The 72,089-nt window shown below is 39.5% G+C and overlaps 1 protein-coding gene and 1 long non-coding RNA gene across 2 annotated transcripts; one reads left to right on the plus strand and one right to left on the minus strand.

The window, feature by feature from the left end:
- Positions 1 to 43,549: 43,549 nt before the first annotated feature.
- Positions 43,550 to 44,508, minus strand: LOC130997921 (uncharacterized). The gene is made up of 2 exons (XR_009093255.1): positions 44,459 to 44,508; positions 43,550 to 43,770 (listed from the first exon to the last, which is right to left on the minus strand). It is a non-coding gene; the product is annotated as an uncharacterized LOC130997921 (long non-coding RNA).
- A 10,427-nt stretch (positions 44,509 to 54,935) lies between these two features.
- Positions 54,936 to 58,163, plus strand: LOC130997922 (glucomannan 4-beta-mannosyltransferase 9-like). Its single transcript, XM_057923349.1, has 9 exons — positions 54,936 to 55,680; positions 55,752 to 55,850; positions 55,916 to 56,168; positions 56,511 to 56,621; positions 56,820 to 56,956; positions 57,025 to 57,138; positions 57,224 to 57,423; positions 57,518 to 57,733; positions 57,833 to 58,163. Exons 1-9 carry the CDS (start codon positions 55,366 to 55,368, stop codon positions 57,999 to 58,001), a joined length of 1,614 nt encoding a protein of 537 aa, XP_057779332.1. The 5' UTR covers positions 54,936 to 55,365; the 3' UTR covers positions 58,002 to 58,163.
- Positions 58,164 to 72,089: the final 13,926 nt, after the last annotated feature.

The following is a 72,089-nucleotide window of genomic DNA, read 5'->3' on the forward strand; positions in this document are numbered from 1 at the left end:
GATCCTCCCAATCTTTGAAACTGGCTTCGTCGAGGTTGAGAATCAATCCATATGGATGGATTGGTTCAAGTGTGGCCTTTCCTACAGGAGTATCCCGCATCTGTGGCCTGCGTCTTTTAGTTCGTTGGTAGTGGCTTGCATCGTCTGAAGCTCCACCCCTTTTTGACGAACTTTCTTCTTGAGGCTCGGTTTTGGGAACCTCATCTCCTTGGTTCATCTTTAGATCAACCATATTGAGGTTAGCAAAAGATTCTGCTAACTCCTGTAGATCTTCCAATCCGATTCTGTCCAGGCTATTCATAATATTTGCCTTTCATGATTCGGATTATATCCTTCGGCTGCAACTCCTTGGGTGCTGCCTCAAATATAGGGGAATTCGTTGGGTCGTTGGTCCATTGCTTCCGAATTTTTCCGGAACATGGTTTTCGCCTTTCGATTTCCTCCATTCTTTTCTGGATATCACGCAAGAGGATGAGTATTTCCTCTTGTTTGAGTGATATTCTGCTCAGCTCCATCGGTAGATCATACAGCTTGACGCCATAATATTCCACCGTCTTTTGGATCTCCCGTAAATTGACATTATCGGAAGAGCTTGGCTCGATCTTTTGGTAGCCTGGAAAGGCTACTCCCGCCTTGTCTTTTGGTTCCATCAATCGTGTGACTGATGGGCCTCCTCCCTGTTTTGTTCAATGGTGGCCCTGGCTGTGGCCATTATCATCAGTTGCCGATGATAGCCCTGGATACTCGCAATAATATTGCGAATAAGCTCGATATCTCCTCCTCGTCTTAGGTTGGTTACGAGAGCTCGATTGTTCCATCTTAGATCACTAATAAAGTGACCTATTTCAATCTCCAAATTTTGGAGAGAGTTCCTGTAGTGTACACATCTCGGACACTCGTCCGGATCCATAAACTTTTAATGGAGTCTCCTCCCACATGGGTTAATAATAAAATAAATTAAAATTTATATAATTCCTCTATAAAAACCCGCTCTGATACCATTTTGAGAAGCGCGGGATCATTTGAACAAAATCCAATTTTAATCATTATTTACTTAACAGTACGTGGCGTTGTCTCACAGTCCAGACCCAGTTTACCGAAGTAACCTATCGGGCACGAGGAAAGTTTCCAGCCGATATACTAGTCAAGCTTAATTAGGTAAATGAGGGGAAATGAAGAGAATTTCCAATTGAAATGGCTTAGGGGTATAGATGTCAATTAGGGTATGAAATGCTTTGATTTATAAGGAAGGGCATTTTTCATCTACAACTTAAGAATTGGGGCATTTTTGCATGTTAACCCATAAAATAACCTGGTAATTAACGAGAAAAGACAGGTTGACTTTGAAGGCCACGTTTCCTTAAAATTAGAACACGTTTATTTTACAGCAATATGAATGTAAACTAAAAATAAAATCATAAAATGAGTGGAGCACGTTTCTTTTAATGTGAGTGTGAACAAGTACAATAAGTTTTCAAGAATCAAAATATATAAAAATAAAAAAGAATGTGTGAACTAAAATGCTATTGTCATATGCCGTGGATGTAAGTGCAACAATATCCACACCATTTTGCAGATTATTATGTATATATATTTTTTCATAAATTATGTATATTCATTATATTTATTTATATGTTTAATTAAGGGTTAATTGCATATAAATTACTGAACTTTTAACAAATTCTCATTTTTCATACGAACTTTAAAATCTTTATTAAAATTACCCAACTATTAATTTTTTCTCATTTTATATATTTGCCTATTTTTCATCATTGTAGCATGGCATAAATATACTCGCTTGACATGAATATGCTTGTGTGGCATAAACATGATTGCGTGAAAAAATAGAACTGACGTTATAATGTATAGCTTGAAGTCATTTCAGGCCCAAAGTTTGATCGGAAAATGGACAAATATGCAAAATGAAAATAAAGTTTAATAAAGATTTTAAAGTTCATGTGCAAAATGAGAATTCGTTAAAAGTTCAGTAATTTATATGCAATTATGAAGGAATATTAAATTGAATTAACGTTCCGTTTGCCCGATGATCGTTTATTGGATTATTATTAATTTATCATACAACGATTAATCTTAAACATGCTTCTATGAATTTAACAGCTGCACATAGGTGTTAGGAATTACTTACTTGTAAAGCGGATGCAGAGGTCGTTGATGATCGTGTCGAAAGACTCTAGTTCTGATCTTCTGAACTGTAGCTTTCACCGTTGGATGGACAACGAGCTATGAAAGTCCCAAGCTAGAAACCTCCTACACGTTCCTGCGCCTCCCACAGCTCTCAAAAACCCTAATTTTATCAGTGTATTTTTCTAAGAGCTGACAGCTGTATTTTATAATACAGAAGAGGAGATGGGGCGCCAGTTTTTTGGTGTGTGGGGCGATTTCTAGCCCTACTTGGGCTAGGAGACATTGGGCCAGTCCAGGGACCAGATACAAGGAATAAAGATGGGTCTCAAATAAATTAATTTATCTATGGTCAGCCCAGACCATAATTAATTTATAAATATCAGTTCATTCCACTAGAGAACCAATATTGACTTACCCCTTTATTGCCGGTGTTGAGTCGGGGCTTGTATTTAGACTTATTAAATCCTCGTATTTAAAATATCTGACATCCATTAATTAATTAGAGCTCTGACAGCTTAAATTAATTAATCTCTTTGTAATCCTTAAGCAGTACCACTCAAACCTTATTATTGCGCCTGAACTTAATCAACCTGCAGGGTTTAACGCAATAAACATTATTGAGCTCCTTAAGGGGATGTCATTATCCTCTATCGGATACGAGTATTAATACAGATAATCAAATATCATATATTAACTGCTATCACCCAAGATACAGAGTACTCAAGTTACTATATAACTCTCACTCATAGTAAATCAAAGTGATAAACGAATCAATATATATATCTGAAATCTTATTAGTATTAAGATCATATAAGTTAGCGAGATCTTGATTCTTCATTTAAGTCAGATAGAAGAATACATCTCACGGTGGTCCTATCAATACGTTATGACGTACCAGTATAGATAAGTAGTCAAGACAAACTACTTCCATCTATACCGCAGCCTAAACCAATAACTTGTCCTAGAGTTATTTCGGCTGTGATTATATTATATCTCTTAAGGTTATTCCAATTATATGGTTTTATGTGATCTACAACACACCATATAATCTACTTATATAGAGATAAAGAACATACATATGCAAACATGAACACAATCAGATAGGAGATAAAACAGTGAATACAGGAATCAATGTATACAAGCATAAAAAGTTCTTGCTTTCAGTATACAAATCCAACAATTAACCCTTTAATTAATTCAATGTTATATTTTGTTTTATCTAATAAAATCATGAAAGTTAATTTTTATAATAATAGAAAATAATATTTAAGATATATTATATTAAGGGTTAGTTGCCCAGAAAATACTGAACTTTCATCCAATTCTGGTTTTGCACATAAACTTTGAATTGTGACGTGATAATTACTAAACTTTTGATTTTATCTGATTTTGCTACTAATCCAAATTCCGGCAAATACCAAGCTAATATATAATATGGTGTGTCAATTTTGACGTGGCATATTTATTCTTGTGTGACAATTAGTAGGCAAAATAATATTTTTTATTTAATTTCTTATCAATAAAAAAAGAACACAAAGCAAATAACTCAAATTGTCAGTAATTTAATATATCAAATCAAATAATACTAGTATTTTTTTTAGTTGAATTATTTAATTGAATAAATTCAATAATAGTAAGGGGATTCTTCGAATTTAGGTGTGTCAGCCAAAGAACATTTTAATTATCAATAACTTAATATATATAAAAAAATTATTTAGCTAAGTAATAAAGTTTATTAAATTTTCATTATCTAAAGATTAATTTTTTTATAAACTATATATATTTATACTATTTGAATGACTTCTATTTTATATATTGGAGTACTCGATTGTGAAATAGTGAACTAGAAAAAAATTGATTTGAACTTGAGAATTAAAAAAATACTATTATTTGATTTGATGTATTAAGTTATTGACAATTTAATTGGGTTATTTGCTTTGTATTCTTTTTTTATTAATAAGAAATTAACAATAAATACGTCACGTCAAATATTGGCACGTCATATTAACATGATATTTGACCGGAATTTGGATTAGTAGCAAAATCAGATAAAATCTAAAATTTAGTAATTTTCACGCTACAATTCAAAGTTTGTGTGCAAAATCAGAATTGGACAAAAGTTCAGTATTTAATGGGCAATTAACCCTTATATTAATTCAATGAGCTAGGTATCCAACCTTAAATGCTAAACCCTAATCAACATAACATTACAATAATAAAACTAATTATTTCTTCACTACTGATATTTGATATCTATAACGAGCTCATATACAATTAATCCAAATGGGAGAGGTTCAAATAAGAACCACTAATAAAATAAGAACGGAGAACCATTTTAAGCCATTCGATCATCAAGATCTACGGTGGATGCATCATCTTGGTGGATGGATGCAGATGCTGGGTTCGAATCCTGAAGGGAGCAAAAAATTATTTTTTTCGGATGCATTAAATTTAATAGCGGATGCATTAATTTGTATAGCAGATGCAGTAATTTTATTGATTCTTATGTTCTCACGATAATTGTGGTTCTCACTATAAAAACTACCTTTTATTATCTTATAAATGCCAAAAAGATACTCCCGTCCCATTACAAATGTTTAAATAATTTCCATTAATTTTTATGTACATTTTTTCTATTAATTACATATTTCTTAATCTCCGTATTTAAGAATAATGAGATATTTGTAATGGAACAGATGAAATAATAAACTAAAATATAGCCGTCGGAGGCAACAACCAAATGAAACAAGGAAAATTCGACAACGGCTATATAGCAATTAGCAGCTATAACATAAAATAGGCAAAAATACATTTAGATGTCTATGAATTTGTATATTTTATTTCGTTATGTTTCTACACAATTTTTTCGTTCTAATAGATCTTTGTATTTTCAGTTTTGATTTCGTTTTAATAGATCTTTATACTTTTTGTTTCAACGGATTTAATAAGTTTATTGACTTTTTCATCATCATTATTTTAATTAATTCATTACTTTTTCTTTTTTATATATCCAATTCATTTCAATTTTGTAGTTGATCAACACTGTCTGCGCAAAATTATTTTCCAAACAATCCAAAATGAAAATCATGATTAGTTTTGTTTTCATTCCTCTTGAAAATAATTAGGAGACATGGATAATTGCTTTCGCTAATAACCTTCCGCCAATATAATGGCACGAATGAACACACAATTAAAAGGAAAATAAAAATTGCGTTAATTTATTACAGATTTTGCATGCAGACTTCTTTTTTTAAAAAGAATCGGTAAGTAATAATTTACTTTTCCTCTATAGTGATTCTAATCAAATGATTAGACGTAAAACATACTTCCTCAGTGTACAATAAATTTGTTATAATTTTATTTTTGATCCGTTCATAAAAATTTGTCACTTTCATTTATGGTAATAGGGTCCACACATCTTCGCTTACATTTAAAATGGTACCCTTACTCCACTAACAACTTTCCTCACATTTTATTAAAACAAGAGCAGTTGAGTCTCCATCAACCCCTGAAGGGCATATCGAGATTATTCCTGATGTGCCGACAAATCTCCTAGCCCTCAGGAATTCGAAGTTGCTAATGCAATGGATGTGGCAAGAAGCATAACCAAGATTGCAGCTGAGGGATTCGTTCCCAATATTCCCACTGATGAAGTTCAAGTTCCCTCTATGACTAGAACTTCTGAGGGAAATTCTACTGAAGTAGTTGTTCCAGCCCCTGAGGCAATTCCTGAAATTGTTCTCACCGAAGCCCCTGTCGAAGCCACTACTGATCAACAAGCCACTGATGTTGAACCGGCTACCACTGAAACTGGAACTTCTGAGGCAGACAAAGCTGAAACCACTGTCGCTGCCCCAACTGAAGAAGTTCCTACTTCTGCTCCAGCTTTACCTGAAACTCAAGCTTCTGATAAAGTTGTTGCTGATGCTCCTGCCAAGTCACAAGAGTCAACTGAAGCTGCAACTGCTCCACCTCCAACTAAACCTGAGAAATATGTTGCTATGACTGATTCTCAAGCTCCTGCCACTGAAGCGACAACTGAAGCTCCAATCAAGCCACATGACACAAATGAAGCAACAACTACTCCAGCTCCAACAACTACTTCAGCTGCAGCATCTACTCAAGCTGGATCCTCCTCTCAACCCAAGAAGCCAATTCCAATAGAGGAGATCATGAGGCAACCTATCAGGGAATATGTTCAGATGAAGAAATTGATGCATGCATTCGAGTATGGAAACAAAAGACCCCGGGTGACATCTCTTTGGAGCTGCCAGGCACAATCGAAGAGCAGAATGAGATGCTACTCTTGTTGGTGGCGAACCAACAATCGGAGATCGAAAAGCTAAAGCATCAACTGGAGTGCAGAGATACCTACGCCTTCAAGTATGTTCGAGAACTGAAGGAACTGGAATCATTGCTGAATGATGCTCAAGCATAACATACAATCCACATTGCGAACCTGCATAGCAGCCTCAAGACGCTCTCCGCGGCTTTCTTTGACAATGCCAAACTCTATGCACCAGCCGTCGCCACTCTTCTAAGAATTAGGAATGATCTTGACGTTCTCAATTCTCAATTCAAGCTTGCTGAGCTCAATGCTAAGAATCAACATCTGGATGCGATTATCAAAATCGACAAACTCCGTGCAGAGATTTTGTTAGATGCTGATGTAAAAATGATGATCGCAAACGCTTTTGTGCCTATCAATGAGCGTATGGATAAACTGGAGTTCGAACTTCGTGATGTTCGTGACTGGAGCAATCCTTATGTGATCCAGAAAATGTTCAACGATCTCCAAGACAAGCTAGGTTATATCCCCGATGATGATGCCAAAAAGAGGGAAGAGTACTGGGGTCCAATCCAAGTTCCTGCTGCTGCTGAAGCTTCAGTCGGATCCATCGGAGCAACCAAAGGAAAATCAGTTGCTCCGTTCTAGTCAAAGGAGTACAGGAAGAGGCCACACCCTGAGAAATAGAGAAAGAGCCACGGGCCAGAAAGCAACTGAAGCTTTCAGACCCAACTGAAGCTCTAACTAAAGCTCATGTTGTTGTTGCTCCTCCTTCCACTCTTACAATGAAAGAACGTCAACTACTAAAGAACTTCATCGAAGAAGGACTTCTGGTATCCCAGGCATAAAAGTTTGATCGTAACGAAACAACCAGAGGATATAAATGAGTGGTGGGAGAGCTTGAAGAAAATATACACAAAATGGATAGTCTTTGGAGATTTCAAGCAGGATGCAAATACCCAAAGACAAACCTGGAGATATTTCCTCAACAACTGGTACGAGAGAAGCATGATTGAGAGACTGATTGTAGCACAGAGAGAAGCAGGAATCACTATGATTCCTTATCCCCTGAAGCAGTATGTAAATCCTCCAAGAACCAAGGGCCATGTCAACCGAGAGACCATCAAGAGAGAGGTTACTGCTGTCTGCAAGATCTGGGGGATCGATGAAAAGAAGGATCCAAACAACTTCGACAATGTCAAGAGAATTGTGTTCGATATTTATCTTTAGAGGCCTTAGCTTTGTTTTCAATGTTTTTATGTTGTTTTCTGTTTTGGCTCTGTACTTGTATTGCTTCAAGAACTGATGTCTTATCAGTTTCTTATGTAATGAAAAATACCGGCTTCTTGACCTCAACTTGAAGACAATATCTTTTTGTCCAGGCTCTGATTAATTGCTTATGCTTTTCAGTTTTGTTATCTTCTATGTTATTTTAACTGCTTAGTTTTCTTTCGGTTCACAAGATAATAGGTTATATTGTTAAAGGGGAACAGTATTCACCCAAATTAGTATCTTGCTTTTTAGTTTTCAGTCGTCGCTTGTCTTAGGACTGATTGTATAGTTTTGGCATCATCAAAAAGGGGGAAATTGTTGAGAAATTAATGAAATATCATTTTTCTTGTTTTGATGATACCAAAACCCTTAGATTTTCTTTCAGTAGACTAGATCTTTTTGAACTCAAGTGTTAGAGTTCAGTTTTCTAGCTAGACTAAAGACCGCTGGACTGAAGATTGAAGAACTGAAGACCGCTTGACTGAAGATTGGAACTGAAAAGGCTGAAGACAAATACTGAAGTATTTAACGAATGAAAACTTCACTGAAGATTCAATTATGACTAAATTATTGATGTAGGCCACATGGAAATAGCGGACTGATACATAAGTTAAGTATCAGTTGACATTCTTTCTCGAGCTGAAGGCTTAAGTTTAAAACAAGCCACGTATTCATGCCAAGTACAGCCACATTAAATGCGAAGATATGAAGATTGCCCTCACCTGAGTAATGCTTTCCTTTTTCGTGCTAACTTTTCAGAAGCACCATGCTCCTACTACAAAGGACGCTCAATCCTCAACTTATCAGGAGCCTCGAAGATTGAAGCCTCAGCCGAAGATTCAAATCTATCTCACAACGGCCGAATTCTTGAAGACCATCTCACCAACGGATCTATGCAAGTCTTTGCCTATAAATAGAGCTCGAGGATCATCTTCAATCTTCACCGATTCAAACACTTAAGTTGAAACTCTGCCAAATTTGCATCTCAGCCTATTCACTGCTTTCAAAAGTTTGAATCGAATAAGAGAATATCCAAAGCCCAAATCAGTTTACTGATTACCTGTTAGGTCCTGACGGTCTCGAATAGGTGTATAGGGGAGGGAATACACCTATGGGCTATTTTTAACTTAATCTACTGACCTCAATCAGAGGGATCTCATTCAGAGATCAAAACGAAACTTTGCATGCAAACAAGGACTCCTGTTTTACTGAAATCAGTTTTGACCAACAGGGTTGACGACTGATACTGAAAGCTCTTCAGTAATGAGTTATCAGTCAAGTTGCTGGAACTTAACTGATGCAAGTAAGGGCTTCAGTCGTGTTTGCAAAGATAGAGATGATATCACTCTTCCTGACTATCAGAGGATAGTTCAGTCAGATCGATATCATACGCAGCGAAAATTAAACTTAGTTTCATAATAGCCTCGGTGGAGCAAGTTGTTGCTTTAAGGTTTCTCTTTGCTGTTAGTCAGTGTTCAGTTTTATCAATTGAAATAGCACAAGTAAGAATGTAAAACTGAAAGCTGTAAACAACACAGAGACTTTTACGTGGTTCGAAAAAACCCTTTCCTACATCCACGGTTGGTTGATCAGACCAACAATCCACTCCGCAAGTGCTTCACTGGTGCACTGCAAACCGTACCCGTGTGCTTGCCTGGTGCACACAACCGTAAACTGAAGAAAACCCTTCTTCAGCACCCACACAACACTTGTGTAGGATTTCCCTGCTAAGCACACCTCGTGCTCATACTTTTCACTCAGAGTTCAGAGTACCTTCCTGAACTCCGAACCACTCAAACACTCTTATGGGAGGGAGGTTTGAACGAGTGCCAACTATACTTACAAAGAATAAGTTCTTTGAAGCAAGTTTGACCTTTGGCTTCTGGGTAAACAGATATATGCCTAGGGTCTAAGAGAATGTATGTAATCAGCAGTGACTGATTTTGGCTTTGGAATTCTCTTCTTCGATTCAAGCTTTGGGGCGGTTAAGCTTTAGGCTGAGTAGCAATTTTGGCAGAGCTTCAACTTATGTCGTTGAATCGGTGAAGGTTGAAGTGATCCTCGAGCGCTATTTGTAGGAGAACTCTTGAATAGATCCGTTGGCGTAAATCGTCCTCAAGATTTCTTCCGTTGGAGAGCAATTCGAATTTGGGCTGAGGCTTCAATCTTCGAGGTTCCTTGTCTGTGTGGAAACGGCTCTCTTTGATGGACAGGAGATGTGACGTCTCTGAAAAGTTACCACCAGATAGGAATGACCTCTGCAGAGATAAGATATTCTGAGATCTCTGCATTTAATGCGGCTGTACTTGTGCGTACGTGGCTTTCTCTGAACGTTGGAAGATCAGTCCTAGGAGGAATGTTCAACTGATACTTGACTTTAGTATCAGTCCTTTGCGCGCATTAAATAATCAGTCTTCAACTGATTCTTCAACTGATACTTCAGTTGGTATCTGCAGTCTTCAGTCTTCAGTCTTCGTTCTTCAGTCTTCAGTCTTCAATCTTCGACACCGCAAGCTAAACTAAAAACGAACTCTAACACTTGAGTTCAAAACGATTCTAGTCTATTACAGTTAAGTCCTATGAATTTTGGTATCATCAAAACAAGGGTTAGGATATTCCACAAGGTTCCCAACAATTTCCCCTTTTTTGATGATGCAAAAACCACACAGCAGTTCTAGACAGCAAAAAGACTGAACTCACAGTACAAGTTCTAAAACTGGGGTGAAAACAGTTCCCCCTTAACAATAGAACCTAAAAACTTGTACTTAGAGCAAGAACGAAAACAGTTCTAAAACAGAACAAGAAGAAGACAGAAAAACCATAATCAGAGCCTGGACAAAGAGTCATTGTCTTCAGGTTGAGATCAATAAGAAGTTCATTTCATTAAAGAACACTGATAAGCCATCAGTCGAGGTACAGAGCAAGACTTACATTGGAGTAAAAAGAGAAACAAAAACATCATGGGAAACCCATGGACTCCAGCAGTCTGCTTGGCTGCGCTTTGAACTTCTTGATCTTCATATTCTGTCTTCGTGTCTTCATGTTCCTAAGCTTGTTCCACTCTCACTTGTTTTCCGTTGAATTGAGGTCTTTTCCTCTGGAACATCATCCTTACAACTTCTGGTGAACCTCTGTTGTTCCATCATCAGTCAAGAGTTAGAGGACAGGAGCAACCTCAAGAAAAGGTTTCTCTCTGACTTCTGACTTTCCCCCTTTTTGGCAACATCAAAAAGAGAGCTGACGATGGAGGCTATGATCAAATGAGACGTCAACTCCAATTCTCAAGTAGTTGTGGTGACGACTTGAGAAGGGGAGAAGTCCCGAATATGCATAAGGAGAAGGACGTCAGGAGTGGGTGGAGAAGGTTGAAAGAGGGAGGACGGAGAAGGCGGGGAGATAGAGGAATGGAGAAGAGCAGTGTGAAGGAAAGGAAAGTATGCATAGCATCGTTAGAGATAATCATGAGATGCAACTATACATACGATCCGGAGAGCGAGGAGATACACGAGGAGAGGAGAATTAAGGAGTGCGAGAGGAGGGGAGGAAAAACGAAGGAAATGCATGGCGAGGCGTTGATGAAAGAAAATGATCAAAACGCGCCTCGTCATACATGGGAGAGAAGATAAGGTGAAGATGGAGAATCGAATCAGTGGTAGTCGTGAGGACTAGCACTGTCGATTTTGCGCCGGATGGCAATGAGCTCCTGCTCATTGCTGATGCACCACATGGAGGCTTCACCAAAAGGTGAGAAGCTTCCTGAGAACCAGGTGAAGTCTGTCCATTTTTAGACAGGAACTTCCAATCCATGTGCCGGGCATGAGGATGGAAGACGCTCGCTTCGCTGGATACAAGTGAGAGTAGAGCAAACTTTGACGTCGGAGAGACGTTGAGATCCAGTGGAAGGGTCCGGTGAAGACCAAGTGTGTGAGCGTCATTCTTCCACTCCATGACTTTGCAGTCATAGATTTCTCCTTTAGTCGGAAAAATTTTTCTCTGCAACTTTTTGGAAAGATTGAAAATTTTTCTCACAGTTAATGCTGTGGAGAGTTGTTAGTTGATGCAGAAAAATCGTGAAGACAACATGGTATAAATAGACAAGATTTGAACCATGTAAGAAGATGAAAAGGTTTTTCGAAAACTGTGCCTAAAATGCAATTGAAGAGAAAATTTGCGTCCACCGTCACTGCGAGGGACTGCGTCTTCAAAAAGTTGAAAGACATCATTGCATTCTGTCATATCAATGAGCTTTTCAAGAAATTTTATTGCAGGGGCAAAAAGGTTGGAAAGATTTTTGGCAGAAGATCATGACAAGTTTAATCAAAACATATTTTCCCTTTATAAAATCTTGTCCTTCTCGGATATTCCATTTTCCAACAATTCCAACAATCAGTTAAAGTTTTTGAAAGAAACTGATCAGTTAGAGAAAAGATTTTGAACTAAAAACTTAAAGCTCTTAACTGAAATAACTGATTTTGAAAGATAAGCATTTTTTTTTAAATACTTACTGATCAAGTGAACATCGTAGTCAGTTGATACCACTTGATCCTGGTTGTTTCAGCAGGATGACTTCTTCTTCAGATGAGCATTCGGACTTCATTGCTTTCCACGTCGGCGATCGTTGAATCAGCAGTTGGTTGACCACCAGTCAGCATGACTGTTTGAGAAGATCTTCAAACACAGCATCGATGAGGCCGATCTTTGCACATAGATCATTGAACCTCTCTTCTGGAAGAGCCTTGGTCAGCAGGTCCGCTCTCTGAACAGCAGTGGGAATCCATTCCACAGAGACATTCTTCTTTTCGACATGATCACGAATGAAGTAATGTCGAATTTCAATATGCTTTACTCTGGTGTGGTGAACTGGATTCTGGGATATTGCAATAGCACTGAAGCTGTCGCAATAGATAGGAACTTCCTTTTCGTCGATCCCATAGTCCTTTAGTTGATGGACTAACCACAGGATTTGTGAGCAGCAGCTTCAGGCAGCAACATATTCAGCTTCAGTTGTGGAGGTGGCGACTGAAGTCTGCTTCTTTGAAAACCAAGAAATGAGCTTGTTGCCTAGGAATTGACATGTTCCGGAGGTTGATTTGCGATCAAGCTTGCATCCACCAAAGTCTGAATCTGAATATCCGGTGAGCTTGATGTCGTCGTCTGCTGGATACCACAATCCTAAATTGGGCGTGCCTTTGAGATATCTCAGAATTCGCTTTGCTGCATCCAAATTAGCTTCCTTAGGATCTGATTGATATCTTGCACATACCCCGACTGCAAATGCGATATCTGGTCTGCTCGCAGTCAAATACAGCAAAGATCCAATGATTTCTTTGTACTTCTTTGAAGAGACAGAGTTTCCTTCTGAACCTGGATCAACTTTCCAGTTTGTGTTCATTGGGATCTTGACTGACTTCATGTGCTGAATACCGAACTTAGCTATCAATTCCTTGGCATACTTGGACTGACTGATCAGTATTCATTCGTTGGTCTGCTTGACTTGTAATCCGAGAAAGAAATTCATTTCTCCCATCATGGACATTTGAAACTTGTTGGTCATGATGTCAGCAAACTTCTTGCACATGCGTTCGGATTTGGATCCGAAAATTATGTCATCGACATAAATTTGAACAAGCAAGAGATCTTCTCCTTCTTTGAGAGTGAACAGAGTTCTGTCCACAAATCCCTTTTTGAAGCCTTGTTCAACAAGATACTCCGAGAGAGTATCATACCACACTCTTGGTGCTTGCTTCAATCCATAGAGCGCTTTCTTCAGCTTGTACACCTTTTCTGGTCCAGCAACCTCAAACCCTGGAGGTTGTTCAACATAGACTTCATCTGTGAGCACTCCATTGAGAAATTCACACTTGACATCCATTTGGTGTACCTTGAAACCTTTGTGAGCTGCGAAGGCTAAGAAGAGTCTGACTGCTTCCAATCTGGCAACTGGGGCGAACGTCTCGTCGTAGTCGATTCATTCATCTTGACTGTATCCTTTAGCCACTAGCCTTGCTTTGTTTCTCACAACGTTTCCTTCTTCGTCTTCCTTGTTCTTGAAAATCCATTTCAAGCCAATCACCTTTGCATCGTTTGGTCGATCAACAAGCTCCCAAACTGAATTTAGGTTGAATTCATTGAGTTCTTCTAGCATTGCGATGACCCACTGAGTAGACTTCAGAGCTTCTTCAATATCCTTGGGCTCTGTAGTTGATAAGAAACAGCTGAAATTCTTATCTTCGTTGATGCAGTTCTGATTGATGTCGAAGACGAGGTTGCACATTGATCTCCGAGTCTTGACGCCATCTGATGGTTCTCCAATGATGTTCTCCTTTGAGTGGAGTTCAAACCATCTTCGATACTTCTTGATCTCTTCTGGAGATGGTGGGGCTTCTTCGGTCAGAATGGTTCTGAGGTGTTGATCACCTTCTGGAGCAAGGGAGAGTTGAGCTGGAGCGGCTTCTGCGCGTTCAACTCGGACTTCAGCAACTGGAGTTCCCCCTTGACTGATGCCATCTGCATTGGCTCCAGTCTGAACTTCAGACCTTTGGTTGATCTTCTGATACTGAAGCATCTCAGCATCATCATCTTTGCCAGGTCCCCACACCAAGACAGTAGAGGGCTCGGTGTTGTAGATTTCAGCTTTGGAACCTTCAGTGTTTTGAACACACTTTTCAGCTTCTTGTTCCCTGAAACCATCTGTAGACTCATCAAAGATCACATGAGGTGTTTCTTCAACACAAAGAGTTTGAGTATTAAACACTCGATAGGCTTTGCTTGAACGTTCTGTTCCAGAGTATCCAAGGAAGACTCCTGGATCAGCCTTGCTATCGAAAGTGTTCAACCTCTTCTTATCATTGTTGTGAATGAAACACTTAGAACCGAAAGTATGAAAGTAGGCAATCGATGGCTTTCTGTTCTTCCATAACTCGTATGGAGTTCTTCCATGTCTCTGAGTGAGGAAGGAGCGATTCTGTGTGTAGCATGCGTTGTTGACTGCTTCGGCCCAAAACTTCAAGGGGAGTTTTGACTCGGCTAGCATCGTCCTTGCTGTTTCCTTTAGAGACCGGTTTCTTCTTTCTGCGACTCCGTTCTGCTGTGGAGTTCGTGCTGCAGAAGTTTGATGACTGATTCCTTGTTCATCACAATACTTACGAATGACAGTATTGAGGAACTCAGTCCCACGATCTGATCTGATGCTGATGATGTTGACTTCCTTTTCAACGCTCAGTCTTCTCAGCAGCTTTGGCAGTTCCTCCAGTGTCTCTTTCTTCTTGAAGAGAAAGATAACCCAAGTATATCGTGAATAATCATCCACAACTACTAAGGTGTACTTCCTACCGTTGTAGCTTCTTGGAGTGATCGGGCCAAACAGATCCATGTGAAGTAGATGCAGAATCCTTTCAGATGAGTGTCCTGACTTTAACTTGAATGACATCCGCGTCTGCTTTCCTCTGAGGCATGTTTCACATTCTTGCTTCTTCTAGAACACAATAGAAGGAAGGCCTTCTACCAGTTGATGTTTAGCAAGTTTGTTGATCGTCTTGAAGTTGAGATGGTTGAGTCTCTCGTGATTTAGCCAATTGAGCTCCGAGCTGCTCTTGCTGATGAGGCACGTTTCTGGTGGGCTGTCTTCCCAAGAAACAACGTAGAGACTCCCTTGTCTGAATCCTTTCAGAACCACCTTCTTTTGATTGTTTCTAACAGTGAATTCATCCTTCTTGATCTTCACTGTGAAACCACTGTCACAAAATTGACTCACAGACAACAGATTATGTTTAAGACCAGAAACAAAGCTAACATTACTGATACTGGCGTTACCCATGTTGAGCACACCGTAGCCTTTTGTTTCTCCGATTGAGTTGTCTCCGAATGCAACTTTGGATCCAGCTTTCTCAACATACTGAGATAGATATTCTTTGTAGCCCGTCATGTGCTTCGAACAGCCACTGTCCAGATACCACGTTCTGATTGTAGCTTTGGCCTCTTCATTCTTTTTGTGTTTCCTGACATTGACCTGCAAGGAAGAGTTGCTTCAGGCACCCAATCAAGCTTTGGGTCCTTCGATGTTAGCTCGAGTTCCCTTTGGAACCCATATCTGCTTCAGAATTGATCTGGCTGATCTCTTGCGCTTTGTTAAATGTCTGATTAACGTCGTTGGTGCTTCAGGTGGCACATGAGCATTCTTCTGTTGAGAAATCCTTTTGAAGGCCTCACTCTTGTAGCAGTTATGTCTGATGAGTGGTTGAGGTCTTCTTTGATCGACGAAGTATCTTCCCTGAGATACTCGAGTCTTTGTAGACTTTTGGAGACTTGGCTGATGTCCAGTAGCTTGTTGTCGTGGATGGCTCTTGGTTCGTCTGGAATCAGCATTGCTTGGTCTTCATGGATGTTGTTCCTTTTGAAACTGAACTGATGTTAGTCTCTGACTGATGTGGCCTTTCTTCCCCCTGGATTGATGAGGAAGATTCTTCTTGACTCCTGATGTTCCTTCCCGGATCTTTGACTGAAATCTGCTTTCCAGCCTTCTCAGTAGAATGATCTGGTTGGGGGCCTCCTTAGCTTGCCTGTAGCTTCGTGGAGGTGGAACATTTGATCTAGCCATCAGTCTGCGCTTGCGAACTTCATCTATATCATGATCTCTTGATTCTTCTGAGGTTGTGATTTCAGAAGGATCGTCCTTTGAGATGATCATGATATCCTTTCCTTTGTCAGCTGCAACCTTTCCTCCGATGCTGTTGACCAGGCCTTTCGATGGACAGTTGCTCATCATGGGAGACTGCATCATGCAGTTCTTGACTGTTTCTTCCAGCTTGTGATTGAGCCTCTTGATTTCATGAGATGCTCTTTCACATTCTGAGTTGGAGATTCTGAGCTCTTCTTCCAGTCGGCTGTTCTCCATGATTAGCTGATCAAGACAAGTTTCATCCGGAAAATAGATGATTGTCTGATTCTTAGCTCGTTCATCATTGATCTCCTTGTCCATTTTCTGATACTGCTTGAGGAGATCTTCGAATATTTTCCTCAGCTGACAGTGATCAGTCATGAGCTGATCAAACTCGTCAGTTTCATCGGATGAGCTACCTCCAGATTCTGAGTGGTCTCCTGAAAGCATCAGGAAGTTATCCGTATAAGGAGTTTTTGAGTGAGAGTTTACCTCTGAGCCATTCATTCCATTGTCGTAGCTGTTGTCAGCCACGCTTTCTGATTCATTGGCCATCAGGGCTCGGCTCTCATCATCTGAGCTGGAACTGTCGAAGTCGGATGATTCTGATGTGTCTTTGGAAGAGTCAGCATCGTCAGCAACCATCGCTTTCTTCTTCGAAAAGCTGCGATCTTTCTTAGCTTTCAGTTCTCTGCGCCCAGCTGGAGTCAGATCAGGGCATTCATGTCGAAAGTGCCCTTTCTTTCTACATCCAAAGCATTCCATATCCTTGATGTCGTAAGCGGCTGACTTCCTTTCTCCGCTTCGATCTGTGGAATATCTGAGATAGATATTCTTTGTAGCCCGTCATGTGCTTCGAACAGCCACTGTCCAGATACCACGTTCTGATTGTAGCTTTGGCCTCTTCATTCTTTTTGTGTTTCCTGACATTGACCTGCAAGGAAGAGTTGCTTCAGGCACCCAATCAAGCTTTGGGTCCTTCGATGTTAGCTCGAGTTCCCTTTGGAACCCATATCTGCTTCAGAATTGATCTGGCTGATCTCTTGCGCTTTGTTAAATGTCTGATTAACGTCGTTGGTGCTTCAGGTGGCACATGAGCATTCTTCTGTTGAGAAATCCTTTTGAAGGCCTCACTCTTGTAGCAGTTATGTCTGATGAGTGGTTGAGGTCTTCTTTGATCGACGAAGTATCTTCCCTGAGATACTCGAGTCTTTGTAGACTTTTGGAGACTTGGCTGATGTCCAGTAGCTTGTTGTCGTGGATGGCTCTTGGTTCGTCTGGACTCAGCATTGCTTGGTCTTCATGGATGTTGTTCCTTTTGAAACTGAATTGATGTTAGTCTCTGACTGATGTGGCCTTTCTTCCCCCTGGATTGATGAGGAAGATTCTTCTTGACTCCTGATGTTCCTTCCCGGATCTTTGACTGAAATCTGCTTTCCAGCCTTCTCAGTAGAATGATCTGGTTGGGGGCCTCCTTAGCTTGCCTGTAGCTTCGTGGAGGTGGAACATTTGATCTAGCCATCAGTCTGCGCTTGCGAACTTCATCTATATCATGATCTCTTGATTCTTCTGAGGTTGTGATTTCAGAAGGATCGTCCTTTGAGATGATCATGATATCCTTTCCTTTGTCAGCTGCAACCTTTCCTCCGATGCTGTTGACCAGGCCTTTCGATGGACAGTTGCTCATCATGGGAGACTGCATCATGCAGTTCTTGACTGTTTCTTCCAGCTTGTGATTGAGCCTCTTGATTTCATGAGATGCTCTTTCACATTCTGAGTTGGAGATTCTGAGCTCTTCTTCCAGTCGGCTGTTCTCCATGATTAGCTGATCAAGACAAGTTTCATCCGGAAAATAGATGATTGTCTGATTCTTAGCTCGTTCATCATTGATCTCCTTGTCCATTTTCTGATACTGCTTGAGGAGATCTTCGAATATTTTCCTCAGCTGACAGTGATCAGTCATGAGCTGATCAAACTCGTCAGTTTCATCGGATGAGCTACCTCCAGATTCTGAGTGGTCTCCTGAAAGCATCAGGAAGTTATCCGTATAAGGAGTTTTTGAGTGAGAGTTTACCTCTGAGCCATTCATTCCATTGTCGTAGCTGTTGTCAGCCACGCTTTCTGATTCATTGGCCATCAGGGCTCGGCTCTCATCATCTGAGCTGGAACTGTCGAAGTCGGATGATTCTGATGTGTCTTTGGAAGAGTCAGCATCGTCAGCAACCATCGCTTTCTTCTTCGAAAAGCTGCGATCTTTCTTAGCTTTCAGTTCTCTGCGCCCAGCTGGAGTCAGATCAGGGCATTCATGTCGAAAGTGCCCTTTCTTTCTACATCCAAAGCATTCCATATCCTTGATGTCGTAAGCGGCTGACTTCCTTTCTCCGCTTCGATCTGTGGAATGTCTGGAGTTGCCTTCTCTTTCTTTTCCTTTGTAGTGCTGCTTGTGGAACCTTCTGTACTTTCGGAACTTGGACTCCATCTTGTTGAATCTTTCAGTCAACAAAGCATATTGACTAAAGAAGTCCTCTGGGTTGAGTTCCGTTGGCTCCTTGATCTGCTTCTTGCCTTCTCTGGTTGAGGCCTTCAGTGCAACTCCTCTTGAGGTTGATGGACCATCTTTGTCTGATCCTCCAGCCTTCTTGTTACCAAGATTTCTCAGAAGGTCAAACTCATTTGCCATGAGATCGGAGAAAAGCTTGTTTGTCGGGAGCTGACTGAATCCTGGCTTATGCTGATGAGCGACTGAGTAGATCTGCCATTCTCCACGTAGCAGTGCTCGAAGAATCTTCAGGTTGATTTCTCGTTGAGTGTATTTGTCTTTGGAAATGGATTGAACTTCATTCAAGATAAGATTTAATCTTTGTTCCATTTCCTCGACAGATTCATTCTTGAGCATGAGGAAGGAGTCGAACTTCTGGCAAGCTATTGATAGCTTATTCTCCTTGATTTCCTCGGAACCTACGCACATTCTTTCCAGAATGTCCCACATCTCCTTTGCAGTTCCGCACTTGATGATCTTAATGACATGCTTGTCGGGAACGGTGCCGGAGATGATGCTTTTGGCGAGGTTGTCAAACTCATCTTGCTTCCTTTCCTCTGTGGTGAAGTCTGCCTTTGACTTGGGCTGGACCTCATCATAAGGATCCTGATGGAGATCAGCAGGAACCCTTTTGATAACTTCGGTGATGGTGATCGATCTGCTGGTGATGACTTCCCACATTCGGCAATGTTGGGCGGTGAGGAAGCTTTCAAGCCGAAACTTCCATATGTCGTATTTTTCAATACTAAACATAGGTAGAGAAGATAATATGTTGTGGTTAGTCTCCATAAAAAAAAGAGAACAGATAACAGTAGATAGAGCAGATAGCAAGCACAAAAAGAAAGAGTAAAACTTTTTCGAGACCTTTAAGAAAAAATGATCTAGTTCAAATAGAACCTAGTCAGATGCAGATAGTTCTTGCGAACAACTTGCTCTGATGCAGATAGAAAAAATGGTTAGGTCCTGAGGGTCTCGAATAGGTGTATGGGGGGGGGGAAATACACCTATGGGCTATTTTTAACTTAATCTACTGACCTCAATCAGAGGGATCTCAGTCAGAGATCAAAACGAAACTTTGCATGCGAACAAGGACTCCTGTTTTACTGAAATCAGTTTTGACCAACAGGGTTGACGACTGATACTGAAAGCTCTTCAGTAATGAGTTATCAGTTAAGTTGCTGGAACTTAACTGATGCAAGTAAGGGCTTCAGTCGTGTTTGCAAAGATAGAGATGATATCACTCTTCCTGACTATCAGAGGATAGTTAAGTCAGATCGATATCATACGCAGCGGAAATTAAACTTAGTTCCGTAATAGCCTCGGTGGAGCAAATTGTTGGTTTAAGGTTTCTCTTTGCTGTTAGTCAGTGTTCAGTTTTATCAATTGAAATAGCACAAGTAAGAATGTAAAACTGAAAGCTGTAAACAACACAGAGACTTTTACGTGGTTCGGAAAAACCCTTTCCTACATCTACGGTTGGTTGATCAGACCAACAATCCACTCCGCAAGTGCTTCACTGGTGCACAGCAAACCGTACCCGTGTGCTTGCCTGGTGCACACAACCGTAAATTGAAGAAAACCCTTCTTCAGCACCCACACAACACTCGTGTAGGATTTCCCTGCTAAGCACACCTCGTGCTCAGACTTTTCACTCAGAGTTCAGAGTACCTTCCTGAACTCCGAACCACTCAAACACTCTTATGGGAGGGAGATTTGAACGAGTGCCAACTATACTTACAAAGAACAAGTTCTTTGAAGCAAGTTTGACCTTTGGCTTCTAGGTAAACAGATATATGCCTAGGGTCTAAGAGAATGTATGTAATCAGTAGTGACTGATTTTGGCTTTGGAATTCTCTTCTTCGATTCAAGCTTTGGGGTGGTTAAGCTTTAGGCTGAGTAGCAATTTTGGCAGAGCTTCAGCTTATGTCGTTGAATCGGTGAAGGTTGAAGTGATCCTCGAGCGCTATTTGTAGGAGAACTCTTGAATAGATCCGTTGGCGTAAATCGTCCTCAAGATTTCTTCCGTTGGAGAGCAATTCGAATTTGGGTTGAGGCTTCAATCTTCGAGGTTCCTTGTCTGTGTGGAAACGGCTCTCTTTGATGGACATGAGATGTGACGTCTCTGAAAAGTAACCACCAGATAGGAATGACCTCTGCAGAGATAAGATATTCTGATATCTCTGCATTTAATGCGGCTGTAATTGTGCGTACGTGGCTTCCTCTGAACGTTGGAAGATCAGTCCTAGGAGGAATGTTCAACTGATACTTGACTTTAGTATCAGTCCTTTGCGCGCATTAAATAATCAGTCTTCAACTGATTCTTCAACTGATACTTCAGTTGGTATCTGCAGTCTTCACTCTTCAGTCTTCGTTCTTCAGTCTTCAGTCTTCGACACCGCAAGCTAAACTAGAAACGAACTCTAACACTTGAGTTCAAAACGATTCTAGTCTATTACAGTTAAATCCTATGAATTTTGGTATCATCAAAACAAGGGTTAGGATATTCCACAAGGTTCCCAACATTACCTAAATTCTCTTACATCCTTAGGCAATTACATTGTAAACCCCTAGCCTAAGTTTCGATTACATAGTGCCTGTTCTCTATAATCCAGTTGGTATTCGAACCCTTTTCAAAAGAGCGAAAAGAGAGTTTGAGAGAGAGAGAGTTCTAGACTGTTGTCTGAACTCAAAAGTTCTTAGCCCCCGCAAGCAAAGCGAGTGTAGTCATTGCAACTACGAGCGGAGAAGAAGACGAGAAGTCCAATCCAGTGTATTGGCACTGAAATATTGTTTTAGTTTAAGGTTTGTTGTGCACCCGTAAGCACAAGCCCAGAGTGATTGTCAATTTGATCAGATGGCCGTGGACGTAGGAACTTGTTTTTCGAACCATGTAAAAAACTCGTGTTTTTTATTGCTTTTAGTTTTTATTATTCCTTACTTGTGCACAAACTCTCCATTTAACTGAAACTAGTAAATTGAAAAGATAAACCTAACAACTGACAAAGTGTTAATCACAAAGACTATTTTTTTAAGTTTAATTTCCGCTGCTGGTGTTAACAGTCTAACTGACAAATCCTTTGATAGTCAGTAAGATTTATAACACTTATCTGATTTCAAATTCTAGACTGAAACCTTACGTGGATTATTAGTTATCGCATTGTGCTTAACTGAAATCAAATACTGAAATATTTTCAGTATCTGTCTAACTCATTTCTTAAACTGAAATATCTTTGACTGTTGACTTCAGTCTACACTCGTTCAGTATCAGTCAATATTTATTTCAGTTTTACAAAAAAAAAAAAATAGCCTACTGGTGTATTCTCCCCCCCCCCCATACACTAGTTAGTGACTTTTCGGGACCCAGCAATGGATAGAGTTGATAGTAATGAGTATTAATTATGAGTGGAGTTTGGGTCCTACTATTATTGTGAGTGGAGTTTGTGGACCCTACTACTTTAAATGAAAGTTGAAATGATATTGTTGATAAACGAAAATGGCAAAGTGAAAATAATATCGTGGACGAAGGGAGTAGATTACAAATAAACTTTAAATTTTATTATAACTACAAAATTGACACTCAATATTACTCCCTCCGTCCGCGAATTAAAGCCCCATTTACTGTTGGGCACGGAGACTAAGAAAGCTGAAAAAGGTGTTGTAAGTAAAAGATAAGGGTAGTGGTTAAGATATTAAATTACTTTTACTAATCTATGATTATGAGATACTTTTGCTTTATTAAATTATTCTCTTTTTTCTCATTGATCTCTTTTGCTCGAATAATTCGAGGAAAAAAAAAATGAAATTCAGTGAACAAATCGAAAAACCACTTTACTACCTATGCTATAATTTCCACAGAGATTCCAAACCAAAATACATGACTATCAGCTGCATAAACTTTGTATACCACAAAATATATGTGCTTTTACAAGAATGACAATACAATGAATACATACATAGATCTAAAAGGAAAATAGAATTAGATTAGTAAACTGAAGTAGAAATGAGGTAGTGTTGCTGTGGTGTTTTGTGTGAGTCGAGTCAGACCGGGGGTGGTTTGGCCGTGAATTGTCCGGCTGAGGAAAATAGAGGGCGGCGAAGGGTGCTGTTGCTGCTGCCTGCCGGAGTTGAACAGAGGAAGGCCAGGGCACGCGGTCCTGCCACTGGTGTCCGGCCAAGGACGGTTAGAGAGAGGGAGGTAGGGGCTGGAGCGCGATGGTGGTTGGCTGTCGTCGCCGGGAATCGAGCGGGAGAAATTGGGGATCTAGGGTTTTTATTGAGAAAGGTAGAGGAGAGCAGAGGCGGTCGGCGGTGCCCTCGTTGCCACCACCGGAGTTCAGTTAGGAAGGCGAGGGGCACGAAGGTGCCAGGGAGGACGCCGGAAATTAGTGAGGGATGCGGCGTCGGGGTCTGGGTTTCGTGTCTCTGTGTGGGTACGGTCGAAGGAGGAAGAGATGAGAGAAGTGGTGGCGTGCGGCGGTGACCGTGGGTTCTCCGCGGTCGCTGCTGTGCCGGAGAAGGGCAGGCGTTGGCCGGACACTAAAAAAAATGAAGACGAGAGAGAGAGTTTCATGGAATTCGGCCGGACACTCAAAATGAAGACGAGAGAGAGAGTTTAATGAAGACGAGAGAGAGAGAGTTTATGGATAATTAGGGGAATGATTAGTTAGTTAATTAAATGGGGTAAAAAAATGAGGTGGGATAATTAATGGCAAAGGGTAGTAATTTAAAGTAAAGAGGGAGGGTAAAAGGGTACAAAAAGGCAAATGGGGCTTTAATTCGCGGACAAATATTTAGAGGCAAATGGGGCTTTAATTCGCGGACGGAGGGAGTACTATTTTAAAATTGATTTAAAATTGAAATCTTGACCTTTTGTAATATAGTATAGATTAAAGAAATATAGTATAGATTAAAGAAAATATATTAAAAATTAGTTTTTTTTATGCACAAATTATTTGCTATTTGCACTTTCTTAAATAGAAATGCAATTTCTTAAGGTATTGCACGAAAAAAAAAATCACAGTTGTGCCTAAATTAATTAAATTACCTATAATGTCTATCACAAATATACTTTTAAGATAAAATTCTTACACATTTTTATATTTTTATACTCCCTCCGTCCCACTTATCTTAGCACACTTTCCTTTTTAATTTGACACATTTATAATGCACTTTCCAAAAATAGTATGTGGTCCCTACCACTTCTACACACATAAAATAAGTGGTCCCTACCCACTTTACATTCTTAATCATTTATTCTTAATCTCCGTGTCCAAAGCAAATGTGCTAAGATAAGTGGGACGCAGGGAGTACTGTTTTCAACAAATGATTTTGAAGATTATTGATGTTATCTGAGAACCATGAAGATTCTTTTTTTTTTTAATTTAAATCCCACAAAGTGACAAATGTGCATATCATACTTGAAGGTAACGATAACTCACATTTGAATGGACGATAATCTCATAATTTATGATTATAGTACTCCCTCCGTCCCAAACGAAATGTCCAGTTTTTCTTTTTAGGCTGTCCCAAACGAAATGTCATGTTTCCTTTTTTGGCAATACACTCTCTCTCTACACTTAATATTTAAATAATTTCCACCAACCCACTTTATCTACTTTAGACACATTTCTTAATCTACGTGCCGAAAAGAAATAGGTCATTTCGTTTGGGACGGAGGGAGTACTTAATAAAGTATAGTTGGGTTCGTGGCTGCTTTCATTTTAAGGGTGGAGTCGGTTATTCTTTCGAGGCGGAGCTTCTTGTCGTCATCACCACCATTCAGATTGCTCATGATCGGCATTGGTATTATCTTTGGGTAGAATCGGACTCTACCTATATTGTGTGTTTGCTTACTGATCGGTCGTCGCTGGTCCCTTGGCATTTCATGGCTTCCTGAAAGAGGATTCTTTCTTTATTAAATAATTACTATCTCCATGTCACTCACATTTATAGAGAAGGGAATAAAGTCGCAGATATTATAGCTGCTAGCAACATGGAGGAGGGATGGTGGCCGTCTGAAATTGACGCTATTAAAGCTGTGGTGCGTCTTGATATGTCTTCCTATAGCCATATTCATATGGTGCATTAGTTTGGTTTTCCATGGGCTCCCGATCTTGTTGGTCGATGGTTCGTCTACTTTAATTAAGCGTGAGGGTTTTTGGATGCAGTAGGGGATCTTGGTATACTCTCATGCACGTTGTCTTTGAGCTTTGGTATTTTATGATGGAGTTTTTAGGATTTTACTCTTTTTGGCTTTCTTTCATACACTTGGTGGGCACTTTGTTGAGGGGTCTTCGACAAATTTCTGTTGTTTTGCTTGCTTTTACTCACTTTTTGAAGGAGAATAGGTGGTTGCTTTGGGCGACTGTTCGGCCCGGCCCTTTCACAGCTCTTTGGCGCGCTCAAAGCTGTGGCTAGAAGGGTCGAGCCTTTTTGGTAGCTCGGCGATAAGGTATCCTACATATCGGGATCGAGTTATTGGAGCCGACAAGTTCTTGTGGTCGATATGTCGTGCTCCGCTCTTTGTGGAGCTTATTATTCAGTTCACTGTTTGGAAAGATGGCGTGCCTATCTTCTTCATGTGGCATGAGTTCGTTGCTCTGTATTTTACAGCTGTTGTCCCTCTGTGGCATAATTTCGAACACATGTTGGACGCTCATCTGGCCTTTTTTCAGTTTTATTTCGCTTCTCCGTTGGGTCGTTTGGCGTGGGATAGAGGAGGTTTTGGGCATCATTTTGACCCTTTTTCAGTTCTTGGGTGCGCTCAAGGCTGGGGTCGGGATGGTTGGGCCTCTATGGTAGCTCGGCGATAAAGGTCTTCTTTTATCGGCGTCGAGATCTTGGAGACAGCAAGCCCTTGTCGTTGATGTGCCGTGCTCCACTCCTTTTATCCATTCATATTGGCGGAGGTATCTTGCGGTCTTGGTTTTTTGGTTTCATTATGCTTCTTTTCGAGTTCCTCGGTTGGAGGTCGTTTATTTTCTTGTTTGTCCACTCAGCTGTTGGATTTGTATACTGAAAGCAAGAACTTTTATGCTTGTATACAATGATTCCTGAGTTCGCTATCTAATCTCCTATCTGAATAGTTCATAATTACATATGTGTATCCAATTATCTCTATATAAGTAGATTATATGGTGTGTTGTAGATCACAGAAGACCATATAATTGGAATAACCTTATGAGATATAAAATTGATCACAGTCGAGATGACTCTAGGACGAGTTTTTGGTTTAGGCTGCAGTATAGATGGAAGTAGTTTATCTTGGCTACTTGTCTATACTGGTGCGTGTAAGCGTATTGATAGGATCACATTGAGATGTATTCTTCTGTCTGACCTAAGTGAAGAATCAAGATCTCGGTGACTTAATGAGACCTAAATCCTAATAAAGGCGTAACATAATATTGATTCTCTAGTGGAATGAATTAATATTTATGAATTAATTGTGATATGGGCTGATCATAAGAATTAATTCATTTGAGGCTCATCTTTATTCCTTGTATTTGATCCCTGGGTTGGCCCAAATACTCCTGAGCCCAGTAGGAGAAAAATAGCCCAACTCATATGTCTGGCCCATATCCTATATTTATAATTATAAATACACAGCAGCTCTCAGAACATAAATAAAATTCACGTAATTTCATATTACAGAAATTAGGTTTTCTGTGAGAGTTGAGCGGCGCCTGTTGAGTGGGTATTTTCTCTGGGAAATCCTCGAAGATCGTCGTCCATCCGACGTCGGGGATTGAGCGGGATACAGTTTAGAAGATCAGAGCTGGAGTCAGATTTTCGTAGGAAATCAAGTTTTGGCAGATTTTGAAAAACGGCCATAACTTCCTCTACAAAACTCGGATTTGGACGAAACAGACGGCCATGGAAATCTCTTTCTAAAAGAAAGAAGTCGTATTTCTTGGCAAAATACGATTAGAGGTCGTTTGAGGCTTCAAACGATGGGTTGAAGTTGGCTGACCTGTTCAGTGACGAATTGATGAATTCTTAGGAATTCTTCCGGTATTTCTGAACTCCTCGGTGCAGTATTTAAATTAATTGGAGCATGCTAGGTTTAATCGATGTATGGTGAATTAAGATAATCCAAGAAACGATCCTTGGGCAAATCGAGTATTAATTAAGTTTAATATTCCTCCATCAGCTCAGGGAATGTCGGGTATACTTGGGGGCGATGGTTAGGCCGGAGCTCCCGAAGTATTCTCACTTCCCTGATGCTTTTTCTTGTTTTCTCTTTTGATTACATAGATGAGTACTCTTTTTCCTCTTCTCCTGAGAGTTTTTAATGAGGCTCGACCCTTAGTCTGCTTCCTGTGCTTTCAAGGGTTTAGGTTCCTTTTTTTTTAATAAAATTTTGTTTTAATAATAGTTGTTGGGAACTTTATGGAATATCCTAATCCTTGTTTTGATGATACCAAAATCCACAGGCCTTGTTTGTAATAGACTAGAAACTGTTCGAACTCAAGTGTTAGAGTTCTTTACTAGTTTAGTTGTTGTTCTGAAGACTGAAGACTGAAGAATGAAGGACTGAGGATTGAAGACTGAAGTTTCTGACTGAAGTATCAGTCGAAGAATCAGTCTTGAACTGATTACTTAATGCGTGCCACGTGGAATCAGCAGACTGATACTAAAGTCAAGTATCAATTAAACATTCTTCCTCGGACTGAACCTCCAACGTTCAAAGGAAGCCACATACTCCAGAAGTACAGCCGCATTAAATGCAGAGATCACAGGATCGTCCTTTCTCTGTAGAGGTCATTCCTATTTGGTGACTACTTTATCAGAGACGTCGCATCTCCTGCTCTTCAACATAGCCGTTCTCACCAAACAAATTGAAGCCTCAGCCCAAGTTCAAATTACTCTCTAACGAAAGAAATCTTGAAGACCTTCTCCGCCAACGGATCTATTCAAGACTTCTCCTATAAGTAGCGCTCGAGGATCACTTCAATATTCACCGATTCAACAACATAAGCTGAAGCTCTGCCAAAATTGCCTCTCAGCCAAAGCTCAAATTCCCCAAAGCTTGAATCAAAGAAGAGAATCCCAAAGCCAAAAATCAGTCACTGCTGATTACATAAATTCTCTTAGACCTTAGGCAAACCTTGATTATCCAAAGCCTAGGTCAAACTAACTCCAAAGAACTTGTTCTTTGAAGTTCAGTTGGCAAGATTTCAAACCTCCCTTCGACCGATAGAATCAAGTGTTTGAGTTGCAAAGGAGTTCAGGAAGGTACTCTGACTCCGTGAGGTCCTAGTGCCAGTTCATGCTAGGAGTGAGAAATCCAACAAGGTGTGTTGGTACTGAAGATTGGATCTTCAGTTGTTTCGGTTGTGTGCACCCGCAAGCACACAGTTCGGTTTGCTGTGCACCTGTAAGCACGAGCATCGGTTTGCAGTGCACCCGTAAGCACTTGCAGAGTGAAGTTGTTGGTCTGATCAACCGACCGTGGATGTAGGAAGTGTTTTCCGAACCACGTAAAAATCTCTATGTTATTTACATCTTTCAGTACTTCATTTGTTACTTGTGCTCTTCCTTTCATAAACTGAAAACTGATTAATAGTAAAGAGAAACTTAAGACTAACAACGTGCTCAACCCAAAAGGCTATTGCGAAACATAAGATTTCCGCTGCGTGTGTTATCAGTCTAACTGATATGTCCTCTAATAGTCAGTGAGACCTATAACATCTCTGTTTATCAAACTCGACTGAAGCCTTACGTGCATCAGTTAAGTTCTTGTGACTTAACTGATAACTCCTTACTGAAGAGTCTTTCAGTATATATTAGTCATTAACCCTGTTTTGGTCAAAACTCTTTTCTGTAAATAGGTGTCTGAGTTTGTGTTTGTAGTTTCGCTTTTGATCTCTGTATTGAGATCTTGATTGATTTTGTAAAATATCCTATAGGTGTATTCCCCCCCCCATACACCTATTCGAGACCCTCCGGACCTAACAATAGTACTTAATAAAGTGTATATTTTTGCTTGCCTAGAAAATGTGTACATTTTTACCTATTAACGCTATAGTTGCTTTAAAATTTTAAACGATAATAGCTTTTTCCTTTTTATTATTTTACATATCATGTATCAAAATAAAACTCTTTCAACATTTGTTGATTCAAAAACATATACTGCGTTTTTATATATAAATAAAATTGTACTCCCTCCCTCCACAGAAAATGGAGCACACTTTTTTAGGCACAAGCTTTAATAAAATGAGTGATGTTTTTCATGTCGTGGAGAAATGGTCCCAGTACCATTGTATGAATGAGTGGTCGAAATTTAATTTGGAGTGAATTTTTTTTAAATAATGAATATTTATAAGGATAAAAGATAAGAAAAAGATGTGGAGATCATGTACTAAATAGAAAGCATGCCCCATTTTTCGTGGATAGATGGAGTATAAGTTTGAGAAAGAATGAATCTAAAAGAAAGAAAAAACAAAACGAAATTTAAGAATATTACTCGCCATTCCAACGAAGATGGGTGTATTTCTTTTCAGACCGTCCCAACGGAGTTCATTCGTTTTCTTTTTTGGCAAAAATTAAGTAATTTAAAGCCCTTATTAACAAAACTAATTGCACCTCTTATTTTTTGTTAATCAACCCAATTAGTCATTTGGGCTATCCTCCCTATCACATTACTCACACACATTCTCACTTTCTTGATCTCCATTCTCAATCAAAACCCTTCCTTTCCATCTCTCTATCCACGACCCTTTGTGACTCATTTCATTAATGCGATGAGACGCAAGCAGCGTTGTCTTCATTCGAGGTGGTGGCTGGGGAAGAGCGGCAACAACGTACTCCGGCATGGCTTTGGGGGCGATGTTGTAGGTCTGATTAAGGCGGCAAACAAGGTGATAGGGGAGTGAGACGCGGCGAGACGCCCTGGCTAAGGATTCGGGAACAAAAGCATATTTAGAGAGAGAGAGGGTTTGAATGTGTTCAAGTTGTTTTTTGTTGAATTAGGCGGGTTCGGTTCTTGTATATATGTGTTTATTAGTTAGCTTGTGAAATTTGTTTAATTTGGGGGTGCCCGGTGGTTCTTGAAATTAGATGTGAAATTAGCTTGTGAGCAATATGGCACTACTCGTCGTTTTTTACTGTTCAGTCAGAGGAAGTCCCGTTGTATTGGCTATTGAGTTGCCCTATCATTGTTGAAATCTCGTTGGATGACTAATTATACGATATAACCAGAAATTCTATAAGGCCTACAATTCCCCCGCACGAGTTCCCCACATTTTTTGAATTAATAAAATATTCAGCTTATTACAAGAAGTATTTAGCGTAAAATTTGAATTTAGAATAATTAATTATACACATAATCATTTTTCTACTAAATTAAAAACACACTTAAAACACTAAATACTAACTCCTTAAATAATGTGTCAGAAACCTCTTATTCGTTTGGTCGGGAGTATAATTGGCTCACAACTTCTGTAGGCCCCATTTGTCATGTGTCACCAAATATATGTATTATTCACTATTTAGTAAATTATTATTTATGTGTGCGTGTGTTAATTCAATAGTAGAGTTTTTTATTTTGATTTGGGGGAGTTGGGGAGGGGGAGTAGTGGGGTTTGAACCCGGGACCTCACTGTTCACACAGGAGGTCACACCGCTTGGTGTCCCCTTGGGGACTAATTCAATAGTAGAGTGATGAATGTTTAAGTAAAAAGGTTTTAGATTCAAATCCATAGTCCGAGTTAGACGATTCAAGGGATCTAATTTTTTTTTCAACAAAATTAATAATTAAATTACAAATAAATAATACTCCTATTTTTCAAAAAATAAAATAAACACAATTGTTTTAAAAATCACAATATTTCTCTCCAATTTTTTATATTCTGAAACATCTGCATAAATGTTTCATTAGTAACATTACAAATCTATAATTTTCGATGTATGGTACTTAACAATTATTCAAAAAATTATCTTTCATATGATTGCAAATAACACCCTTGATAATCTTCATTGTTGAAAAAGCTATTTCAAATGTACTAGTGCCAACTTGTAAAGTCAATGACAACACATAATTAACAAATATACCAATGAGAAAATGTCATATTTTCTTATAGAAATCATCTTCTTAGCAAAATCTTCAATCCTTGATAGTTTTGATAACTTTTCATCCATGCGCACATCAACAATAAAGTTCTGAAGCTGACTTTTAAGTTAATACAAAACAACTTCAAATAGGTAAAACTTTGTAAGGTGAAGTAGCTTTTCAATATTAAATCTGGAAAATGAATCTCTAAGATCCAAGCATGACATGCATAAAATTAAGGGGTTTTGGCAAATAAAATCATGAACTATTTTGAATTTTCAATTTTTATCGTGACTTTTGAAGTGTGGCAACTAGCAAATTAAATCACCACCTTTTAAAATTTTGCAATTCCATTCCCCCAATTTTATCTGATCACCAGATTGTTGAGTTGGAGTTTACGTGGATTAGTTCTCCACATAATATTCATATTACGACGTCGTTCGCAATAAAATTATTGAATATTAAAAATTATGGTGCAAATATAGGATACCATTTCTTTCTAATTTGGAGAAATTTTTAATTAAAATTATATGAAATGGTGTTGTTAAGGCCTCACAAAAATGATGTCGTCTTTACTAATCCATGTAAGTTCCAATTCAACACTCCGATGATCGGAAAAAAAAAATGAAGGGACAAAATTGCAAAATGTCACGACCGGCCTTAATTAAGGATAATTAATCCGGGAAAACCATGATTGGGGAAGGGAAATTAAGAAGCGGGATTAGAAAGAGGTGCATAAAAGAATACTCAAAGAGCTTGAATACGCGTGAAATATTCCTTAAAAAGGAAAAAGGCATCGTTAGGGGCTTGGCTAAAACATTATCAGAGTTTGCAACGGAAGGCGTAACTTAAATAATCAGTGTTTACAGCGGAATGCATAACTGAGATACATGTATGAAGACATGTATCCATTCTGAGCCTACTTTAAGTTCGACAAAAACTCTACTCAGCAACAACACTTCATCGCCCATCACAGCTCAACCTGCACAAACATAAACATCGAAGGGCTAAGTACAAGAGTACTTAGTGGGCAGTTGCCAAGCATATAACATAACATCATTAACAATTTCACAATATCGCATAAGAGGCATGAGTTTCTTTCATATCATTTGCTCATTAAACATTTCCAAATTCATAAATAGTATAAGGGCATTCTTCATCATCAATCTTCATTAACAAACATCGTGTCGTGGAGAAGGCCTTCCCCAACGAACAAGGGCATCGCGCCGTGAAGGGGAGCCTCCCTCAGCGGTCACGGCATCGTACTATTGAGGGAGGCCTTCCCCAATAGACGCTGTAACACTGGCATACTGGCATACTGGCATCGCGTTGCGAGAGAGGCCTCTCTCAGCGGACACGGGCATCGCGCCGTGAGGAAGGCCCTCCTCAACGGACACGGCATCGTACTGTTGAGGGAGGCCTCCCCCAACAGACGCAAGCATCAAACATAAGCATAAACTTATCAGCGTAAAGCATTCAAGCGTAAATAAGTGTAATCAAGCGTAAATTACATAGGGCGTAAATAGTATAAACAGCATAGCGTAAATCATTTAACGTGCAGCATAATAAAGCTTAACTCATTTAAGCGTAATAAAGCATACCATACTTGAAGATCCAATTTGCATTTTAAAGCATAACATTTGCATAGCATTTTATTTACGCGTAAGGAATTGCCCACCTGATAGCAAAGTTTTGCTAAGGTACTCTAACTCCTTGTGTAGTTCTTACTCTCGCGTTTGACCTTAATCACGAGAATATAAAATAAGACATTGTCTCGAGGAAAATTCTTAATTAATGAGAAAGCGTAATTTAACTATGCATGAATCTGGTATGCATGAACTAATACTCTGAGCGATAATCGGGAATTCTACTATTAATCCTCGTTAATAGATTTAGCTAATTCTCGTCTAGCGCGGTCGAATAAAACTGTGATTCTTCCTTCCTCATCGGAATATTCTAGTCGTGAAATAAACCTCGCATTTGTACTTGATTGAAAAAGGACTAACTCGGCTTTAAACGAGGTGTGACCTTGTAGAAATTATCGGGCTTTTCGATAGAAGCATCATTACTAGCGTAACCTCAAATAATTAATAGGCTCAAAAGAGAGTAGCCAATTAATTAAATAAACCAGTGGCTTAAATGAAATAAACAATAATGGCTTGCTTTAAAGTCGGAAGTCCAAAAACATTAATTAATAAACTGGGCGGCTCATTTATTGAATACGAATTGGCTCACCCACTGATAAATAATTGGGCTCCATCAAAAATTGATACTGCTAGGCTTAGCTCAAAGGAGTAACTTCAGCTCAAGCTTTAAAAGAATTAAAGCCCAACTTAAAAAGTCTTCGACCCAAAATAATTAAAATAGGGGCCCAAATAATAATTAATGTGGACTGAAAAGAATTAATCTTAGCCCAGAAAGGCAATTTAATCGGCCCAAATGATGAATTAAACTGGCCCAACGAAATATAAATGGGACTAGAATAATAGCCCATCATAAAATATGCATCAGCCCAACTCCTTAATTAAATCGAGCCCAATAGAAATAATGAGAATGGCCACTTAAATAAAAGACTGGCCCAGTTTGAATTTAAATGTAAGCCCAATCAATTAAAATTGGAAGCTCAATCCTTTAGAATGAAATAAAAACCCAAGCTCAAAATTCGGCCCAATTAAAAATGAATAGGGAGGAGCCCATGGATCCAGTTCACTTAAAAGGAATAAATTCAGCCCATTCTTTTATAAACTCAGCCTAAATATCGGCCCATCAAGAAAATAAGGAGCAGCCCAATTCTAATTTAAAAGTGAAGCCCAAGTTTTAAAATAATCAAAGCCCATCCTCTCTTTTTCTCTCACTGTCGGTCCTCTCTCTTTTCTCTCTCAGCAGAACACGCTCCACTCCCTCTCCACTCGATCTCGTCTCTCTTTTTCTCCAAGACAGCAACGCCGCCTTCTTCCTTGGCTGTTCAGCGGCCGTCGGCTCCGGTCTGCTTCGGATGCCGATGCGTCAACCCCGACGTCGTCCTCTATCTCTCTCCGCGCAGAAATCAGTCGAGCCCTATCTCTGGAATCAGCGCCGCGGTCACATCCTCGTCTGAATCCGGCGACTCAAATGGCGCCGGTCGTCGTCTGGGAGCAGCGTCGTCGGCCGCTGCTGTTGGCAGCAAGAGCCCGACAGCCGCCTCTCCCGGAGCCGTCGTCGCCGTGAGTCGCAGAGTTCTGACAGCCGCCTCTACCTTCTCCCTCTCGTTCTCAGATCCGAAGACCCACTTCTTTTCTCCAACAGTGGAACCCAATCGAGCCATAAGATCTGGAACTCAAGGCCGCTGTTTCTTCGTTCGAAAACCGGCGATTGAGTCGGCGTTCTTTCATCCGGCAGTTGGGGTTCGCCGTTGCCTTGGGCAGCCGCTGCTCAGCTCGGTACCGGTCAAGGCAGTCAGCCTTCCCTCCTCGCCCCGACGTCAACAGAGGCCCCGTCGTCGCCACCAGTGGAGGCCGGCGAGTTTAGTCCTAGTCACGATTATCGTCGTCTTCAAATTCAGAGCAGGGCAGTCGCCCATTCCTTTCTAAAGCTAAGTTATACTCACCCCTATTTTGATCGGTTCTTAGCGTGAATTAGGCAAGGATAACGTGTAATCTCATAAACTCATATGCTTGTTTAGACTACATATTAACTGCTACTTGTTCATGAAAGCGTAATTGGGTGCTTAATAAGTTCAAGATGCTTATATGCTCAACTATATGAATACTGAATTCTAAGACTGAAGCATGCTTGATTGTGTGAATCATGGGGTGAATTTGAATAAATGAGTTTAGTATTTACCTGCAAATATTTGGTGTTGGTGGCTGCTGTTATTGATATTGAATCAGTGGATAGATACACTGAAATATAAAGATTGTTTCTCAAACGATGCAGGTTGAGCTTAGGAAGAAATGGAAGGAGTTAAGCCAAATCTTACCTCTAAAGTTTGGCAGGCAGAATAGCAATGAATGGAGTTACTCTTTCACGTGGGTTATTAGTGCAGAATGGAGAGAGTTGCTGCTGATAATGAGATTATATGAAAAGAATTGTTGGCTGATTGACAGGTGAAAGGCATGGCTTTCGGTGGAAAAGGTGACAACCCACTTATTTGGTGCCAAACAAATAAATATTTGAGTGGAGTTGGTGAGAAAAAGAGTAGTGGTGCACTTGAGTGTGGTGGGGAAAAAATGTAGTGGAGGATTAATGATGTATATTCTATGTCTCGGTGATTCTGTAACTGTAATAAAATACTGGCTTCGATTTTCAATCATCGCATTTCTGTATCTTGCTTGATATCTTTTTCCTTGCCTGCTAACTTGATAAACTGTAATATAACTTAAATTAAATCCGTAGATTTAATCTGCGTTGCAGTCGGAATAATTTCTCGACTTCTAGTAGCACTAATAAAATATAACTGGTTCTGTTTTTCGATTAATAAATAACATGACTTTGCTAAGTCAGTTATAACTTGGAAATAATAATTATTGAATGGCTCAATAATCCTCGTCGCGTTTTTCTCATACGTTATAAAAGTATAAAGCTAAAATAATAACTCCGTTTCTGATAAAAAAATCAGAACCATAAACTGGATTCATTTATAAAAATTGCATTTACTAATTTTAATCATAATTAAAAGAGCGGGCTACTACATACTACCCCTCTTAACAAAAATTTCGTCCCGAAATTTGCATATCTCTGCTAAAACAGTTCGGGGTATTTTTCCTTCATCTTGTCTTCAAGTTCCCACGTAGCTTCTCTTGTCTGCGGTGTCTCCATAAGATTTTCACTGATGTGATTGAGGCTGATTTCGCAAGTGTCTACGTATTGCTGGCAAGGGGTGCGGGTGTTCTCAATTGCTGAACCTCGTTATCTGTTGGGGCATTGCGTGGAGTAGTGACCCTTTTGTCCACAATTGTAACAACCGTTAGTTCCAGTCCGACAGACACTCCTATGCATCTTACCACAATTTGGGCAAGGTAAAACTCCTTTCTGACCTTGGTTACCCCCAGTTGACTTGAGGTTAGTCTGTGCCTCGTACCTTGGTTGAATAAACTGTTCGGCCCGTTCATTTTCTTGCCACACTTTCTTACTGGTCTGATTGATATTGTCTTCGTTGTTGTCCCACTTGCGCTTCCCTTTGAGAGTATGTGAGACTGCTGGTAAGTCGTTTGGCGTCGAGATAAATGGTGAGGCTAACTTGTCCGACGGCATTGCAGCTTCAATGTCAAGTGCCCTGTTCAGAGACTCCGTGTATGAGAGTCCTCCGTGGCTTGCTAGAGCCATCTTAATTTCGTAGCGCAGTCCGGCACAAAATTTCTCTGCCATCTTCTCCTCTGTGTCCACTTGTTGTGGAGCAAACCTCGACAGGTTGCAGAATTCCTTGTCGTATTCAACCACATTTTTCTTTCCTTGCTTCAACTCGTAGAACTCAGCTTCTTTCTTCTTCCTATAGCTTTTTGGAATATATTTATCATATAATCCTGTCTTAAAATCTTTCCAAGTATAACTTGCCCATTGTTCAGGTGTCAGAATTTTTCGACGTGCTTTCCACCAGAAGTCAGCTGATCCTGTTAGCTGGAATGAGACGCAAGATAGGCGCTCCTCATCAGTACAACGTAGGAAGTTGAAGATGCGTTCCATTGCACGCACCCAAATCTCAGCTTCAGCTGGTTCACTTGTTCCGTCAAACGTAGGTGGATTTTGCCTTAAAAAGAGTTCTTCGACTCTCCTAGTCGGGGGCGGAGGGCATGGGTTATGTCCTCGAGCATCTTGTGGTTCTTCGGGTACAGCGTTATGGTTTCTGCGATTGTTATTGTTTCTCGCAGGGCGTCCTCTCTTAGGTGGCATTCTGATAGCAAGGATGTGCCAATTAGTACACCCTAGCATAATCTAATACAAACCTCAAAAGAATTCTTGTAAATGTCAACTTAATATAACTTGTAAACAAGTCATGACTCCAATGACATCATTGATCATTGATGTAGTAAGCTTTAAGGGTCCTTAGCATCTCAAATCTATGAGTCATAACAATCCTTAAGCATATAATATCACATCATCTAAACTGGATACTTAAGCATAAGTCATGGAGATTTATAGTGGCTATAATATCATCAGCTTAAGAAAATTTTTCTATACGTATCACTTATCTTGCTTCCTTCACTATAGCCACCAAAAGATACAATCTAATTTTTTTCTATGTTTGCTTCTATGTTCTGTCGTAGTGGTGATCTCATATCTTAATAGCTCTATGTTCATAGGGATTCATTCCATAGGCATACTTAATCGCGCTTGCGTAAATCATTTCATTCAATAACAACATAACATAGTTATTAACAGTTACTCACTTTGCTATTACGATAATTTTCACTTTTTGTAAACATTAACTCAAAACTTGGAAGAGCATACCATTCTGCTTCGTTGAGTGTGATACGATGAAGTGCTGAGCTTTGTCGATTGAACTCTAGACACTTTAGTGATCCATTCTAAGTTTGGCTTAAATAAACTCTTAGGCTCAGAGCAAACGAACTGCTTTGATACCACTCTGTCACGACCGGCCTTAATTAAGGATAATTAATCCGGGAATACCATGACTGGGGAAGGGAAATTAAGAAGCGGGATTAGAAAGGGGTGCATAAAAGAATACTCAAAGAGCTTGAATACGCGTGAAATATTCCTTAAAAAGGAAAAATGCATCGTTAGGGGCTTGGCTAAAACATTATCAGAGTTTGCAACGGAAGGCGTAACTGAAATAATCAGTGTTTACAGCGGAATGCATAACTGAGATACATGTATGAAGACATGTATCCTTTCTGAGCCTACTTTAAGTTCGACAAAAACTCTACTCAGCAACAACACTTCATCGCCCATCACAACTCAACCTGCACAAACATAAACATCGAAGGGCTAAGTACAAGAGTACTTAGTGGGCAGTTTCCAAGCATATAACATAACATCATTAACAATTTCACAATATCGCATAAGAGGCATGAGTTTCTTTCATATCATTTGCTCATTAAACATTTCCAAATTCATAAATAGTATAAGGGCATTCTTCATCATCAATCTTCATTAACAAACATCGTGTCGTGGAGAAGGCCTTCCCCAACGAACACGGGCATCGCGCCGTGAAGGGGAGCCTCCCTCAGCGGTCACGGCATCGTACTATTGAGGGAGGCCTTCCCCAATAGACGCTGTAACACTGGCATACTGGCATCGCGCCGCGAGAGAGGCCTCTCTCAGCGGACACGGGCATCGCGCCGTGAGGAAGGCCCTCCTCAACGGACACGGCATCGTACTGTTGAGGGAGGCCTCCCCCAACAGACGCAAGCATCAAACATAAGCATAAACTTATCAGCGTAAAGCATTCAAGCGTAAATAAGTGTAATCAAGCGTAAATTACATAGGGCGTAAATAGTATAAACAACATAGCGTAAATAATTTAACGTGCAGCATAATAAAGCTTAACTCATTTAAGCGTAATAAAGCATACCATACTTGAAGATCCAATTTGCATTTTAAAGCATAACATTTGCATAGCATTTTATTTACGCGTAAGGAATTGCCCACCTGATAGCAAAGTTTTGCTAAGGTACTCTAACTCGTTGTGTAGTTCTTACTCTCGCGTTTGACCTTAATCACGAGAATATAAAATAAGACATTGTCTCGAGGAAAATTCTTAATTAATGAGAAAGCGTAATTTAACTATGCATGAATCTGGTATGCATGAACTAATACTCTGAGCGATAATCGGGAATTCTACTATTAATCCTCGTTAATAGATTTAGCTAATTCTCGTCTAGCGCGGTCGAATAAAACTGTGATTCTTCCTTCCTCATCGGAATATTCTAGTCGTGAAATAAACCTCGCATTTGTACTTGATTGAAAAAGGACTAACTCGGCTTTAAACGAGGTGTGACCTTGTAGAAATTATCGGGCTTTTCGATAGAAGCATCATTACTAGCGTAACCTCAAATAATTAATAGGCTCAAAAGAGAGTAGCCAATTAATTAAATAAACCAGTGGCTTAAATGAAATAAACAATAATGGCTTGCTTTAAAGTCGGAAGTCCAAAAACATTAATTAATAAACTGGGCGGCTCATTTATTGAATACGAATCGGCTCACCCACTGATAAATAATTGGGCTCCATCAAAAATTGATACTGCTAGGCTTAGCTCAAAGGAGTAACTTCAGCTCAAGCTTTAAAAGAATTAAAGCCCAACTTAAAAAGTCTTCGACCCAAAACAATTAAAATATGGGCCCAAATATTAATTAATGTGGACTGAAAAGAATTAATCTTAGCCCAGAAAGGCAATTTAATCGGCCCAAATGATGAATTAAACTGGTCCAACGAAATATAAATGGGACTAGAATAATAGCCCATCATAAAATATGCATCAGCCCAACTCCTTAATTAAATCGAGGCCAATAGAAATAATGAGAATGGCCACTTAAATAAAAGACTGGCCCAGTTTGAATTTAAATGTAAGCCCAATCAATTAAAATTGGAAGCTCAATCCTTTAGAATGAAATAAAAACCCAAGCTCAAAATTCGGCCCAATTAAAAATGAATAGGGAGGAGCCCATGGATCCAGTTCACTTAAAAGGAATAAATTCAGCCCATTCTTTTATAAACTCAGCCTAAATATCGGCCCATCAAGAAAATAAGGAGCAGCCCAATTCTAATTTAAAAGTGAAGCCCAAGTTTTAAAATAATCAAAGCCCATCCTCTCTTTTTCTCTCACTGTCGGTCCTCTCTCTTTTCTCTCTCAGCAGAACACGTTCCACTCCCTCTCCACTCGATCTCGTCTCTCTTTTTCTCCAAGACAGCAGCGCCGCCTTCTTCCTTGGCTGTTCAGCGGCCGTCGGCTCCGGTCTGCTTCGGATGCCGATGCGTCAACCCCGACGTCGTCCTCTATCTCTCTCCGCGCAGAAATCAGTCGAGCCCTATCTCTGGAATCAGCGCCGCGGTCACATCCTCGTCTGAATCCGGCGACTCAAATGGCGCCGATCGTCGTCTGGGAGCAGCGTCGTCGGCCGCTGTTGTTGGCAGCAAGAGCCCGACAGCCGCCTCTCCCGGAGCCGCCGTCGCCGTGAGTCGCAGAGTTCTAACAGCCGCCTCTACCTTCTCCCTCTCGTTCTCAGATCCGAAGACCCACTTCTTTTCTCCAACAGTGGAACCCAATCGAGCCATAAGATCTGGAACTCAAGGCCGCTGTTTCTTCGTTCGAAAACCGGCGATTGAGTCGGCGTTCTTTCATCCGGCAGTTGGGGTTCGCCGTTGCCTTGGGCAGCCGCTGCTCAGCTCGGTACCGGTCAAGGCAGTCAGCCTTCCCTCCTCGCCCCGACGTCAACAGAGGCCCCGTCGTCGCCACCAGTGGAGGCCGGCGAGTTTAGTCCTAGTCACGATTATCGTCGTCTTCAAATTCAGAGCAGGGCAGTCGCCCATTCCTTTCTAAAGCTAAGTTATACTCACCCCTATTTTGATCGGTTCTTAGCGTGAATTAGGCAAGGATAACGTGTAATCTCTTATTTGCTTTGCATAAACTCATATGCTTGTTTAGACTACATATTAACTGCTACTTGTTCATGAAAGCGTAATTGGGTGCTTAATAAGTTCAAGATGCTTATATGCTCAACTATATGAATACTGAATTCTAAGACTGAAGCATGCTTGATTGTGTGAATCATGGGGTGAATTTGAATAAATGAGTTTAGTATTTACCTGCAAATATTTGGTGTTGGTGGCTGCTGTTATTGATATTGAATCAGTGGATAGATACACTGAAATATAAAGATTGTTTCTCAAACGATGCAGGTTGAGCTTAGGAAGAAATGGAAGGAGTTAAGCCAAATCTTACCTCTAAAGTTTGGCAGGCAGAATAGCAATGAATGGAGTTACTCTTTCACGTGGGTTATTAGTGCAGAATGGAGAGAGTTGCTGCTGATAATGAGATTATATGAAAAGAATTGTTGGCTGATTGACAGGTGAAAGGCATGGCTTTCGGTGGAAAAGGTGACAACCCACTTATTTGGTGCCAAACAAATAAATATTTGAGTGGAGTTGGTGAGAAAAAGAGTAGTGGTGCACTTGAGTGTGGTGGGGAAAAAATGTAGTGGAGGATTAATGATGTATATTCTATGTCTCGGTGATTCTGTAACTGTAATAAAATACTGGCTTCGATTTTCAATCATCGCATTTCTGTATCTTGCTTGATATCTTTTTCCTTGCCTGCTAACTTGATAAACTGTAATATAACTTAAATTAAATCCGTAGATTTAATCTGCGTTGCAGTCGGAATAATTTCTCGACTTCTAGTAGCACTAATAAAATATAACTGGTTCTGTTTTTCGATTAATAAATAACATGACTTTGCTAAGTCAGTTATAACTTGGAAATAATAATTATTGAATGGCTCAATAATCCTCGTCGCGTTTTTCTCATACGTTATAAAAGTACAAAGCTAAAATAATAACTCCGTTTCTGATAAAAAAATCAGAACCATAAACTGGATTCATTTATAAAAATTGCATTTACTAATTTTAATCATAATTAAAAGAGCGGGCTACTACATACTACCCCTCTTAACAAAAATTTCGTCCCGAAATTTGCATATCTCTGCTAAAACAGTTCGGGGTATTTTTCCTTCATCTTGTCTTCAAGTTCCCACGTAGCTTCTCTTGTCTGCGGTGTCTCCATAAGATTTTCACTGATGTGATTGAGGCTGATTTCGCAAGTGTCTACGTATTGCTGGCAAGGGGTGCGGGTGTTCTCAATTGCTGAACCTCGTTATCTGTTGGGGCATTGCGTGGAGTAGTGACCCTTTTGTCCACAATTGTAACAACCGTTAGTTCCAGTCCGACAGACACTCCTATGCATCTTACCACAATTTGGGCAAGGTAAAACTCCTTTCTGACCTTGGTTACCCCCAGTTGACTTGAGGTTAGTCTGTGCCTCGTACCTTGGTTGAATAAACTGTTCGGCCCGTTCATTTTCTTGCCACACTTTCTTACTGGTCTGATTGATATTGTCTTCGTTGTTGTCCCACTTGCGCTTCCCTTTGAGAGTATGTGAGACTGCTGGTAAGTCGTTTGGCGTCGAGATAAATGGTGAGGCTAACTTGTCCGACGGCATTGCAGCTTCAATGTCAAGTGCCCTGTTCAGAGACTCCGTGTATGAGAGTCCTCCGTGGCTTGCTAGAGCCATCTGAATTTCGTAGCGCAGTCCGGCACAAAATTTCTCTGCCATCTTCTCCTCTGTGTCCACTTGTTGTGGAGCAAACCTCGACAGGTTGCAGAATTCCTTGTCGTATTCAACCACATTTTTCTTTCCTTGCTTCAACTCGTAGAACTCAGCTTCTTTCTTCTTCCTATAGCTTTTTGGAATATATTTATCATATAATCCTGTCTTAAAATCTTTCCAAGTATAACTTGCCCATTGTTCAGGTGTCAGAATTTTTCGACGTGCTTCCCACCAGAAGTCAGCTGATCCTGTTAGCTGGAATGAGACGCAAGATAGGCGCTCCTCATCAGTACAACGTAGGAAGTTGAAGATGCGTTCCATTGCACGCACCCAAATCTCAGCTTCAGCTGGTTCACTTGTTCCGTCAAACGTAGGTGGATTTTGCCTTAAAAAGAGTTCTTCGACTCTCCTAGTCGGGGGCGGAGGGCATGGGTTATGTCCTCGAGCATCTTGTGGTTCTTCGGGTACAGCGTTATGGTTTCTGCGATTGTTATTGTTTCTCGCAGGGCGTCCTCTCTTAGGTGGCATTCTGATAGCAAGGATGTGCCAATTAGTACACCCTAGCATAATCTAATACAAACCTCAAAAGAATTCTTGTAAATGTCAACTTAATATAACTTGTAAACAAGTCATGACTCCAATGACATCATTGATCATTGATGTAGTAAGCTTTAAGGGTCCTTAGCATCTCAAATCTATGAGTCATAACAATCCTTAAGCATATAATATCACATCATCTAAACTGGATACTTAAGCATAAGTCATGGAGATTTATAGTGGCTATAATATCATCAGCTTAAGAAAATTTTTCTATACGTATCACTTATCTTGCTTCCTTCACTATAGCCACCAAAAGATACAATCTAATTTTTTTCTATGTTTGCTTCTATGTTCTGTCGTAGTGGTGATCTCATATCTTAATAGCTCTATGTTCATAGGGATTCATTCCATAGGCATACTTAATCGCGCTTGCGTAAATCATTTCATTCAATAACAACATAACATAGTTATTAACAGTTACTCACTTTGCTATTACGATAATTTTCACTTTTTGTAAACATTAACTCAAAACTTGGAAGAGCATACCATTCTGCTTCGTTGAGTGTGATACGATGAAGTGCTGAGCTTTGTCGATTGAACTCTAGACACTTTAGTGATCCATTCTAAGTTTGGCTTAAATAAACTCTTAGGCTCAGAGCAAACGAACTGCTTTGATACCACTCTGTCACGACCGGCCTTAATTAAGGATAATTAATCCGGGAATACCATGACTGGGGAAGGGAAATTAAGAAGCGGGATTAGAAAGGGGTGCATAAAAGAATACTCAAAGAGCTTGAATACGCGTGAAATATTCCTTAAAAAGGAAAAAGGCATCGTTAGGGGCTTGGCTAAAACATTATCAGAGTTTGCAACGGAAGGCGTAACTGAAATAATCAGTGTTTACAGCGGAATGCATAACTGAGATACATGTATGAAGACATGTATCCTTTCTGAGCCTACTTTAAGTTCGACAAAAACTCTACTCAGCAACAACACTTCATCGCCCATCACAACTCAACCTGCACAAACATAAACATCGAAGGGCTAAGTACAAGAGTACTTAGTGGGCAGTTGCCAAGCATATAACATAACATCATTAACAATTTCACAATATCGCATAAGAGGCATGAGTTTCTTTCATATCATTTGCTCATTAAACATTTCCAAATTCATAAATAGTATAAGGGCATTCTTCATCATCAATCTTCATTAACAAACATCGTGTCGTGGAGAAGGCCTTCCCCAACGAACACGGGCATCGCGCCGTGAAGGGGAGCCTCCCTCAGCGGTCACGGCATCGTACTATTGAGGGAGGCCTTCCCCAATAGACGCTGTAACACTGGCATACTGGCATCGCGCCGCGAGAGAGGCCTCTCTCAGCGGACACGGGCATCGCGCCGTGAGGAAGGCCCTCCTCAACGGACACGGCATCGTACTGTTGAGGGAGGCCTCCCCCAACAGACGCAAGCATCAAACATAAGCATAAACTTATCAGCGTAAAGCATTCAAGCGTAAATAAGTGTAATCAAGCGTAAATTACATAGGGCGTAAATAGTATAAACAACATAGCGTAAATCATTTAACGTGCAGCATAATAAAGCTTAACTCATTTAAGCGTAATAAAGCATACCATACTTGAAGATCCAATTTGCATTTTAAAGCATAACATTTGCATAGCATTTTATTTACGCGTAAGGAATTGCCCACCTGATAGCAAAGTTTTGCTAAGGTACTCTAACTCGTTGTGTAGTTCTTACTCTCGCGTTTGACCTTAATCACGAGAATATAAAATAAGACATTGTCTCGAGGAAAATTCTTAATTAATGAGAAAGCGTAATTTAACTATGCATGAATCTGGTATGCATGAACTAATACTCTGAGCGATAATCGGGAATTCTACTATTAATCCTCGTTAATAGATTTAGCTAATTCTCGTCTAGCGCGGTCGAATAAAACTGTGATTCTTCCTTCCTCATCGGAATATTCTAGTCGTGAAATAAACCTCGCATTTGTACTTGATTGAAAAAGGACTAACTCGGCTTTAAACGAGGTGTGACCTTGTAGAAATTATCGGGCTTTTCGATAGAAGCATCATTACTAGCGTAACCTCAAATAATTAATAGGCTCAAAAGAGAGTAGCCAATTAATTAAATAAACCAGTGGCTTAAATGAAATAAACAATAATGGCTTGCTTTAAAGTCGGAAGTCCAAAAACATTAATTAATAAACTGGGCGGCTCATTTATTGAATACGAATTGGCTCACCCACTGATAAATAATTGGGCTCCATCAAAAATTGATACTGCTAGGCTTAGCTCAAAGGAGTAACTTCAGCTCAAGCTTTAAAAGAATTAAAGCCCAACTTAAAAAGTCTTCGACCCAAAACAATTAAAATAGGGGCCCAAATATTAATTAATGTGGACTGAAAAGAATTAATCTTAGCCCAGAAAGGCAATTTAATCGGCCCAAATGATGAATTAAACTGGCCCAACGAAATATAAATGGGACTAGAATAATAGCCCATCATAAAATATGCATCAGCCCAACTCCTTAATTAAATCGAGGCCAATAGAAATAATGAGAATGGCCACTTAAATAAAAGACTGGCCCAGTTTGAATTTAAATGTAAGCCCAATCAATTAAAATTGGAAGCTCAATCCTTTAGAATGAAATAAAAACCCAAGCTCAAAATTCGGCCCAATTAAAAATGAATAGGGAGGAGCCCATGGATCCAGTTCACTTAAAAGGAATAAATTCAGCCCATTCTTTTATAAACTCAGCCTAAATATCGGCCCATCAAGAAAATAAGGAGCAGCCCAATTCTAATTTAAAAGTGAAGCCCAAGTTTTAAAATAATCAAAGCCCATCCTCTCTTTTTCTCTCACTGTCGGTCCTCTCTCTTTTCTCTCTCAGCAGAACACGTTCCACTCCCTCTCCACTCGATCTCGTCTCTCTTTTTCTCTAAGACAGCAGCGCCGCCTTCTTCCTTGGCTGTTCAGCGGCCGTCGGCTCCGGTCTGCTTCGGATGCCGATGCGTCAACCCCGACGTCGTCCTCTATCTCTCTCCGCGCAGAAATCAGTCGAGCCCTATCTCTGGAATCAGCGCCGCGGTCACATCCTCGTCTGAATCCGGCGACTCAAATGGCGCCGGTCGTCGTCTGGGAGCAGCGTCGTCGGCCGCTGTTGTTGGCAGCAAGAGCCCGACAGCCGCCTCTCCCGGAGCCGCCGTCGCCGTGAGTCGCAGAGTTCTAACAGCCGCCTCTACCTTCTCCCTCTCGTTCTCAGATCTGAAGACCCACTTCTTTTCTCCAACAGTGGAACCCAATCGAGCCATAAGATCTGGAACTCAAGGCCGCTGTTTCTTCGTTCGAAAACCGGCGATTGAGTCGGCGTTCTTTCATCCGGCAGTTGGGGTTCGCCGTTGCCTTGGGCAGCCGCTGCTCAGCTCGGTACCGGTCAAGGCAGTCAGCCTTCCCTCCTCGCCCCGACGTCAACAGAGGCCCCGTCGTCGCCACCAGTGGAGGCCGGCGAGTTTAGTCCTAGTCACGATTATCGTCGTCTTCAAATTCAGAGCAGGGCAGTCGCCCATTCCTTTCTAAAGCTAAGTTATACTCACCCCTATTTTGATCGGTTCTTAGCGTGAATTAGGCAAGGATAACGTGTAATCTCTTATTTACTTTGCATAAACTCATATGCTTGTTTAGACTACATATTAACTGCTACTTGTTCATGAAAGCGTAATTGGGTGCTTAATAAGTTCAAGATGCTTATATGCTCAACTATATGAATACTGAATTCTAAGACTGAAGCATGCTTGATTGTGTGAATCATGGGGTGAATTTGAATAAATGAGTTTAGTATTTACCTGCAAATATTTGGTGTTGGTGGCTGCTGTTATTGATATTGAATTAGTGGATAGATACACTGAAATATAAAGATTGTTTCTCAAACGATGCAGGTTGAGCTTAGGAAGAAATGGAAGGAGTTAAGCCAAATCTTACCTCTAAAGTTTGGCAGGCAGAATAGCAATGAATGGAGTTACTCTTTCACGTGGGTTATTAGTGCAGAATGGAGAGAGTTGCTGCTGATAATGAGATTATATGAAAAGAATTGTTGGCTGATTGACAGGTGAAAGGCATGGCTTTCGGTGGAAAAGGTGACAACCCACTTATTTGGTGCCAAACAAATAAATATTTGAGTGGAGTTGGTGAGAAAAAGAGTAGTGGTGCACTTGAGTGTGGTGGGGAAAAAATGTAGTGGAGGATTAATGATGTACTCCCTCCGTCCCATTATTGAAGACCCACTTTCCTTATTGGGGTGTCCCAATAATAAAGACCCACTTCCAAAAAAGGAAATAATTAGGGCATAAAATACACTAATTAATTGCACTCTCTCACCGCCTCTCTCACTCTCTCGTCTCTCTCTCTCTCTCAATCCGCCTCTCCGCCTCTCTCACTCTCTCGTCTCTCTCTCTCTCTCTCAATCCAGCTTCTCCGGCGAGCCTCCGACCACCGCCGAGCACCCCTCGCCTCTCCCTCTCCGACCACTGACGGGGGCAGAGGGCCGAGCACCCCTAGCCCCGCCGAACAGCGCGGCACCCCTCCCCCTCTCTTCTCCTTCTCCGCCGCCGCCTGCTTCTCCTTCTCCAGCCGACGGCGGCTCTGGGGCCGCGCCGCGACCGCCTTTCTTCTTCCCCTCGCATCTCTCTCTGTCCGACTCCTCTCTCTTCCCCTCTCGGTTCTCCCTCGTCTCTCTCGCTCATCTCTCTCTCGACCTCTGCCGCCTTCTCCGACCGAACAGCCACCACCACGCGGCTCTGGTCTCCTTTCAAAAACCCAGATCCGCCAAACCACCACCCTCAATTTCTAGGTTCGATTTGAGAGAGGAAGAGAGTCGCAGATCTGGTTCTGAGGCGGCGGAGGCGTCACTCGAGATGCGTGCGCGTCTGAAACCGCCGCCCATCCCCCTCTCTTCTCCTTCTCCGGCGGCCCTAGCGGTGAGGCGGCGGAGGCGTCGTTCGATTTTCATGGATTCGAAATTTCTGGTTTTTTTTGTTGTGTTGTTTCATGAAATGGTTCTTCCTCTTTCTGCCAATTTTTGAAATGGTTCGCAATTTCTGGTTTTTTTGGTTGTGTTGTTTTGAAATGGTTCTTCCTCTTTCTGCCAATTTTTGTTTTGGAATGAGAATGGTTTTCATTTGCAATTTGATGCTAATTTTGAATCAGTTTTTTGTGCTAATTTTTTTTGGAAAATTTGCAATTTCTAGTTTGATTTTCTGGGCTCCATTTTCGGCAGCATAGCATAGGGAATCGGTGGTGGTGGGGGTGGGCGGCGGCGGCGGCGGCGGTGGTGGTCGGTGGTGGTGGGCAGTGGTAGTCCGAGAAATGAGAGAGAGAGTTGAGAGTTAAGGCCCTAATCAAATACACACCACAACACTTAATTCCTTAAACTATCTCATCTTAATCTCCGTGCCCAAAAGACCTATGTCTTTATTAATGGGACGGAGGGAGTATATTCTATGTCTCGGTGATTCTGTAACTGTAATAAAATACTGGCTTCGATTTTCAATCATCGCATTTCTGTATCTTGCTTGATATCTTTTTCCTTGCCTGCTAACTTGATAAACTGTAATATAACTTAAATTAAATCCGTAGATTTAATCTGCGTTGCAGTCGGAATAATTTCTCGACTTCTAGTAGCACTAATAAAATATAACTGGTTCTGTTTTTCGATTAATAAATAACATGACTTTGCTAAGTCAGTTATAACTTGGAAATAATAATTATTGAATGGCTCAATAATCCTCGTCGCGTTTTTCTCATACGTTATAAAAGTATAAAGCTAAAATAATAACTCCGTTTCTGATAAAAAAATCAGAACCATAAACTGGATTCATTTATAAAAATTGCATTTACTAATTTTAATCATAATTAAAAGAGCGGGCTACTACATACTACCCCTCTTAACAAAAATTTCGTCCCGAAATTTGCATATCTCTGCTAAAACAATTCGGGGTATTTTTCCTTCATCTTGTCTTCAAGTTCCCGCGTAGCTTCTCTTGTCTGCGGTGTCTCCATAAGATTTTCACTGATGTGATTGAGGCTGATTTCGCAAGTGTCTACGTATTGCTGGCAAGGGGTGCGGGTGTTCTCAATTGCTGAACCTCGTTATCTGTTGGGGCATTGCGTGGAGTAGTGACCCTTTTGTCCACAATTGTAACAACCGTTAGTTCCAGTCCGACAGACACTCCTATGCATCTTACCACAATTTGGGCAAGGTAAAACTCCTTTCTGACCTTGGTTACCCCCAGTTGACTTGAGGTTAGTCTGTGCCTCGTACCTTGGTTGAATAAACTGTTCGGCCCGTTCATTTTCTTGCCACACTTTCTTACTGGTCTGATTGATATTGTCTTCGTTGTTGTCCCACTTGCGCTTCCCTTTGAGAGTATGTGAGACTGCTGGTAAGTCGTTTGGCGTCGAGATAAATGGTGAGGCTAACTTGTCCGACGGCATTGCAGCTTCAATGTCAAGTGCCCTGTTCAGAGACTCCGTGTATGAGAGTCCTCCGTGGCTTGCTAGAGCCATCTTAATTTCGTAGCGCAGTCCGGCACAAAATTTCTCTGCCATCTTCTCCTCTGTGTCCACTTGTTGTGGAGCAAACCTCGACAGGTTGCAGAATTCCTTGTCGTATTCAACCACATTTTTCTTTCCTTGCTTCAACTCGTAGAACTCAGCTTCTTTCTTCTTCCTATAGCTTTTTGGAATATATTTATCATATAATCCTGTCTTAAAATCTTTCCAAGTATAACTTGCCCATTGTTCAGGTGTCAGAATTTTTCGACGTGCTTCCCACCAGAAGTCAGCTGATCCTGTTAGCTGGAATGAGACGCAAGATAGGCGCTCCTCATCAGTACAACGTAGGAAGTTGAAGATGCGTTCCATTGCACGCACCCAAATCTCAGCTTCAGCTGGTTCACTTGTTCCGTCAAACGTAGGTGGATTTTGCCTTAAAAAGAGTTCTTCGACTCTCCTAGTCGGGGGCGGAGGGCATGGGTTATGTCCTCGAGCATCTTGTGGTTCTTCGGGTACAGCGTTACGGTTTCTGCGATTGTTATTGTTTCTCGCAGGGCGTCCTCTCTTAGGTGGCATTCTGATAGCAAGGATGTGCCAATTAGTACACCCTAGCATAATCTAATACAAACCTCAAAAGAATTCTTGTAAATGTCAACTTAATATAACTTGTAAACAAGTCATGACTCCAATGACATCATTGATCATTGATGTAGTAAGCTTTAAGGGTCCTTAGCATCTCAAATCTATGAGTCATAACAATCCTTAAGCATATAATATCACATCATCTAAACTGGATACTTAAGCATAAGTCATGGAGATTTATAGTGGCTATAATATCATCAGCTTAAGAAAATTTTTCTATACGTATCACCTATCTTGCTTCCTTCACTATAGCCACCAAAAGATACAATCTAATTTTTTTCTATGTTTGCTTCTATGTTCTGTCGTAGTGGTGATCTCATATCTTAATAGCTGTATGTTCATAGGGATTCATTCCATAGGCATACTTAATCGCGCTTGCGTAAATCATTTCATTCAATAACAACATAACATAGTTATTAACAGTTACTCACTTTGCTATTACGATAATTTTCACTTTTTGTAAACATTAACTCAAAACTTGGAAGAGCATACCATTCTGCTTCGTTGAGTGTGATACGATGAAGTGCTGAGCTTTGTCGATTGAACTCTAGACACTTTAGTGATCCATTCTAAGTTTGGCTTAAATAAACTCTTAGGCTCAGAGCAAACGAACTGCTTTGATACCACTCTGTCACGACCGGCCTTAATTAAGGATAATTAATCCGGGAATACCATGACTGGGGAAGGGAAATTAAGAAGCGGGATTAGAAAGGGGTGCATAAAAGAATACTCAAAGAGCTTGAATACGCGTGAAATATTTCTTAAAAAGGAAAAAGGCATCGTTAGGGGCTTGGCTAAAACATTATCAGAGTTTGCAACGGAAGGCGTAACTGAAATAATCAGTGTTTACAGCGGAATGCATAACTGAGATACATGTATGAAGACATGTATCCTTTCTGAGCCTACTTTAAGTTCGACAAAAACTCTACTCAGCAACAACACTTCATCGCCCATCACAACTCAACCTGCACAAACATAAACATCGAAGGGCTAAGTACAAGAGTACTTAGTGGGCAGTTGCCAAGCATATAACATAACATCATTAACAATTTCACAATATCGCATAAGAGGCATGAGTTTCTTTCATATCATTTGCTCATTAAACATTTCCAAATTCATAAATAGTATAAGGGCATTCTTCATCATCAATCTTCATTAACAAACATCGTGTCGTGGAGAAGGCCTTCCCCAACGAACACGGGCATCGCGCCGTGAAGGGGAGCCTCCCTCAGCGGTCACGGCATCGTACTATTGAGGGAGGCCTTCCCCAATAGACGCTGTAACACTAGCATACTGGCATCGCGCCGCGAGAGAGGCCTCTCTCAGCGGACACGGGCATCGCGCCGTGAGGAAGGCCCTCCTCAACGGACACGGCATCGTACTGTTGAGGGAGGCCTCCCCCAACAGACGCAAGCATCAAACATAAGCATAAACTTATCAGCGTAAAGCATTCAAGCGTAAATAAGTGTAATCAAGCGTAAATTACATAGGGCGTAAATAGTATAAACAACATAGCGTAAATCATTTAACGTGCAGCATAATAAAGCTTAACTCATTTAAGCGTAATAAAGCATACCATACTTGAAGATCCAATTTGCATTTTAAAGCATAACATTTGCATAGCATTTTATTTACGCGTAAGGAATTGCCCACCTGATAGCAAAGTTTTGCTAAGGTACTCTAACTCGTTGTGTAGTTCTTACTCTCGCGTTTGACCTTAATCACGAGAATATAAAATAAGACATTGTCTCGAGGAAAATTCTTAATTAATGAGAAAGCGTAATTTAACTATGCATGAACTAATACTCTGAGCGATAATCGGGAATTCTACTATTAATCCTCGTTAATAGATTTAGCTAATTCTCGTCTAGCGCGGTCGAATAAAACTGTGATTCTTCCTTCCTCATCGGAATATTCTAGTCGTGAAATAAACCTCGCATTTGTACTTGATTGAAAAAGGACTAACTCGGCTTTAAACGAGGTGTGACCTTGTAGAAATTATCGGGCTTTTCGATAGAAGCATCATTACTAGCGTAACCTCAAATAATTAATAGGCTCAAAAGAGAGTAGCCAATTAATTAAATAAACCAGTGGCTTAAATGAAATAAACAATAATGGCTTGCTTTAAAGTCGGAAGTCCAAAAACATTAATTAATAAACTGGGCGGCTCATTTATTGAATACGAATCGGCTCACCCACTGATAAATAATTGGGCTCCATCAAAAATTGATACTGCTAGGCTTAGTTCAAAGGAGTAACTTCAGCTCAAGCTTTAAAAGAATTAAAGCCCAACTTAAAAAGTCTTCGACCCAAAACAATTAAAATAGGGGCCCAAATAATAATTAATGTGGACTGAAAAGAATTAATCTTAGCCCAGAAAGGCAATTTAATCGGCCCAAATGATGAATTAAACTGGCCCAACGAAATATAAATGGGACAAGAATAATAGCCCATCAAAAAATATGCATCAGCCCAACTCCTTAATTAAATCGAGCCCAATAGAAATAATGAGAATGGCCACTTAAATAAAAGACTGGCCCAGTTTGAATTTAAATGTAAGCCCAATCAATTAAAATTGGAAGCTCAATCCTTTAGAATGAAATAAAAACCCAAGCTCAAAATTCGGCCCAATTAAAAATGAATAGGGAGGAGCCCATGGATCCAGTTCACTTAAAAGGAATAAATTCAGCCCATTCTTTTATAAACTCAGCCTAAATATCGGCCCATCAAGAAAATAAGGAGCAGCCCAATTCTAATTTAAAAGTGAAGCCCAAGTTTTAAAATAATCAAAGCCCATCCTCTCTTTTTCTCTCACTGTCGGTCCTCTCTCTTTTCTCTCTCAGCAGAACACGCTCCACTCCCTCTCCACTCGATCTCGTCTCTCTTTTTCTCCAAGACAGCAGCGCCGCCTTCTTCCTTGGCTGTTCAGCGGCCGTCGGCTCCGGTCTGCTTCGGATGCCGATGCGTCAACCCCGATGTCGTCCTCTATCTCTCTCCGCGCAGAAATCAGTCGAGCCCTATCTCTGGAATCAGCGCCGCGGTCACATCCTCGTCTGAATCCGGCGACTCAAACGGCGCCGGTCGTCGTCTGGGAGCAGCGTCGTCGGCCACTGCTGTTGGCAGCAAGAGCCCGACAGCCGCCTCTCCCGGAGCCGCCGTCGCCGTGAGTCGCAGAGTTCTGACAGCCGCCTCTACCTTCTCCCTCTCGTTCTCAGATCCGAAGACCCACTTCTTTTCTCCAACAGTGGAACCCAATCGAGCCATAAGATCTGGAACTCAAGGCCGCTGTTTCTTCGTTCGAAAACCGGCGATTGAGTCAGCGTTCTTTCATCCGGCAGTTGGGGTTCGCCGTTGCCTTGGGCAGCCGCTGCTCAGCTTGGTACCGGTCAAGGCAGTCAGCCTTCCCTCCTCGCCCCGACGTCAACAGAGGCCCCGTCGTCGCCACCAGTGGAGGCCGGCGAGTTTAGTCCTAGTCACGATTATCGTCGTCTTCAAATTCAGAGCAGGGCAGTCGCCCATTCCTTTCTAAAGCTAAGTTATACTCACCCCTATTTTGATCGGTTCTTAGCGTGAATTAGGCAAGGATAACGTGTAATCTCTTATTTGCTTTGTATAAACTCATATGCTTGTTTAGACTACATATTAACTGCTACTTGTTCATGAAAGCGTAATTGGGTGCTTAATAAGTTCAAGATGCTTATATGCTCAACTATATGAATACTGAATTCTAAGACTGAAGCATGCTTGATTGTGTGAATCATGGGGTGAATTTGAATAAATGAGTTTAGTATTTACCTGCAAATATTTGGTGTTGGTGGCTGCTGTTATTGATATTGAATTAGTGGATAGATACACTGAAATATAAAGATTGTTTCTCAAACGATGCAGGTTGAGCTTAGGAAGAAATGGAAGGAGTTAAGCCAAATCTTACCTCTAAAGTTTGGCAGGCAGAATAGCAATGAATGGAGTTCCTCTTTCACGTGGGTTATTAGTGCAGAATGGAGAGAGTTGCTGCTGATAATGAGATTATATGAAAAGAATTGTTGGCTGATTGACAGGTGAAAGGCATGGCTTTCGGTGGAAAAGGTGACAACCCACTTAAAAAAATGAAGGGACAAAATTGCAAAAATTGGAAAAGTGGTGATTTAATTCACCACACTTCAAAAGTTACGTTAAAATTAGAAATTCAAAATAGTTTTTGATTTTATTTGCCCAAACCCCTAAAATTAATTATGTAGTATTAACTTTATCAAAACATTGATTCAACTTTACAACTTGTATGTTAATTAGAGTGTAAAATATTTTAATTCGATAATGTTGGAGATAAAATTCATATATTTTTTAAATATTTTATGATATATTTATAATTCTTTTAGCAAATTCCAATGAATACTCACACGATCTTTAAATTACAAGAATACTCACACGATCTTTAAATTCTTTATTTATAATGTAAAAAAAATCTATACTGCAATTAAATACACGAATATGTTGGTACAATTGCACACCAAATTAAGTATGCACATTGCGCCAGAGGGAGAAAGGGAGTCAGTCGCCTTCTATGCACAGACAGCAGAGTGGTGGAGGTGACCTTGCAAGTCCCAGGAGAGAGGGAAGGGGTGTTGTCATTTTCGGAAAGGGTAGGTTTTGGGATTTATTTATTTACCTATAGTATTTCTTATTTAAGACACAATTATCTATTTATATATAACAAAAAAAAGGTGAATTACACCTAGGAATGTAATTTGTATATACTAGAACAGAAATGAAATGATAGTATTTTTCACTATTAACTCAATTTACAAAGAGTCACTCTCTCGTGCAACTGATTTCCAGAATGATACTATTTCATTCGGAAAATGACATTTGAACATTTTTAAATGACACTACATGGTGCAACCGGTTGCACAGGAGTATTTGTGATTTACAAATGTGAACCTAAACATGAAGCCAAAATACGAGCTCTATAAAAAGATTATCCTTCGCCCTTCCTCCTCACTACTTCAAATCTCCCTCTCCTTGTCTCTCCTCATTTGCTCTGTTTAAGTTCTCTCATTCTCCATTACTTTTCCCATCGTTGAGAGAGGGAGAGAGAGAGAGTATGTGTGTCAGTGTGTGTCGTCCTACTTGTTAATTTGTATCGAGTGTTTCCATGTTTAAGTCAAACTAACGAGTTGCATACTTGAAATTTTTTTTTATTGGCGAAGGAGGCTGACTTTTGATATGGCAAGCTGAGCTAGTGTTTTCCGACATTCCAGCTCATTTCCCATTTTGTTTTTGTAAGAAAAGTTACTTTTCCCGAAGGACAAAAAAGAAAGAGTATTTATAGCGCCGTATTAGATCTGGATTTGGTCCTCTGTTTCCAGTTAAAGTAAGAAAACAGAGGAATTTAAACGGTAAAATGGAGTGGGTGTGGAGGGTGATGCCCGCCACGATTTCCGGCGCGGAAGAGCAATTGATGCTAGTGTTGGGGCAGGTGAAGCCCTTACTCATAGTCGTGCCGCTGCTGGACATCTCCATGACTATCTGCTTGATAATGTCAGTCATGTTGTTCGTGGAACGAGTGTACATGGCCGTCGTTATCAGCGGCGTCAAAATGTTGGGCAGGAAACCCCATACACGATACAAATGCGACGCCTTGGAAGAAGATTTGGAGCAGGGGAACCTCGCCTACCCCATGGTTCTTGTCCAGATCCCAATGTTCAACGAAAGAGAGGTCTGTTTAACTTGAAACAACAATTAATTAATTTACTAAACAACACACACTCATTCATTCCTACTGAACAGGTGTACCAGCTCTCCATCGGAGCTGCATGTGGCCTATCTTGGCCCTCCGACCGCTTCATAGTTCAAGTTCTCGACGATTCAACGGACCCCGCCATCAAGGTATGTCCCGAAATCCCCGATCGAATTCCGCATCCCAAAATGAAGCAATTACATTGTTTGAGCAGACTATGGTGGAAACGGAGTGCCAGAGATGGGCGAGTAAAGGGGTAAACATCAAATACGAAATTCGAGACAACAGAAATGGATACAAAGCCGGAGCTCTCAAAGAAGGGCTGAAGCGCTCCTACGTCAAAGAATGCGATCACGTGGCCATATTCGACGCGGATTTCCAACCGGAGCCGGATTTCCTGCGCCGAACCATCCCATTCCTCGTCCACAACCCGCAGATCGGCCTCGTGCAGGCTCGGTGGAAGTTTGGTACGGAAAACTTTGTCTTAGCGGCTTAATCACTTGTTAATTAATCACGTGCAGTGCATATTTTAAGGATACATGTTGTGAGAGGCGACCCAACTCTGGTTGGTTCATTGTGGATTGGTGTGAGCTGTGTTTCCACCACACATATGACATATCTTTCATTCTTCAGAAAAGGAAGGGTACTTGTATGTTTTGGCACTGTTCATCACATGTGCTCTATTAATTTCGCAAGGTTAATGGTGGACCTCAACGTTCATCACTTACTTTTGTCAATTTCTTTGTATTGGCACTAGCTAGGATTTGGTATTAGTAGTACGTAAAACAAAGATTAATTTTTGTTTGCAGTGAATGCGAACGAATGCTTGATGACGAGAATTCAAGAAATGTCGCTCAACTATCATTTCACAGTGGAGCAAGAAGTTGGATCATCCACATATGCCTTTTTTGGCTTCAATGGTAATCATTAATATTTTCCGCCGTATGAATTAATTAAATGAGCTAGCTAGATTCTAGAGTACCGTTGGCATATCTAATTCCGCATCCAACACGTATATTAAATAAATATGATAGTGACTAAGATATATGCAATTATGCAGATCTGTATGATTGGAACCATTGATTTAATGCGTGGTGCTGTGGAATTTAATACTATAGGAACTGCTGGCGTGTGGAGAATGGCTGCAATTGAGGAAGCGGGAGGTTGGAAAGACCGTACCACAGTTGAGGATATGGACTTGGCCATTCGTGCAAGTCTCAAAGGATGGAAATTCGTATATGTTGGTGCGCTACAGGTACCTATATTTATTTATTTTTTTAAATATATTTTGGTGACGGTGAAAAACAAATTAAAGTGTTGCAGGTAAAAAATGAGTTGCCTAGCACGTTCAAGGCCTATAGATACCAACAACATCGTTGGTCATGTGGGCCCGCCAATTTATTTCGCAAGATGTTGTCCGAGATTATAAGAAACGAGGTTAAATACAGTAATCTCTGGATAACTTTGGAGTAGTGATGTTCGTATATATGTAGTAATTAATAGTTTTAATTGGTGGGTGCAGAAAGTTACATTGTGGACAAAGGTTCACGTTATATACAGCTTCTTCTTGGTGAGGAAGATAATTGCCCATATAGTGACGTTCGTGTTTTACTGTGTTGTACTTCCTGCTGCGGTGTTGGTACCTGACTACCACATCCCAAAATGGGGTGTAGTCTACATTCCCACAATCATCACCGTCCTCAATGCCATCAGCACTCCGAGGTCCCTTCCCTCTCTGCCCAAATTACAAATGCACCTTCTTTAATTTGATGTTATTATTAATTAAGAAAAATATGCGTATGTTAATTTTTTTTAGGTCAATTCATTTGGTTGTTTTTTGGATCGTTTTCGAGAATGTGATGGCACTACACCGCACCAAAGGTACGTTGATCGGGCTGATGGAGGTGGGTAGAGTGAACGAGTGGATTGTCACTGAGAAACTTGGTGATGCTCTCAAGGCCAAACCTGTTGGCGACACTGTGAAGGTTAAATCTACGGCTACCAACCAACGGCGCTTCAAATTTATTGATAGGTATTATTATTAGTATCTAATGTTGGATTTCTGATGAAATTAAATTTAATCTGATCTAATGTAATGCAATTTCCTTTATATATTTTGGTGAACATACAGAATTAATTTGTTAGAGCTTGCGTTCGGTTGCTACCTCTTATTCTGTGGGTGCTACGACGTCATATACGGGAAATACCATTTCTTCATCTATCTCTTCCTCCAAGCAATCGCCTTCTTCATCATGGGATTCGGCTATGTTGGCACCTTTGTCCCCTCTTCCTCAAATTAATATTACTTCCTTTTTTGTCTTACGTATATTAGTATAGTAATTCTTATAAATTCAAGCATAAGGGTTGGAGCTTAGAATTGCTCTTTTGTTTTCTTTTTCATTTGTATATTGTAAGATTGATCAACTGTCTCATATTATTCCAATAAAATGTCCCTTAGCATATGATAGTGAGATATATATATATATAGTGGGGCTCAAAGTTGTTTTCTTTTTCTTGTGCATATGTAAGATTGATGATCTCATTATTCTTAAATAAAATAATATATTTGTATGAGGGTGAGATAGTGGGGCCACCTTTAATAATGGAATATCCCTGAATATTATTTTTGCGCAACAAACATTTACACATGCGAAATTATGTACATGTGGGTGTAGTAGCACTGCAGCTTATACGGTGAAAGCCGCTCGCTCACTTAAAAATCTTACAAATTTGAGGAGTCCATAAACATGTGCATTATTTGACCCCCACCCACCACTGTAAGTGTTTTATTTTTTCTTTTCCCACTTTTCCATCCTGTCATCACCCATCATCATCGCCACCCTGTCATCACTCATTGTAGGATTCGGACAAAACCCAACAATTCCTAGCGGAGATTCGAGCCAATTGCAGTTTGCAGTGTGAAATTTTTGTCTTTTTGGACCACAGTCTCTCTTATTTTGGTCTTGTAACTGTAATAACATGGTGCTGATTCACGAGCTCTCATAATTTACTATTTTTTGAATAGTAGTTGGGCGATTTTTCTAAATTATTCTTTCCATCCATTTCTGGGAGTGGAATATAAAGAAAATCAACGCCTACAGGCTACAGACAAAAGACTTATTCCATAATCATGTGATCAGATTGCATCTCACTCGTAATATTATGAATATGACATATTAATGCGAATCACACTTGCACTAAAATAATCAATATATACGAATAGTTAAACACACTTGTTTTCTATATTTCTGCCTACTTTCGTTTTCGTCAATTAATTAACTTTTTCTTCAATCACCCTCCTTTGAGTTAATTTGCTAATTTCTTTGTGGATGATGTGACTAATTTTCTACTATATATTTTCTTTCTTCTTCTTCTTTTGTCGCGGTTGAGAATTTCTACAATATCCATTTTTGTCTTTTTTTCTTTTCCATTTTTGTCATTCACATTTTTATCGTGTATAAAATAAAAAATGGGTTTTTATTCATATATATACAGACAAATAACCATTTATTGTACTTTTTATTTTGATTTTCAAATTATATAGTATATCATTTTCATTCATATTTTTTACCATTAACCAAATCCTTTTAACTCAAAATCATGGCTAAAACATTACTTACACTGAACTTTATACCAAAAAACTTCAATTTCCATCTTAATTATAAAATAAAATAGAAGCGTGTAAACTGTTGAAATTAATTGCTTTCCCCTACTAGTTTTAATGGGCGATACATAAATAACAGAGGATTTTACTTACGCAACTGCAGCTGTTGAAAAAGATTGTTGATTTGGCAGGTAACTCGCAAGGCAAGTGGTTTGTGAGTTTGATTAACAGAATAATAGTAGTAGAATATTTCAGCGCCAAAGTCCAAAACCAATATAAAACGATGTTTGGTGATGCAGAATTGCACATGCTGCCTAATCCTCTGTTTTTTTATGTATCCTTTTATTTTTATTTATTTCCATTTTTCCATTTCAAATCTCACTCTCGGACGGTGGAGATAAACTGTCACATGACGTGTTTAATAACATGGCGTTATTTTAGGTACATATGTAAGTGTATGTTCATATTAAATAAATATAAATAATATAATACTACATGTTGAGTTGATGAAAATCATATCTTGTCCAGTCTCCAAATTAAGAAACTAATTAGTTTATCAACCATGCCGAACTTATTACACCACAGAGCAATAGACAATAACTTTTTGAGTTATTTAAAATTTAAGACCCAACTTTGGGGTCATTTGCAATTTAAACCTTACGCTTGAGTCTTAGCAGTAAAGACCTAACTTTAATTCTTTGCAAATATACCTATTCAATTTTTTATGCGAGATTCAACTTGAGATTAGATGTTCATATAAAGTCAAAATTCAAGATTGATTAGAGCTTTTAGAGCCCATAACTTTTTCTTTTTTTTGATAAATTAACAGTAATAAATAAAGAAATTTAAAGACTGCGCTACAGGGGACTCGAATCCAAGACCTTTGGCCTTAGACATTAACACCTTACTGTTTGGCCAACACACGCACACAATTTTAAAGCCCATTACTTAAACTATCATCTCGTGTCTTTAATTTTATTACCGAACACGTCCGAAATTACAAGTTGTACTTTTTTTTTTATCAAGAAAAGTAAATATATAAAACTGAGGTACCAGAGGTACCCTCAAAAGTCTACATCAGTTTGAGTAGGAGGTCATTAGAGCTCCAAGAGGAAAATTACAAGTTGTACTACTTTGAAGTCTTAACTCTGTCACAACAACTCGCCGTAAAATTGATAATACCAGAGGACGGTCGACACAATAAATCTTAAAAGGCCTTAATTAATTTGACACTATATAAATATCTAAATATCAACTTAATTACTTAATTTTATTTTTTTTTTAGAGGTACTTAAATGTGAATTGTGATATATAGTCATAGACTAGCTCGATTGTGTGCTTGAAGTCTGAACGAGAATATGATACTATAATGTTTCAAGTACAGTTTGCTGAGCTGTTATGTTATTTTCTCCGACATACTAATTTAATGAAGCCTAGTTTAGTTCTTATCAACATATACATACTCCTATCCTATATGATAGAGACTTCAGAATTTATGATTCCGTTTCGCTTATTAGTTACCGTATTAATCTAAAGACAAATCACGGTTCTCAGCCCACGTTTGGTTGGGTGTTTTTAGAGATTGGAAAGGGAATCAAGTAATTGAATCCATTACTTGTTGTTTGGTTTGAGTAATGGGATAATCATTACCCTTACTTGAGGGTATTCCAATCACCCAATTTGTTACCCCTTAAAATAGAGGGGAAACAAAAGAAAGGGAATCCCTTACTAATGATTCCTTTCCATTGTTAAACCAAACACTCAATAAAAGTAATGGTTATTGTTACCATTCCACTCCTTTATTTGATTTCATTCCCTTTCCATTCCTCTACTTGAACCAAACGAGCACTCAATTGGTAAAATGATTTCTTTCGAAACAATTGATCAGATATTCTAGCCACATACGGAGTTCTAAGTGTGTTTGAGTGTGTATGCAGCTCTCAAAAGATATACCGAATTAACCTATCATCATCATAGCTCATTATATTTATACTAGCAAAATGGTACAGATAATATGTAAAAGTATTGAAATTAAATAATGAAAATATATGTGTAAAAAAATGATAAATCTTACCGCAATAAATTTTTAAAATTTCTAGATACATAAGGAGATAATAATCATAATTATAATATGTATATATCTGTAGTAAGAAAACTTAATTTTATAAACAATGCTCTGTATATAATAGGCAAACCTAATGTAGTGCAATTTATATAGACATCTATTTAACTGTGCAATTAAATTAGGTTTGCGAAGTCAATGAAATTAATGTTATACTATAATATAAATTTATTAAAAAAAAATCAAACTTTTTATACGAAACAGTTGTCCGAGAATATTTTGTATTTTATATAGAACTAGTATTTGCCCCCGTGCGATGCACGGAATTTTTTTGTATATATTATAAATATTAAATTAATTATAATAATTACAAATATTCAAAAAAATTATAAATTAAATACTCCTTTGGTCCCATCGAGCTTGAGTCGTATTCATTTTTGGGCTGTCCCACCGAGCTTGAGTCGTTTTTCTTTTTGACAAAAATTATGTAATTTAAAACACTAATTAATAAAACTAATTGCATCCTTATTTTTCTTTAATCATCTCAAATAACCCTTATTTCTCAAAAAATCAAAATATTTTTTGCAGCCATACTTAAATAATTTAATTTTTATATTTCAAATAATTTAAAATAATTGAATAATTTTATTATTTTAAATAAACTTCAGATTTAATTAATTTAAATAATTTAAAATAATTAATTATATAAATAACTACTTAACCATAAATTTACAAACATACTTACATAACTAAACAATAGTTCCTTAATTCTCGTGTCCAAAAATAACGCCTCAAGCTCGGCGGGACAGAGGGAGTACATTTTTATAAATAAAATATTTATAGTAGAATATATGATAAAAATTTATAGTTTTCACAACGCTTATGAAGTTTAACATGTTTTATATTTTGTAAGGTATTTTCATATAATTAACATTAAAGAATAACAAAAATAAAAATAATATTATATAAATATTGGATCTATAAATTCTGAAAGACTTCTTTATATACAACATTGGTTGTAGTCGTACCGATACCACAATCCTTATCAGAAATGAAGATTTTCAAACTACTACAACTACGAACTCTTGAAATAGCAATACTGGCCATGTGTAAAAATAGATTTTGGCAAAAATAAACCAACATGTAAAAGAGATTGATCATATTTTTGTTGATAGTCATTGCCTATAAAATAATAAGAGGAAATTGACGTTGTTGAAACTTAAAAGGCAATCTTGCATCCTCCTATAAATCCCACATTATTTGACTCACTTAAACTAAATTATTATCAATAAAAAATTATTAAAACATAAAATTAAAATAAAATTATAATTTTCTTATTTTTTTCACAATATCATTTTTTATTATTGTAATTTTTTTTTTCTTATATTAAACTCAACTATATTTAGATAAATTATGTATTTTTAATTATATTTATAATTTTTATAGTATAATAATTGAATTGGTATGAACTTTAATTGAATATTATGATGCATTCCACATTTATCAACTTTATATACATAGTATTGTGTGTTGATTATGTATCTTATAAAAAATCGATGTAGTACATAGTAAATCAGATTTTATAGTGTATAGTTATAGAATTAGACTTTTAATCAGTAAATAAATATTGTATATGAGAAATGGGTGGACGTTTATTTTAATCTTATTTTATAATGGGATAACATAATTTATTTGCTGAATTATTTTGTTTGACCGTGCATGTATGGGTGGGTTAATGTATTGAGATTATTGTTTTAATTTTATTTTAAATTTTAATAATTGTTTTTTTTTTTTGAATTAGTTAATGCACGTGGTGAGAGATAATGGGATGTGATTGTGTTGAGATTTATTTCTAACCTTTATATCATACATATTTTCAAAATTGCCATTGAAATCAATTTCAAATTGATTTGAAATCAATTTCTAATTGAAAACTGCTGTTTTAATATAGTATAGATTATGTTCCGGAGCTGGCGAAGGACGGCTGAGCAGCTGCTGCCGACTGTACCCACCGACGCTGCGCCAACTCCGTACACCTACTTCCACCTCCGGTCTCGGCCACCACCGCCTTGAAGCTGCTACTGCACTCTCTTCTTACGGAGTCAGCAGCAAGAACTCACCAGGGAAGCACAGGCGCCCACGCCAACGCCAACCATAGCCGTCCTAAACTGCCGTTCTCCTGCCGGTGATGGATTCGAATTCGCCGGAAGTCCATCGTGACAAGGGGGGCCTCAATCTTCCCCTGGTCTCTTCTAATTTTGACAGTTCTCGATCTAAGTCCCCTGCCAATTTTCCGTCTCAGCACCCGCCTCTCGTAAAACCGGGTTATTCTTCCGTCGCAGTGGCTGTTGGGCAGCGCTCGTCGGGTTTTTCATCAGCGCAGAGTTTGATCGGTGATCCTAACCAGGCCATCCCTGGTTTGATACAACCGCTGCCGTCTGTTGTTACTTCAGTAGCGCAGGTGCCGGGTACTGCTCTGCTGTTTCTTTCGCTGCGAAAGTTGCTGATAAAGTCCAACCCAAATCCCTTAAGAAGCCGAATGTTGCAGCGTATGGCCTTCGAGGCCTTCCAATACAGCGAGAAGGAAAGGTTGTCACCCTCTCAGTGCCCAAATCGGAATATCAAACAAAGTTGGAAGAGTTTAAATTTGCACTAATCGGTAGACTTATCCAACGTAAAGGGGACAAGCCACGCACGTTCGCCGACCTCTCTCATGAACTTCGAACCATATGGCAGTGCGCCGACTGTCAACTGGTGCCCATGGCTAAGGGATTCTTCGTTGTTAAATTTTTGACGATGGAAGAGAAAAAGAAAGCTAAGGGGAGTTCTTTTCTCCAACTGTCAATCGGCCACGTACGCTTCCATGAATGGACTAGGTATTTCGATCCGTATAAGGAAGTGTCGTCTCTGGCTCAGGTATGGGTTCGGATATATTATCTCCCTGTGGAGTTATGGACTCCGGTGATTATTGCTGGTATAGGTCGTGTGCTTGGTCATCCTCTGCGAATTGATAATGCCTCCGCAACTGGTCATGTGGGACACTTTGCGCGGGTTTTGGTGGAACTTGACATGGCTTTGCCTATTCTCAACTCGATGTACATTGATGACGGCGATAGATCGTTCTACATTGAGTTTGGTTTTGAATCTATGCCCCTTTTTTGCTCGCGTTGTAAACTTACAGGTCATTTAACGGATAAATGCCGGAGAGCTGATAGGGCCACGAGCAAGCAAAAGATCACTGAGCCTCCTGCTGTGGTTGTGAAGAATCTTGATAAGGGAGAAGGTCCGACTCCTACATGGCAGCCCAAAGTTGATATTCTTAAAACTCTATCAGGTACAGATCTTCTAGACACGGCTACAGTGCCGGTTAATAAAAATGATCTCCCTCTGGCGAGGGATGCTAACCGATATCAAGCGCTAGATGAGAATGAGGAAGAGGAAGTGGAGGAGACTATCATTGCGGACTCCAATTATGAAGCAGAGGCTTTAAATAAGGAAGAAAATGATGGGTCGCCTCACACGGACAAGGCTAGTGATAAGGAGGGCTCGAATGTAGAGGGAACTTTGGAGTTGGATCCTGGAACGAATAGTGGAGCTGTGGTTGAGCAACAACCGGTAGTTGGGGCAGAAGATTCAGCGAGCCAGCGGGTTAATTCGCCGATTAAGGAAGTTGATTTTGATAATAAATCTATTCCTTCTCCGGATGACATGGCGAGTCGTATTATTAGGTTAGAGGAGCAAGTTAATCAGGGGATGCAGTTGCTCTCGGAGCAGAAGCGCGGACGTGGTCGTCCAAAGGGCTCGGTAAAGGGACGAGAGCCTGTACATGCAATTCCGGAAGGTTGTATTAAAAGTCGTCTCAGGAATGCGGAAGAAATGGGTAACAAGCCAAGGGAGTTTGTGGTTGACGTCACCAATAGGCCTAGTATGATTGCAATGAATAATGTCGTCCATAGGCGTTGGTCGGATGATTTGGATAATGATCCTAACTTTCCTTTTTGAGTTGTTCTCCTTCGCTTTTTAAGTTTTGTGCCCTTAGTCTGCATCTTGTGCTTTCAAGGGATGTTTTTTCTTTTTCACTTTATAATAAACCTCAATTTAATAAATAGATTCCTCCTTATTCAAACTAAATTGGTATATTTTTATTCATAAATAAATGAACGGTTTTCGTACACCTCGCACTCAACTTCAATGTTATGAGTGATTTCAAAGTAGAAATTGTATAATATTCCTTTGATTAATTAGTGTACGTATTCGATCTTCGAAGAAAAAATAATAGAGATTGAACCCATAAAAGAGCTATTCGGTTTGACAAACTATAATAACAACGTAGTGACAGGATTGAAGCCATAATGATCATGTCACATATAATTAGAAGACTGCAACGTGCTGTCTCATAATGTAATTGTGAGAGTGATGTCTCATATAATGTTGTTGTGAGCATCATTCTTGAAACGTTTCATTCCACTCGATCTCGTATTAATTTTTCTTTCTCATATATATAACGTTGTAGGATTAAGTTATATTAACAGTCCGTCCCTCAAAAGAAAAAGATTGAGTTGATTAACATTTTTCATGAAGTTATATACTTCCTCCGTCCCACGAATCTTGAGTCATTTTTTTATATGGCAAAAAAAATTCTCTTTATTCATTTTTTTACTTTTTCACCTACCACACTAAATACTATAGTATTTTCTTAATTCCTGTGCCGAAAAGAATTGACTCAAGATTCGCGGGACGAAGGGAGTATATTTCTGATGCAAAATATTAATTAGACTGTGTTTACATTGATTGTAAAAATTTTATTGGAAAATGATGGATAAGAAAATATAAGATCGTTTTCTCTTTTTTTATCATATGTTTACTAAATATAAAAAGATAAGAAAATCTTGGAAAATATTTTCAGACCACTACTCAAAAATAATATTATCCAACATTGAAGATAAAATGAGTGAAAAATAGTTGCTTGAAAAAATATTTCATCATGTTTGATTTTTTTTTTCTATTATAGTAAACATATGAAAATGGTGTAAAAATGATGAAAATATATATTTTCTCTCATTTTGCATTAAAGTAAATGCACCCTTAATATACTGATTAACGGCATACGGCATCGTTGGCCTTCGGCTCGATGGGATCCCGTTAAGATGACAATTCTCGGGTACCTCCTCTAGGGAGCCTTAAGATAACCTATCAAGAATAAAGAGCATTCGGGGAAAAATAAAAAAGAGGAAATGATCCATTTAGATATGACTGATAATTTTGTTTTCTCTTTCAGAACATGTTTAATGGAATGAAGTAAAAAGGAAGTTAATGACGTAGGGGAATTAGAGTAGAGAAGAAAGTGAGGACTGAGGAGAGAAGAGAAGCAATTTTGCTTGCTGGGAAGCAAAGTATGTATGGGTCTCATTGAAAGAAAAATCAATAATGTGAGAAAACACCATTACGGATGCCCTCCAATGAGTTGCTTAGATTTGACCTGCGATATGCTAGCAAGGTAACAAAATTCTTTAAGGACTTTCATACATGAACAATATTCTTGGTTTTTCCCTATAGTAAGGAACTCCTAATTTCATTCACATTACCACCAATTAAATTTGAAAATAAATTTAAAATAAATTTTAAATTAAAAATTACTTTTTTCAATATATTCGCATTTGCACCTTGTGCAATGTACGAGAAATATTTTTATATTTATATAAAATTGATACCAACTCAATTATCATATTCAAAAATATAATAAAAAATTAATTTTAATTGAATATAATTGAGCTGAATATTGAAAAAATAAAGGAGAATTTACAATAATAAAAATAGATATTATGAAAAGGCACCAAAAAAATGAAAATAAAAAATAAAATTAAAAACTAGATTTATTCAAGAAAATATGAGAGATGACAGATAATTTTTTAAACTTTAATCTTTAAATAAATATAACTTTTACATTTTAAATCAAATATTTACATAAAATATATTAAATTAAAGCTATTATCGTGATCTTTAATTAGATGTGCATGTTAAATATTTTATAATTAGTCGAATTTCATAATTTTAGAAAGAAATAAAACAAAAAATAAAAAGATAAAGAAAAATGAAATAAAATGCAAAAATATAGTTTACAAATAAACCTTCAATCTTAGTATAACTACAAAATTAACACTCAAATTTAAAATTGATTTCAAATTGGAAGTTACTTTTTTGGAAGAAGACTCTCAATTCACTTTTTGAACCATCATATCATACATTATCTCCTATATATATTTAAGGGGTAATTGCCTGTAAATTCCTAACGTTTACACGGAATTGGTTTTTGCACCTTTTTTATTTTTCTTCTTTTAAATACCTAACCTTTCATTTTTGTCTGGAATTTGTCCGGTGACCGGTTTTTACTGACACCGGTGCCGGAAATGCCACTGTGGCAGCCAGAATTGATGAGGTGGCAGCCGGAATTGACACCTAAATATATTTTTTACATGTGGCAAAAAAATAATAAAAAAAAAACAAAAAAAATTCCAAATCATCATCTTCCCCAACCTAATTCACCTCTCCCCCCTTCTTCCCCTTTCCCCCCACCCGCTGCCGCCGCCGCCGCCATTCACCGCCCCCTGCCTCTCGACGCCGGCCGGATATCTCCTCCCCCTCCCCTCTCTGAAATTTCGGCGACAGCAGCGGCGAAGCCGCCGCCATCATCTCTCCCTCAAACCCCATCTCGGCACTACAACCCAAAGCCCTAAATCCCCAAATCCGACCCCCACCTCGGCACCGCCACTTTCCCCTCCCCTTCCCCAGACCGCAACGGCCAAATTCTTCCTCAACAGACGGGCAACAGTCAACAGAGGCACCTCCGCCTCCGCCTCTCTCCCTCCACACCAGCACAACTTCCTCTCCGCCGCTCGCACCAACATATCCAAAATCCAAAAACTTAGAAAACCAAAAATTCGAATTCACCATAAAATTGTATAATTTTAAAAACTCAAACGCTGAATTTCGTGCGCCGCGTCGCCGCTGAAGTCCGGATTTCAGAGCTTGGATTCAAAGAAAACAGAGGGGGCTCGACTCTTCTCCCTCAAATTGTGTGCTTCTGTTTGGGAGTGGCGGTGGAGGGTGAGGGAAGGCGAGGGGGCAGCGGTGGTGGTGATGGCAGAGGGTGGGGGAAGGGGAGGTGGCGGCGGTGGAGGTGGCAGGGAGCGGCGCCGGTGATCGGTTTGGGGTGGGGGGAAGGGGGAAAACGGAAAAGACGATTGGGGGGGGTTCCTTTTCTTTTTAATTTTCTTTCCACATGTATTTTTAATTTTAAATTTCTTTAGATATTTTTTCCATATGTCACAAAAGTGCCACCATGTTAATTTTCGGCTGCCACCTCATCAATTCCGGCTGCCACAGTGGCATTTTCGGCGCCGGTGTTAGTAAAAACCGGTCACCGGACAAATTCCAGACAAAAATGAAAGGTTAGGTATTTAAAAGAAGAAAAATAAAAAAATGTGCAAAAACCAATTCTGTGTAAACGTTAGGAATTTACAGGCAATTACTCGTATATTTAATTATAAATTGTACTTTTATTCTATTTTTTTTACTAATAATATTTAATTAGTATAATAAATGCTTCCTTTTTTTTTTTTTTTTGATGAAATTACATTATAAATAATACAAACCACACACACCCCACCTAGTGGTTATTGTGGCCGAGAGTATTCGAACATGTGACCTCTTGGACAACAGGCAACCACCTCAACCACTAGGCCATCCCAAAGGGACATTTTTAATAGAGGTTAGATACTGCAAGCTTTGTTTTAATGGAGGTTAGATACTGCAATAAATTAATTTAGGCGTACCGCCATTATCGATATTTATTCATGGTTTCTGATAATAGATTTATTTATTTTATATTTATTTGAGATCGAATTTGTTTATTTTTGTTAGGAGAAAACCGTCAATTAAAAAAATATTGTTGTTGCTACAATATTGCTATAGCTTGCATCCACCGGAGACAACGATGGCAGAGACATCGACATTGCAGAGAACGGCCAATTCCTTGCCTACTTTACTGTAATACCCGGTTTCCTCGAGCTAAGTTTAGAATAATTTTGAACTTAGAATTAAGATAATTCACGCCGGATTGAGAAAAAGAATGTATTTTAATACCAATAAAAATGATTTACAAAAGCATTTGTAAATTTAGTTATTAAATTTATATGCATTGCATATTTATTTAATTAAGCATTCAAGCATTTATATGAGTTGGGTTTTATTTTCATTTTGGGCCTTATGTTTTAATTACTTTTGAGTAACAAGATGAAGCCCATTTTCAGCCCACAAATCAAACCCATTGAGCCCAAACTCATTGAGTCCAAACAATGACTAATTCGCTAGATATTTTGCTAATTACAATTAGCAAAATATCACAATGTTTAAGGGAGTGTGAAGAGGGTGCATCCACGTCCCAATTGCCTTTTGCACCCCTTTAAGAAACCAATCTTCCCTCCTTCTTCAACCATGCGGCCGATTCATTTTGGAATTTCTTCTTCTCAACTCCTTCGCCCCTGAAGAGAAACGCAACAACGTTAGTAAGTTCTTCTCAAACTTTGAGATTTCTCCTTTCATTCCGAGTCCAGTTCACATCATGATCGAACGAATATTTTTTTCAAACTTCACAAACAAGAATCACACGCATACATGTATATCTGAGCTGTGCATATACTCTGTTATGTTTATATGCTTGCATACTTGATGTCTGTGTTAAAAGAATAAGAAGAAAGGTAGAGTCTTGAGTTGGTTTTGTTCTGTGTTGGGTCTGAGGTGCCGAGTCGGAGAGGATTGTTGCTGTCGGCGGCGACCTCGTCGTCTGTCGTTGGAGTAAGAGAGAATCAGAGGTAGAGTAAGGGCGGTGGTGGCTGAATTTGGGGATCTAAGGCTCGGCGGAGGCGTGGCCTGTGGGTCGCGTTTTCGTCAGATCTGGAGGAGAGGAGAGTGAGGGTAGCGGTCGTGGCTTGCCGCGGTCGCCGGAAACAGAGGGAGGTGACGGCGCTTCGCCGTTGCCAAGGAGGTGATCGGCGTGAGCTGTACTGGTGGGCTGAGAAAGAGAGAGTCGGCGGGTGTTCAGAAGTTGGGAGATGAGCGAGAGTGATAGCAGAGTAGGGAGATGAGAGCAGAGTAGAGAGGTGTAGAGCAGAGTAGAGAGATGAGATAGCAGAGCAGAGATGAGTAGAGAGGAGATTAGGGCAGAGCATAGCTGACTAGCAAAGCTGAAGAGAAGAGATGACTAGCAGAGCCGACTAGCAGAGCTGAAGAGCAGAGCTGAGAGTAGAGCTGACTAGCAGAGCTGACTAGTGGAGCTAACTAGCAGAGCTGAAGAGCAGAGCTGATTAGCAGAGCTAAAGAGCAGAGCTGGGATGCCAGAGCTGAAAGATCAGAACTGAATACCAGAGCTGAGAGAGCAGAGCTGAAAGATCAGAGCTGAAGGATCAGAGCTGGGATAACAGAGCTGGAGAGCAGAGCTGGGATATCCGAGCTGAGAGACCAGAGCTGGGAGACCAGAGCTGGTTGAGCAGAGCAGAGTATAGTTGAGCAGAGTAGGGCGTAGCAAAACAGAGCAGAGAAAGGGGGGAGAGGCGGCGAAGCCGTGGGCTGCCTTTGTTGTTATTTTGGACTTGTGCATATTTTAAGTAAACACTTATATGCTTAAGTATGAAATGAGTCATGCATTGCATCATGATTTAATTGGTTATTTATAATTTTCAATTACAAAAGAAAGATGAGTAAGAATATTGTTGGTGTTCTTAACTCAAAAGAATTGTTTTCAATTATTTATTCATTAAATTTTTGAAAACCCGGCTAAGTGGATCATAGAATGTTAAGCACTTTACCGTGACTTGAGTTTAGATTTAAGAGACCTATTGAGAATAGATTTCTTGTAGGCCTTGAACATCAGGGTGATTAGCACTGCTATTCTGATTCAGAGATAAGTTAAACGACAGGCTTTGCCTAAACAGGTGGGCTTATTTTCCAAATGTATGATTGAGCTAATGAGCTTAAATGTTCATGAAATATAAACTGTTTATCCAATAAAATATTTTTGTGCACTCTACCATGTTTAAGGCTCGCCACAACGAATCAATTGAGGTTCTCTTATAGCCTAACACGTTATTTGAGAATTGTGTATACTTGTTAGCTGACTCGGTGGGTTGATCTCCATCGGGCACTAACCAGAGGCGTTATAAGGGTGCTCGACGGGATGTGTTCCGGAGCATAGTTATGATAGGCCTGTCTGGATTAATTTCTGAGGTTTATTTTACTTGGCTGGGTTACGCCCTCAGTTCAAGTCAGCGGGAGACAGAGATCCGTCGGTGACTAAATGGTCCGGGATCACAGCGAGTAACAGAATGGAGTGTGCAAACGCGCGCAAAATAATTAAGTATTATATGAAATATTTTAACATGCTTAGAAGTTATTTTACTTCAAAACCTTCTAAGTTATGTCAGTATGATTGGATAAACTGCTCTTCAGGTTATGAAATGTTTTAAAGTTGCAGCCCACTAAGTACATTAGTACTTAGCCCAAATATCTTCAAATGTTTTTCAGGTTAATGGCTGGTGTTGACGGGATGAGCTGAGGCTAGAGTTCAACTCCTTATTTTGACTTCCGCTGTAGAACTAGCTAGTATATGTCTTTTGTTTCCTTAACTTAAGACCTTTATGCTATGACTCTAAATGACATCTTTTGTTG

The sequence above is a fragment of the Salvia miltiorrhiza genome, chromosome 8 (assembly GCF_028751815.1).
Source record: "Salvia miltiorrhiza cultivar Shanhuang (shh) chromosome 8, IMPLAD_Smil_shh, whole genome shotgun sequence".
NCBI lineage: Eukaryota > Viridiplantae > Streptophyta > Magnoliopsida > Lamiales > Lamiaceae > Salvia > Salvia miltiorrhiza.

Bases quoted from the DNA above. Each gene is read 5' to 3' on its own strand.
- LOC130997922 (XM_057923349.1), top strand. From the start codon at position 55,366: ATGGAGTGGGTGTGGAGGGTGATGCCCGCCACGATTTCCGGCGCGGAA. The intron at 57,424-57,517 runs GTCCCTTCCCTC...AATTTTTTTTAG, and splicing joins AATGCCATCAGCACTCCGAG to GTCAATTCATTTGGTTGTTT. The intron at 57,734-57,832 runs GTATTATTATTA...GTGAACATACAG, and splicing joins CGCTTCAAATTTATTGATAG to AATTAATTTGTTAGAGCTTG.